The 70,870-nt window shown below is 48.8% G+C and overlaps 1 protein-coding gene and 1 long non-coding RNA gene across 3 annotated transcripts; one reads left to right on the plus strand and one right to left on the minus strand.

Moving 5' to 3' along the window:
* Positions 1-6,486: 6,486 nt before the first annotated feature.
* Positions 6,487-18,669, minus strand: LOC134382281 (uncharacterized). Its single transcript, XR_010024062.1, has 3 exons — positions 18,271-18,669; positions 8,215-8,351; positions 6,487-6,944 (listed from the first exon to the last, which is right to left on the minus strand). It is a non-coding gene; the product is annotated as an uncharacterized LOC134382281 (long non-coding RNA).
* Positions 18,670-19,154: 485 nt separating this feature from the next.
* Positions 19,155-25,382, plus strand: EMX2 (empty spiracles homeobox 2). 2 transcript variants are annotated; one of them, XM_063102729.1, is made up of 3 exons: positions 19,155-19,838; positions 21,891-22,075; positions 24,331-25,382. In XM_063102729.1, the coding sequence occupies exons 1-3, from the start codon at positions 19,430-19,432 to the stop codon at positions 24,496-24,498; spliced, it is 762 nt and encodes a 253-aa protein (XP_062958799.1). In that variant the 5' UTR covers positions 19,155-19,429; the 3' UTR covers positions 24,499-25,382. The 2 variants fall into 2 exon arrangements, with proteins under 2 accessions (XP_062958799.1, XP_062958800.1); XM_063102730.1 differs by lacking the exon at positions 21,891-22,075 and having other exon boundaries at positions 24,331-24,434.
* Positions 25,383-70,870: the final 45,488 nt, after the last annotated feature.

Below are 70,870 nucleotides of genomic sequence, written 5' to 3' on the forward strand. Positions count from 1 at the left end.
AAATGATAACATAGGACAATAATGTGGAAAAGGTTTATAATATTCTACTAAATAGGAAAAGTGGGTTATAAAACATTATGCATATTATGACACTGTTTGAAAAACTATGTATACATATGTCTAAATTCTTAGACATATACTTATGTCTACTTCAGGAGACTTATGTATAATGTTATATATATTCTGATACTATTTTTAACATGTAAGTATTCATATTTGAAGGACATTCAACAAGATGTTAAGAGTGACTATTTCTGAAGAGTAGGTTTACAGGTACTTTTTATTTCTTTCCTTTCGTATGTTTTCATTTTCTACACTAGACACGCTTTGCTTTTGTAATAAGTAAAGCAGTTATTAAATCGAAAACCCAAGAGACTCAACTGATTACAGAAACAATAAGAGAGTTGACAAGGATTCCCACAAACTAGTTTTCTCTTGTAATAATAATAAGTGAAAAATATACAATGAAAATTATTCCATTCACTATAGCAAAAACAAAACAAAGCAAGTCATAGATCATTCACAAAACTGAAAATACAATGATTAATTCATGCAAGAAATCTCTAAGACCTGTTTAGAAGCAAGTAATAAAGTACATCAAAGAAAATCTAAATAAATTACTGTGTTTCTGGTTGGGATGACTAAATATTGTGAAGGTTTCAATTTTTTCCCAAATTAGTTTATGCATTTTACACAATTCCAATAAAATTTCTGATTAAAATAACTGGTCTTATAATACTAAGGTCACAGGTTCAGAGACCAGTACCAGCCGGCCACCAAAAATAAAAATTTAAAAATTAAAAAAATAAAATAACTCGCAAGTTAACTCTAAATATTATCTAGGAGTATAGATACATGAGATCAGACAATTTTTCTAAAAGAAGAAAAATCAGAGAAGGCTTTTCCTTTGGGATTTAAAAAGATATTACAAAGTCAGAATAATTAAGCAGTATGATAATGTTGTAGGAATATCAAACATATTAATTAGTAAAACAGAATGTAGAATAGAATAAATAGAATAAAACAAATATAGGAATCTAGTATGTGATAAGATTGTATTTCCTGTTAGTGGAGAAAGGCTAGACTGTTCCATAAATGGTGCTGGAATAATTCGGATGGAGGGGGAAAAAAGTGAGTTTTCACCTGATGCTACATTCACAGAAAAAAAATTCCAAATGTATAAGAGACTAAAGAATAATAATTTCATTATCTTGAGGATGAGAAAAGCCTTTCTTGAAAAGAGGTAAACCTTAGAATTCATAAAAGAAAAAAGCAAACAATTTTGCCTCCATAAATATTTAAATCTTTGGTATGGGAAGCACGCTATAAACAAAGAACAAACTAGAGAGAAAAATGCACTTTGTATGACAAGCAATAGATTAAGAGTTTAACTATATAAAGTGCTGTTTTAAGATAAGAAAAAGACCATCATTCCAACAGAATATTTGGGAAGATACAAGCAAGCATTTTCCAAAAATAAAAAAATATACAAAATAGCCACTAAACATAAAAAAACATGCTCAGCCTCACGAACAATCAATTTAAAATTAGAACAATAAAGTATTATTTTCACTCACCACTGTTTAAAATGGAAGAACAATATTCAATGTATCTAGGATGTGGAGAAATACCTTTGATCCAGTAGTTTCGTCTCAGGGAATTTACCCTTTGTAAAGGCTCACAAAATGGTCCATAGGGGCTGGAACACTACGCAGTTGCTGGACAAGTGAGGCAGACCTATACACTGACAGGTACATTGTCAAATGAAGATGGCATGTGGAAGAACAATGTATCTTTTTGTTTATATCAATTCTTTTGTGTATCAATTTCTGTTTAAGAAATGTACGTAACTATTTGTATATTTAGAAGAATTTTTATAGCAGACTGTCAGTTGGGGTTTCATTTTGACTTTTTCCTCTTCTGTCATATTTAAGTTTTTTATGATCATGTATCACTTTTATAATAAACAATGCACATCTGACAAATCTGTCCTAAGAGGTGAGGTGACTTGCCCAAGGTTGACAGCACATGAGGACAAGAAGAACCTGGGTCTCCTGATGCCCAGGCTCCTGGTGCCCCCATAGAGTCCCTTCTTCCTACTGAAGAGCCCACAGGACCACAGCATAGCCTCTCCCCCAAAGGATCCCATAAGTGCCCTGAAAACACCGCTTGCGGCCACCTGTCGGGTTGCGGATCACCCCACCCCTGGGCACTCTTGGCTGGGAGGGGCTCACATACAAGGCATTGGTTTAATGGGTTTCAGGGTGGGGCTTGCATCCTCAGTAGTGACAGGGCTGCCCCATCTCCATCCCCAGGGGCTGTTCAATCCACGCCAGTGCCAGCTTGCCCACTCACATTGTAAGGGAACCTGTGGGCTCTGTATGGATCCCTCCAGCCCAGGAGAGATGAGTAGGCCATGGATTCTAACCCCCTACCTACCTATGACTGCATACAGTAGGTGCTCAATAAAAGTCTGCTGAATCAGTAGACTGACCAGAAGGAAACTAAGTCCCATCTCCAGTCCTCCTAGAGCTCTCCCTGACCTCAGGCCATCCATGTTCCCAACTGAGATGCTTTTTTCCTACTTTAACATGGGCCTGAGCTAGTCTCCAAGGACCTGAAGCCACACAGCATGGCTAGGGGCTCTACCAGCTTTATTTTCAGACGAAAGGGGCTGGAGGAACAGAGGCCAGCTTTGCTAAGAGATCTAGAGCAGAGAATGCAGAGAAGTAGAGGAGTATCCCCATACTTCTGTTCTGAGTCTGCCTTTCTAGCAGTTTCACTGGCTTCAATATCTCCCATAATTTGACTCCACCATGAGCAGCAAAATAAAGCCAGGGATCTGGCCTCTCTGCTTCTCTGTCCCCAGTGCACAGCAAGTGCGAGTGAATGAATACATGGATGGGGTTCCCCTGTAACACTTGCTGTGATAGAAATCAGAAATTTAGGACTAGAAATAACATTATAGGTCCACATCCCTCCATTGGAGATAAAGAAACAGCAAAGACTTGTCCAAAGTCACAGAGTGGGAGAATGGAAGAGATTCGGGAGGCATATGTGAGCTGGTTTTTCAGAGACCAGCCGAAGCTAAGGCGAGCTCACTTGGCGTGGCTTGGGAACCAGGGAGACCCTTTTGGGAGCCTCCCCTCACATACTAGATCCCCCACATTGGCTCCACCCAAAGCTCAATTACTGCTGGGAGAGGCCCGATGCTCTCATAATGAAGTCATATCTATGGCAAAGATCCTTGCGGCTACTTAACTGTGAAATAATTACATGTGCCTCAGAACTGGGAGATCAAGGATTTCTATCCAACATCCCATGATGCTCTTAAAAAAGGTTTCACTGTAAACTGCAGGTGGGGTGAGGAGAGGCAAGATTTCCAAGCCAGGATACCATGTTTTAATTTCACCTTTTACGTTTTGGCATCATCCCATCTATGTGTATATATCGCTCTATGGATATATTAAAACAACATTAAAGGAGATTAAAAGAGTAACAATTGTCACCCATAATCATATTGCTATAACTAAATTGTACCCACATGCATGTGTCTCCTTGTTTAATGACACGAGCAATACACGAATGCATTCTCATCATCAGAAAATAGACAACTAAGAAGAATACACTGTAGCCAGTAAAAGTCCTTGGTCCACGTCATCTCTTACTAGTGCCCCTCTCCTCTCCCAAAGTGACACAGTTGTTAGCTCGGCATATATCTTTCCAGAACTTTTCTCTGAGTTTACATCTAAATATACACTGTAGCTATGTATTAGTGTATGCATGTACACATATACACACACATACAAATGAGTAGCGTTTTTTAAAACATTAATGGGATCATAATATGTATTGCTCTGGAAATTGCTTTCTCCCCACTAAATAGGTCTTGGAGCTTCTTCCATCTTTGTAATAGCTGCACAGTTTTTGTAGTATGGATAAATCATAGTATGAAGGTACGTCAAAAAGTTTAAATAGAATTAAAAGATAATACAAATCTTTTCGTGACCTTTTGGTCTACCCTCATTTTTTTTTTTTTAACCAGTCCCTATTGAAGGACGTTTGGTTTGTTTCCAGTTTTTCAATATTCCAAACGGTGCATATGTGTAGCTTTGTTTAACCTTAAACTTTCTGCCTCTTTCATGTGGCTGATCAGTCTTTTTATTCATGTCAGCAGACTGTCCCATTAAGGAATGTCAGCTCCGTGAGGGCAGAGATTCTGTCTGTTTTTCTCTCTGCTCTATCGCCAGTGCCCAGAACAGTGCCTGGCTCAGCACATGTGCACAAGAAATATTTGTTGAACGAATAATTGGCCAAGAAGGGGAGGACATAGCTGCAAACCATTTTAACTACAAATGCTGTCTAATGCCCACATTTTACAAAGGCATTCAGACTCCCTAATCGTACTCTATCCTCAGATCAACAGTGTGAAGTCAGTAGATCCTTCAGTGTTATTGCCCTGGCTTCCTGATGAATCGTGGCCTGAAGCTGGGGCTTAGGAATCAAAGGTTCGACTCCTTGCTCTGTCACTTCCTGTGTGTGTGTCTTTGGAGAATTTACTTAACTTCTGTTAACCCCCATTTTTTTAATCTGTAAAACAGGGATACATATACCTCCCCTAGAAAGGTTTTATGACAATTAAATATGATAGCATATGTAAAGTACTCACATAGAGTAGGCACTTAAAAAGTGCTTGTTCCCTTTTTGTGCCTTGCTCAGTATATTCTTTCTACCTGCCCAGGGTCAATCACCCATCCCCCTGCTGCCATGTTTTACTGCCTACCAATTACTGAAATACCTTACTATTTTTCCTAAGGAATCTCCCGGCACATTGGTCTTCCTCTACCCACAGGAGTTTCTTGGGAAAAAACACAGGAAATATTTCCTTGCTTTGTGTCATTTAAATATAATGTCAACAGCTTTTCCCTGAGCGTTTTATGTTTGGGTACTTATCTCATTCAATAATAGTTTACTATCTAATTCCCCATCTAGTTCTTGAGACCATGATTGATTACATTTTTTAACCCTTTTAATTGCAGGGTCAATTGCAAATTTCCTTATAAATGGTAAATGCTCAATATTGGTAGAATGAATAAGTGATTGGAAAATGCTATAAATGTCTGATTTTAAGTGGTCTCACACTTCCATACATCTGAGGGCTTAGGACCTCCTAACCCACTCTGCTCTGGTGACAGCACCCAAGCCACCCTGAGCCAGCTCCCCAGCTACTGGCTGGTGTGAGAAATCGGTCTTTTTTTTTTTTCTCCAGTGTTGAGGTTTATGTTTTTTCCTCCCTCACTAAGCAGTCATATCTACCTCTGGCATCCTTCTCCTGGGTTTATATGCCTTTTATGTTTTCTTTCTTTTTCCCTTTGGAATGGCAAGTTTGGCCCACCTCTACTTCCTTCAAATAATCTGAAAGTCAATATCAGTCAACTCCCCAGTAGTGACTGAGAAGTTAAATTGTGTGCTCTCACAGCAGTAAAAAGGAAAGGTGACTTCTATCACCGCACCTCTAAGATTTCATTGCACTTATGTACTTACAAGGTAGTCTTCCTCTACTGCACAGTGAGCTTCTTGAGGGAAGATATCATGGGATTTTTCATTTTTGAATCTCAAATGCCAACAGAGTATCAGATAGGTATATTTTTGGGGTTAAAAAAAGGATATTGCTTTCCTCTCATTTTTTCCCTAACACACAACCACTATAACTCAATACACTCATATTCCTATGAGTAGGTATTTAACAGGTTTCTATGAGGGACAACATTCTGGGTTCCAGACAGTGACCGAGAAAGCAACTTTTGGAATGTTTGAAAGTTGAGGACTTCTGTCTTGTTAGGATTGTTGTGAGGCTTTAAGGGAAACCCTCAACCCCTCAGGAAATGCCTCACCATGGACAAGGCAGGTAACCGCATCAAAGAAGAGGGAGTCTGGCAAATGGTGGGTCCCAGCAGTATCTTCAGATTGCATTACCCTTTTAAGGATCGAGCCCTGTTGGATTTAACTGCAGACCTGCAAAAAGGAGCCCTGGGAGAGGCTGGAATGAAGTCCCCAGCCCAGCCGGTGTCTGTCTCTGTAAAGTGCCAGGTGTGCCTTGTTGTAGCTCGGCATCTCCTGCTTTTCAGCCCAGACTCTTGCTCCGTCCTCACCTCTACAGTTTGGTCTTTTGGTGCAATATTTGTCTGAGATTCTTTCCTCTCTTTTTCTCTATTAAGTATAAAGATTCAAAGTAAAATTACATAAAAGTCTTAAATTCATTGAGTTTTGGCAATTGTATACATCCATGTTACCATCACCGAAAGCAAGATATAGAACATTTCTAGCACCTCAGAAAATCTCTTGTGACCCTTTCTAGTCAACTCTCTCCCAGTCAACACCATTCTGATTTCTATATCCATAGATTTAGATTAGTTTTACCTGATACTTCATATAAACAGAATCACATAACCTGCTTCTTTTTTTTTCTTTTATTCACTAAAACAACAATAACAAAAATGCGTACACATAATCTAATTTCTTTTCTTTTGCAACATGTCAAAAGTTAACATCCCCAGATATTTGACAGCAGTGACCTCTGGGTAGGGGGAATTTGGATGATTATTACTGACTTCTTTACACATTCTGGTATAATAGAAAAGTATACATATAATTTTATAATAATGAGGGGAAAAAAGCTTTTTCATGGGGTGGAGAGGCATGTTTCTTGCAGAGAAGTGAACAGGTGAAGTTCAGAATAAGCCAGGTGAGGGAACCCTGGCATCTGAAGGCTGAGAACACCAGTACCTGGTGGTCTCTTGCTGGTGGCGGGGATCTGGGTACATCCTCTCAAGGTCAGAGACTCTGGAGCAATTTCCTGTCTTCATTCTTGGTTATCTCTTTGGATATGGAACTGTTTGACCAAAGGATTTCTCCTACCTCAAATTCTTCCCTTTGAATCTTAGCTAAGAGAAAATAAAGTGAGAGGTTTAAAATACTATGAAAGTCATGAAAAAAATACACCCCCCCCAATTTTAAACCCTTGATCATACATGTGAGTTTTTGTGATATGCATAAGGCATATGGTAACAAAACAAAATAAACAATTATAGATAAAACCTATGCACTCTGGACTCTAAATATTATCTGACCACAGATAAGGGCAACTCCTTGTTCTGTTTCCTTGACAGTCCTGCCATACAGATGGCTACACACATGGAGAAGGTGTGTGTATGAGAAGCATAAATGCAGAGAAAGACTGGATCCTGAAATAATATTTGCAGGAACAGTTAAAATGTGAAAAAGAGAAAACAACCTAGCAATTTCCCAACAGAATGCAAGGCCTAACTTCATTGATTAAATGGTCCCATATGTGGTAATCTACAAAGCTGGGAGGCTTGGAATGGCCTGGCCTGGGTGGTGCCAGGGCTCTGTGTGGACTGGCTGGGCAGCGAGCAAGTTATGCAACCTCACCGAACCCATTCCTGCCTCTCTAAAAGGGGGTAATAGTGGCAGCATCCACTATACAGGGCTGGAGGGAGAGGTGAGTGAAGTGAGGTATGGGTAGACTCTTTGTAAACCATGCATGCTATCCACGTGCCAACTGCTTATTGTCTCTTCTGCACCTGGAATAAACCCTCTGGAGGGACGTGGGATCCAGGCTCTGATTCTTATGGTCGTTGACCTTTTTGAGGACTAAAGAGCAAAGTGTTATCTCTTTTCTAGCCCTGTAGGCCTTGACTACTTTACTGAGTCAAAAGGGACATTTTGATAGGAAAGAAGAGGTGGGGGGGGGGGGACAAAGGAAAAGTTGCTGGAATCCAACAGACTGGGGTTGGAATCCAGATTTCCTCATTTACTTGCTCTGTGTGTGACCTTGGGTGAATCTTTTATCATCTCAGAGCCTCAGTTTTCTCATGTGGAAAATGGTAATAGACTTCCATTGGTTCAATGGATTGCTGGGAGGACAGGGTGAGATATATCCTTGTAATAGGTGTTTAGTATATTACCCGGGACAGGTGCCATCAGTGAAAGAAATAGATTATCTCTTGTAGGAGATGCTCTGCAGCAGATGAGAAATGAAATAGACACTATCTTGCTCCCAGCACACCTGAGCAGCTGTCCTTTAACCCAGGATCATGGGGCTCAGAGCAAGAGGCAGAAATATGGAACTCTGATGCTTACACCATTAGAATAAAGTTTTTCACCACGCTAGACATGGACAAGATGGATCACCTGGTTTGGGAAAATGCTGCAGATGGGCCAGATGTGTCCAAGCCCATCTGGGGGAGATCCACTTCCACATGGCTGGCACCATGAGCTACTCTTGATCTGGAAGGCTTGGCATGTTCAGATGCCTCCCCATGCAGCCCCTGGGGTGGGGGAAGTTGGTTGTGTTATTTTTGCCAATAAGAAGACATTCTTCCTTCTCTTATCTCTGCCCCCACTACCTCCCCCCTCAGCTCATTTTAGCAGATTCTCAGGAGCCCCTTCAGGGAGGGAACAGAGGGGCACAGCCTGCAGTCCTCCACGTCCACAAAACCCTTTCCCCAGGACTGGGGACTGGGCCAGATCGGAGGCAGGCGCTGGCCCTCACTGAATCCTGAGTTTTGCTGGAAGTGGAGAGCCAAGGCTTCCTGGCCAAGTTTCACTGTTTTGTTCTACAAGATGTTCACCAGGTAACCATTGGGACGGTTGTGCTTTTAAGAAATAACTCCTCTGCTGTGTCTTTCTCACCACCACCTCCCCACCCCAATTTCTCTTCCAACTCCCAGGCCTCCGAAGTAGCAGAGTTTATTTAGCAACCTGTTTATTCCGCTGTAAAGTTAGGACGTGTCTCATTTCTGATGCTTGAGTAGGCTGTACCTGACTTCGTCTTTTCCCCCCACTCCCCTTCTCCTATTAAACCGAATTCCTCCCGCGGTTCTTGTCTTTTAAAGGGGCGATAACGTGCTCACATCTGAAACCCGGACTTCATTTTCCTCTGACCATCTAGTCCCTGCCCTCCTAAGGGAACTCCCGACTGACTGCTTGTTTATTTTAGCTCGTCATCGATATTAAGGGCGGACTAGAGTTGGGAGCGTTTGATCTGTAAGCGGTCCAAGCCCGGGACAGCTTTTCCTAGCTTGGTGTCGCGGAGGGCGGCCGCAAGCTGGGGCCGGGGACCTGCGTGAGTCGCCGCGCCCCTCCGCGCCCGCGTTGCGCACGGTGGCTGGAGCCTGTCACTCTGTCGTCTGGAGCCCAGAACCCGAGGCGAAAGGCCTACGCTTCTCTCTGAGACGCCTCAGCGGAGCATATGCTGCAATCCCCAAATCCATTTTTAATTCATGACATCAGTTTAGAGACCATCGGAGCCTCTAAACGGCCTCTCTCAAAACCAAAACAACCACCACAACACAAGCGAGGAGAGGAGGCGGCCGCCGTGGCGTCAAGAACATTGTCTTTCTGTCCCCAGGGAGTGGACATTTGGGAAACCACTTTCCAGAGGGCTCCTACTGTCCCTCACGGCAGAGTTGTCCCTGCCCCGCCTTTTCCTGGAGCCGAAATTGGACCCCAGGTTATTTGTTATAAAGACATAGCTGGATTCAAAGTGGTTTCGATTAGGACTTTATAAAGTTATATTAAAATAGTGAAATATGTATTTGCAGGGAGATTAAAGACTCCCCCAAATACCTTTACACACACACACACACACACACACACACACACACACACACACACACAAATATATATCCAGAACTGTATATAATATAAGTTATATAATGTACAATAAAACATACTGTATGTTAAATAAGTAATATAACAATGTAATATAGGAACTAGACGTTGCATATAGATTAGCCAATATATAACCTGCTGAAACATATAATGCATAGAATATGTTAAACAGTGTACGAGTACAAATGGACCATATATGTTATAGATCGTATATATGAAACGATGTCCTCTGAAATATCCAAGGTGCTGTGCTGGAGCTCCGTGTCGCCGAGCGCCAGCTTAGTACAGGGTGCCCGAGAGGAAGCGCACGCTGGTCTCGCAGTCTCCCGATGCCGCCGAGGCTGCCACCCCAGCCCTCGCCCTATCCCTGCTCCCCAAGTGTCCACGTGTCTTTGGGGTGGCCGGAAAGATCCCCAACGATCAGCTTCTTATTGGGGTAACGGAGTTAACGGATTATCTCTCACAGAGGTCAGACTTCAGTTGGGGGGAGGGCGCCAATTTTTTGCAAACGACACGGAGGCCACACTCACCACGTTCACTGCAAGTCCTGTGCGTTTGGCGTTTGGTCCCGTGAGTGTAAGCTTAAGTATTTTTTTCTCAGACAAATAACTCAAAATGTCATTTTCCAACGTAGGCATTTGGAAACTGAAACGAATCTATGCAAGACTTGAACGTTCCAGAGGCCCCTTAAAGGCAGTTAGGGGACCCGCCGGTGGGCTGCAAGGAGACGACTCAAAGCAAAGCAAAATGCACCATTAGAAACTTGATATTAACCGCGCACCGGCAAGTAATACAGCTTAATAATCGCCGCGTGTGTTTTCTCAAACTGGGGAAATAGGAGAAACACTTCGACAGAAAAGTTACTCTAAAGAGTCACACCGTTTAAAAGGGGAAACTATCCCAGTGGCGGATCTTGTCTTCTTGGCAACCTAAAACAGTGTGCGCGAATTCGTTTTTCTCCAGAGTCCCTAGAAGCGGGACCTCAAAATCAATTGTCTGGAAGATGAAAGTGTTCACCGAGGGCTGCTTTCGATGGGAACGCGCAGCGCCCCTCCTCAGGCCACCTCGGGACCGTCCCGTGACCCGCAGTTCCCGGGTTCGAGGCCCGGGCGCACGCGCGGCCAGCGTCCCCGTGCCGTGCCGTCCGCGGCCCCAGCGTCTTTTATTTGCTGTCTCTTTCTCTCTCGGTTTCTGGTTCTTTCCTTCGAGCGCCCTGCTGCGGAGCGCTAGGCGCGCCCTGTCGTCTGTGGGCTCTCACCTCAGAGTCAATATTATCTCAGATGGGCACAATAGACTGGAATGAAAAGCTAATATTGAACCAATGCGGTCCCTGCCCGCGCCGCCGCGATGCCACCCTTTGTCGCGCAGCCCCCGGCGAGGCGCTGGCGGCCGGACTAAGCGGAGGGCGGCTGCGGCCGGGACTCTCCGGGCCCTCGCTGGGAGTGAGGGACACTTGGGGGCTCAGCGGCGAGGCTTCGGAGGCCCATTCGGGGTGCGGCTGCTGCAGCCCCCTGGAAAGCCTCTTCTCCAGCAGCCAGGGCCAGACTGCGAAGCCCAGGGCTCCGCGGGGCCGCTGAGGAAGCGGGGCGCATGCCTAGTCCTAGAGCCCCGACGCCCCGGGGGTGACAATAGGGGAGCGGGGCCCAGTGTGTCCAACCTCCAGGCAGGAGGGGTCCCGGAATGTGAGTGTGGCTTGGAGGGAGGGGCAGCTTCGGGGCCCCTCCAGGGCTGCTCAGGAGGGGTGGGCTATTCGCGGCGGGGCAGGTGGGTGGCAGACCCTCTGTGCTCCAAGTTCCCAGCCGCTGTCCTCTCTTCTGTTCCCCGGCTCTGCACAGGCCGGGCTGAGCTAAAGAGGCAGAGGACGCTGCACGAGGGGCCCGAGGGCCGCTTCTCTGGCTGCGCGGGGAGCTCGGGCTGCGCTCCGGTTTCCCCGGCCGGGTGCTGCTCTTTGGCCACCACCAGAGGTTTCAAGGTCGCTTTGAGGCGCCCACAGGAGCCACGTGAGGATACCGGCCGCTGCCACGCAGCACTGTCCTGCTAGCTTTTCTGCTCACTGATTGCAGCGAGGACGCCGACGGTTCTCCAGTCCTAAACCTGGGGCTTAAGTCCATAGGCTACAACTACAGAAGAAGACAGAGGCTTGCGGCAGGGCCTGAGCTGGGAAAAGTGGCCTGGAGGACAATGGCGGGCGAAGCGGGCATGAAGTTACACTACGTGGGGCCGCCTGGACTAGCCCTGCTTCGAGCTACAGTTTTGGGAGCAGCGGTTTGCCTACGGGGACTCTTTCCTGCCTCTTCTCCTTGGCTTGAGTGCAGGCATCTGGTGACTATGGGTGGGGAGGAGAGGCGGGCATTCCAGGGCTCCTCATGGAGTGAAACTACTGCACCCATGGGCAGGAGGTGGGCGCACGCCAAGCGACTTTGTGTCATTTCTCTGAGGCTCAGTTTTCTCACCCGGAAAATGGGTATCATGACTCCTCTAACTTACCAGGTCTCATTGTGATGTTCCCTGAGATCATGAGTGTGAGAAAACATGCTTTTAAATTCTAAAGCTCGATATTGTCAGCGTTCTTTTTCTTTGCATCCTCCTCGTTTCAAGGAGAGCTGCAGAGTCCAAGGGGGGGGGGGGCGGGGGAAAGCCGCCAGTTTCCTTTTTTCCTAAAATGACCATGTTACCCGTTCTAAGCCCCAGCCCAGACTCCAGAGCTCAGAAAATGGGAAGGATCTAAAAGAACAGATGGTTAAGAGATGAGAGAGGGGCTCATGGAACACCAGTGTTTCAGAGGTGGGGTAGGTTAGAAAGTGGATTGAATATGAAAACTTCAAGGAGCCCCTTATATTCCCTGACTCCAAGTTAGGAGGCTGGAAGAGAGCAGAGTCTCAAACAAAAAGATGCCAGAGAGCTGAGGAGAGGAGTCAGAAGGGGTGCCCACCTCCCGGGCTGGGCTGCCTCAGGCTTGGGTGGTATGGGTGCCAGTCGGTGCTCTTGTGGCATGATGAAGGCTCAGTTTTGGGGGCGATTAGAGGGGGGCGCAGCACCTCCACCTACACAAGGAAGGCAGAGCTGTCTTCACCCCTGCCCAGGGCAGTCACCCGTGTCCTTGTTCCCTACTTCCTTGTCCCTGTCCGTGTGTACGTCTGGCTGAACCTTGCCTGCCCTTGCTTGGTCTTGGGTTTTCATTTGAAGGCAGCTGAGGGAGAAAGAAACTGGGATCCCCTTTGATTCTGTTTCCTTGCTTTCGATAGTGAATTGGGACAGCGTGCGTGTGTATTTAGAGACTGGCGAGTTTCAACGTGATGAAGGATGTAAATCCCGAAGGTAGGGTCCTGTATGTGGCTTCAGGCATCAGTGCAGAGTTCCTGACTCTGGAGCGTTGGATCTCAAAACGGATGGATCTCGGGAGACCCAGAAGCTCACAGGCTCCTGCTGACATCTGGAGCACAGCGCCAGTCTCCTGCGGTCACCTGGAGCCGTAGAGGCCAGAACCAGGGTTGAGACCCCCCGCAAGGGCTCGATTCCCCCAGGTCGGCGCTCCCAGCAGTTCCGCTGATGGGCGCCGCTTCGGGGCCGCCTTCATATCACACGGGTTTCCAGCGAAGCCCAAGCAGATTCCACAGCCTCATCTCACGGCAGGAACCAGGGCGCCCCAGGGCAGACGGGGCTGGGACCCGCGCTCTCCAGGCGGAAGGGGCGAGACACCAGAGCCCCATCGCGGCTGCCCAATCGTGCTCTCCAAGTGTGTGGCGGGTGATCAATCACCATCTTGCAGTGAGCAAGGGCCCCCTGTCTCGGGACGTTCTCAGCCAGCCACGAGAAGGCGCAAATTTGGGAGCGCTGCACCCTGCGACCCCACCTCTTCCGACTCTTCCCCAAGAGGGGCCCGCGCAGGCCATCAGGGGCCCGTTCTCTGAGCGGCGGTGGTCGGGTCCGGAGATCTGAGACTTCAGGCATGGACTTGAGACCGCATTTGCGCGGTAGCTGGACAGCCTATCTCCCTGGTACAAGGGATCACAGCCGCCTCGTCCTTCGTAGAGCAGAACCTGTCCCCCTTTCCCCGCCCACTTCGGAAGGAAACCCGACTCCTAGTAAAGCTAGAATTCTAGCGTGGCTGGTGAACGGTGAAGCGGGGAGCCGAAGCTTATGGAGGGAAGAGGGACACATTTCCAAGTCGTCCTCCCTCCTCTGCAGCGAGTGGACCTCCTTAGACCTCCTCCCCGGCCCAGATTGCGGTTTCGGCGACATCTTGGCAGTGGGGCGCAACCCCGGCACTCCCTGGGCGCACGGGCTCAGGTACTGCGGGCCTGAGCGACTCGGCGGGCACCGCTCCTGCGCCTGGCCCTCGCCACTAGGCGCCGCTGCGCGCACGCCGATCGGGGCCCCGGGCCGTCGCGCCCGCCCGGAGAGAGGCCTTCGGGGAGGAGGCCAGAAAGGAATTTGCCTTAATAATTTAAAAAAAAAAAAAAAAAAATGTATTGATGGTATGAATTCTACTTTTCGTTTTCCCACCGTCGCCCTACGCGTTCGGAGAGGCCGGAATCGCACTGGGCTGGAGGGGTTTTTAACCGACCCCCGAGGCCTCCCCATCGCAGGACACCTTTCGCGTGCCTTGGGCTTGGCAAAGGGCGTCCGCGTTTTACCCGTCGTTGGCGCCCGCGCTTCCCGAACCGGTTTATCTTACTGGCTCACTGGAAGCGTCCAAACCGCGGCGACACGGACGTGCCATGGTGCGGAGGGTGGGCTAGACTGTACAAGGCCATGGCCTAACAATAACTAAAATTTGGTGAACGCCAACAGTGTGCCAAGCATTAGCTCGCTGATTCCTCTCAACAACCATTAAGATATTCACATTTCCTTTTTGCAGATGAGACAACCAAGCCTCGAGAAGGAGAAAGTCAAGCAGGTAGTGATCCCAGACAGCTCCCGTTCACCTATTCTGAGTTGCGCGAGGCTGTGCACCCACAGCACATACCGCAGGGGCCTAGCACAGAGCTGCCATTAGAGGGTGGGACACTGCTGCTTACTTCTTTGAAGCACAGGGGGCCGTGCAGGGAACTCGTAGCAGATGGTTATCACACAGATCCCCAGGAATTCCTGCCCTTTGATGCCTTCAAGGAGCCAGGAATCCAGGCGTCTTTCACCCCTACTCCTCCATAGGGAAGTTGGTGGCCTTTGGGGGAGAACGAAGGAGTGTGTCAGGAGTGTGAGACCAGCATTAGCTCATGTTTGCACAACTTATTGTTCACAGCCTGAAGCCCAGTGACAGCAACATCAAAGACAGGAGCTAACTTTTATTACAGCTCACTATGTGCCGGTCACTGTCTAAGCACTTTGCTTGGCTTATCTCATTGAGCAATCCCAAGGGCCAAGGTACTATTGTTTATTCCCATTTCAGAAAAGAGAAAACAGAGTAACGGATTAGGTAACTTGCCCAAGGTCACACAGTCAGGAAGTAGAATAGTTTTATCACTCCTCCAAACAGGCCCAACTGTTACCCTGTACTGACTTCTAGGCAGCCTTGGCTATAATTTTACAGAAAACAAAATGTGGTCAGAGAGGTTGTGGTGTTGTCCAGGGTCAATCAGTAAGTGACAGATCCAGGATTGTAACCTTCAAATGTGTCTGCTAGTCTAGATGGCTGCACAGTGTAGATTTCTGAGGCTACAGAGCCCAACCGGCAGAGGCTTGGGGCCATACAAGGCAGAAGGAGGAAACCCCTTGTTCTGAGCTAGAGCCTCAGAAATGCCCCAATCTCCCACTGCATGCACCGGTACTTAACCCAACCCCTACTCCTTGGGCAGATAAGGAACAAATGGGGGGCACATTCTGCAAGGCCCAAAGCCAAGAGTAGAGTGAGCTGCGACCACACCGTCTAGGAGTTCAGGGTTCGAGTCCAGACCTGAGTGCCCAGAGCTCTGGGCACATCCACCAGCCAGTGTGGTTAATGAGTTACTCTCCTAGTTAATTCTCATGCACGTTGCATGTTGGGGCTGGGGCACGATCCTTCCTGGGCTCCTCAGGTCTGGGTGCATAAATTAGCATAGGTTACCCAATGTCCATCACTTCTGTACTGCCCCTGACTCACCGGAAACCCTCTTCTCTGTCTAGGGGGCTGGAGCACATCTGGGGGCCAGTGGCCCTCGGGACAGAGGAACTGGAATGCCCTGCTCCCTTTAGTTGCAGATCCTGCTGCTCCCTCACCGTCTCCCACCTGCCTGCCAGCCAGAGACACTTAGGCAAACCCGGCCCTTGAAGGACAGTTTTCAAGAGGTGGGTGGCCTATGGAGGATGCCACACAACCCCAGTCTTGTCTTGGAGAAGTCTGGCTCTCTGCTTGGGCCAAATGTTCCAGCTGGAGCAGGAGGCTGAGGGTTCCTGTATCCAGTCTGTCATCCACCCTTAGGATACCCTTCAAATGCATTCTGGCCAAGGGGGTAAGGGTTGGTGAGTACCAACTACATCTTAGAGCTCAGGGCTGAAAGTATTAAAAGAGGGGGAACACCCTCACATATCACACATCATCATTTTTTCACCTTATCTCCCAGACATCAACTGGATTGCCCTTGCCCTCAAGGTCAACAACTTTTACACCCCCAGCCAAGATCACGAATGCTAACTGTGCAATAAACCACCATTCCCTGCCCTGCAACATGGGTGGGGCTTTTAGTGGCCCCAGTTTGCAACCCCAGAGTCTCCAGCCAAGTTTGGAGGGCCTGGCCTGAGGGCGAGGCTGGAGCCTAACCCTTCAGTCGTCCTCCAGAGGCTCCCACGGAGAAGGGCATCCTCTTCTGCTTGCTCCAGGATCCAGGATCTACAGACTGCCTAAACTGGATATTTGTTTCTAGCTTCTGAAACCTGGGGGCTGCCCCTAGCTCCAACCTAGGCTTGCTGGCTGGGCACAACAAACACACCTCCACCCTTCACCATTGCTTCAGGCTCCTGGTTCCCTGCAGGCCTGGGCACACTTGCCAGCCTCTATCTTCACAACCTAGTTGAGGGAGGAATTTCTGAGCTGGAGATAATACTCTGGGGGATGGTGGTTCAGGTTTGAGGGAGGTGCCTTTTTGAATGAACACTCATCCCAAGGGGCTAGATACACTCCAGAATCTTTGGACCTAGAAAAAAAGAGGGAGGGGGCAAAGTAAGGCTACTTGAAATTGACAAAGGGTGAAAATGGGGCCAGGAACCCAGCCCAGAGCTTGTGTTGCAGAGGTCTGAAGCATGAGGCAGGAGCAGTTTCTCCCACTGTGAGGGCAAAGATGTTAATGTGTGCATATGCGTGCCCTGGCAAGGTTGGGGGGCAGCAAAAATGATTTCTTTTGGTGCCTTACTAATCTGTCTGGTGCCAACAACCCCAGAAAACACAGCTCCCAGCCCAGACGGGTTCTTGAAAGGGTTTTTTGGATCCCTATCCCCAACAATACTATATACTTGTAATAAGGAAGTAGAGAAACTGACACGAACATAAATGTACACAGGTGAAACCAGGAGAGGGGAAGGGGAGACCTGGGGTCAGAGAAAGGGGTAGCGGGGGAAGTGCGTAGTGTGGCCTAAGATCCGGACCCTGGGCTGATGTATCTGGTGGCGTTCCAGCCTCGCTCGTGGTCGACTCTACTCTTCTACCCCCTCCCGATCTACTTCTCCCGGGTTTCAAAGCAACCTAGTCACCAAACACAGGCATTTCTTCATCCTTAAGAGAAATGACAGGGGCCTGGGAGTAATAGATTTAAAGGACGCCAGATTTTTTATCATTAATTGTAAACGTGCAAAATACCTGCTGGTACTTTACTTCAGAAGAATGTAATTGGCAAAAAGGAAAAAAAAAAAAAAAAAAAGGAGGAAAAAAGAGGCGGCCGATGAATAGATAATAGATCTTTAACCACCAATAAACAGAGAGCAGCGCCAGCAGCCTGGGGGATGTGATCATAATTATGCCGCCGCGCGAGCCAATGGGGACGAGAGAACTCGGCCCTAAAATCGTCCCAAAACCCAAGGAGAGCTCGAAAATGCGGACACGGCCTGGGACCGGAGACGCGATCATCAGTCCTTAGTTTCGAGACCTGGGTTTGCGCAGCAACCCGCCCCGGGGACAACAGATGGCAGAATAATAATAGAAATGATAATAATAGCAGCAAAAGTAATAACAATGACAACGCCAACAATAATAATAACAACGGCACGATAATAGTAGCACCACTTCGGGCTCTCCCCTGACCCTGGACTCCCGGTCCCAGACATTCCAGAAGGAACTATTTGAGGGAAGGAGGCGAGCGCTCTCCCAGACAGAAGAAGCGAGAGCCTGTGCGGCCAGTGCGGGCGCGAGTTGGAATCCCACCGCCCCGGCAGTGTTAGCGGCTCCGGTCTCAACTTGCAAACGCATAAGCGGATCAAGGACCGACCGCGAACGCACCGACCCTGGGACCTGCAGGCTGCGCGTGGCTCGAGGGGTGGGCGGACCTACCCGCCACCCCGGGCCCTCTCGCCCCGGAAACCGCCGGGAGTCGTGCTGGGGGTGGGGATTGGTGTCACCGAACCGCGCCGGTGGCCCTCGCCGGGAATCAGCCCTCTCCCGCTTACCCTCACGGTGCTCCCCGGGCGACGCCAGTTCCCCCGACGCGGGGCCGCGGGGGACAGCAGCGGCGGCGCGTTAGGCGCGCGGAATCTGTGTGTCTGCCTGTCCGTCTGTCCTAAGAGCTCGGGCGCAGCAGGCTCGGGATCGAGGGGGCCGAAGCGGAGGCGGCGCCTGCCGGGGACTCTGCAGGGACCAGGGTGCCCCGGAGGGAGTGGTGGTGGTGGTGGAGGAGGCGGTGGCTGAGGGGGAGGAGGTGGGGAAAGAGGAGGAGGAAGAAGAGGAGGAGGAGGCGAAGAAACCGGAGGGAGTGGAGGAGGCGAAAGAGGAGGAGGAGAAGCCGCAGCGGGCGCCGCGGGAGCGAGTGAGCCAGGGGCGCGGGGCGAGGGCGCGGAGAGGCCGGGCGCCTGGCGGGCGGCGGGAGGCGCGGCCCGGGCGGCGGCGCCGACTCCGTTCCACTCTCGGCCCGGATCCAGGGCTCCGGGTTCCCAGGCGCTCGCCTCCCTCTGACGCACTTTAAAGAGTCTCCCCCCTTCCACCTCAGGGCGAGTAATAGCGACCAATCATCAAGCCATTTACCAGGCTTCGGAGGAAGCTGTTTATGTGATCCCCGCACTAATTAGGCTCATGAACTAACAAATCGTTTGCACAACTTGTGAAGAAGCGAACACTTCCATGGATTGTCCTTGGACTTAGGGCGCCCTGCCCGCCTTTTGCAGAGAAGAGAAAACTTTTTTTTTTTTTGGCCTCCCCCGAGAAACTCCCCCCCCCCCGCCTTCTCCTTGACTCTAACTCCGATCCCCCCACGCCACCTCGCCAAAAAAAAAAAAAAAAAAAAAAAAAAAAGGAAAAAAAAAAAAAAGAAAAAGAAAAAGAAAAAAAATTACCCAAATCCACGCCTGCAAATTCTTCTGGAAGGATTTTTCCCCCTCTCACCAGGTTGGGCGCGTTTGGTGCAAGATTCTCGGGATCCTCGGCGCTGCCTCTCCCTCCCCTCCCCCCTCCTTTCCTTTTTCCTTTCCTTTCTTCCTTTCCTCCCCCCACCCCCACCCCAAACAAACGAGTCCCCAATTCTAGTCCGTCCTCGCCGCGGGCAGCGGGCGGCGGAGGCAGCGCGCCGCGGTCGCCGGGAGCAGGGAGCCCAGGGCGCCCGCTCCTCGGCGCAGCATGTTCCAGCCGGCGCCCAAGCGCTGCTTCACCATCGAGTCGCTGGTGGCCAAGGACAGTCCCCTGCCCGCCTCGCGCTCCGAGGACCCCATCCGTCCCGCGGCGCTCAGCTACGCCAACTCCAGCCCTATCAATCCGTTCCTCAACGGCTTCCACTCGGCCGCCGCCGCCGCCGCCGCCGGCAGGGGCGTCTACTCCAACCCGGACTTGGTGTTCGCCGAGGCGGTCTCGCACCCGCCCAACCCCGCCGTGCCAGTGCACCCGGTGCCGCCGCCGCACGCCCTGGCCGCCCACCCCCTGCCCTCCTCGCATTCGCCACACCCCCTCTTCGCCTCGCAGCAGCGGGACCCGTCCACCTTCTACCCCTGGCTCATCCATCGCTACCGATATCTGGGTCATCGCTTCCAAGGTACGTGCCACGTCGCGGGACTGCAGCGCGCGGCTCCCGCCGCATCCTTCGCTGTCCCCGGCCTGCTCGGGGTGGGCGCCTGGCAAGGCCCGGGCGGAGGTTCCTCCGGCTTTCGGGGCCCGCGCGCCCTGTTCGGAAAGTGGGCGGCGAGGGGCCGGGGCGGCGTTGATTCCCATTCTCCGAAGCTACGGCCGCTTTGGGGAGCTGGCCCCGCCGGCCGCTTGACCTTTGGGAAAAGGGACGCGGACAGAGAAGTTGTCGCCGAGAGCGACCGGGTCGGTGCTGGCTGGGACAGCCTGCTCTGCATGCCCGCCGCCAGGGCTCTCAGAGCCCGCGGGGTCCCCAGGCTCCCGGTCCCCTCGGTGATGTCCACGGCCGCCCCGGTGCAGAGGTGCGCGAACGGTGCCCGGCCGCCAGGTTCGTCTTCGACTGTGTTCGAGCCTGTTCGCCACCCGCTCCACGCCCCTGCAGCCTAGGCCCGCGACTTCTTGGTCTTCGACCCTCTTCCGGAGGCCAAAAGACCCTCGCGACCCCGGAGCAGAGTATGAGGGTTTATTTTTTCCTGTTTCTTTTTGGAAGCCTGGGGAGGGGCGGGAACCCGCGCGGGTAGAAACCTCCGGGGCTCGCAGCTCTCGCCGCGACCTGCTCAATTGGGGCGCCGAGCGGCCGTGGCGGGAAGGCAGGTTCGGTCTGGTTTTTGTTTTTCTTTCTTTTTAGAGAAATGAACCGGGTCGGGAGACGGCCTGGGAGGGGAAGATCTATTTGGGTGTTTTTATTTGTCTTTTCTTTTCTTTTCTTTTTCTTTTTTTTTTTCTTTCTTTCTTTCTTTCTTTCTTTCTTTCTTTCTTTCTTTCTTTCTTTCTTTCTTTCTTTCTTTCTTTCTTTCTTTCTATTTGTTTTTCTCTGGGTGGGGGGTGGGAGGAGAGTAAAAACTTTAGAAAAAAGGGCGAGTAATTAGTTTACCGATCGGAGTCGGCACAAGACCTACCTCCAGCGGCAGCCGATCAATACTCAGTGGCTTATCTATTCATTAACCCTTTGCGTTCCCGCCAGAGCCTCGAATCGTGTAGATGTCACCCCTTCCTCCCCCTAATATATATAAAAAAATAAGAAACCAAACCAAACCAAAAAATCGTTCGCCCTTACTCCTGGACTGGATTTGCCTCCATTCCCGTCTGGATTGTCGGTTTGTATTTCTTTGTTTGGGTTTTTGGTGGATCGATTTTCTACACTAGTGAGTGAATCCACAACTCTCCGGCTTTGCTCGCCAAGTTTAGGGCTCAACTTTCTCGTTCTCTGCTAGCCACGCTCTTGGTCCCCCGACCAGACCCGGAGCAGCCGAATCTTCCGGGGCTGCAGACCGTCCCAGCGGGTGCCCGCAGCTCGGTATCCCCCTGTTTCGATCCGTTTGCTCGCGTCTGTCTTCTAGTTCTCTGGAGCCGGGAGCCCCGGGCCGGGTCCTCGGGAGGCAGCAGCGGCAGAAGCCAGGCACACCCGCCGGCGAGGTTTCTGTCCCGTTCGGGTTGCAGCGACTCGCCCGGTCTCTGTACTTTCCCCGAGTAGTAACAAGACAAATAAGTTTGAAATAAGTCCCCGAGAAACTCTGGATAGCGGCCTGCCGCTTCTCCACCCTGGGGTCAAAGTTCCCCGAGAGGTTAGAAGAGAAAGCCGATCCTTTGGGTCTTGGGCGCCAATCCCCGGACCAGGCTCTGCCGCTCCCGCCCCTGCTCCGGGCGCCCGGAGCGGAGGTGGAGAGGCCCGCGGCGCCAGGGCGCCCGTGGAGCCTGCGAGGTCAGGAGCCTGGGGACTGGCCCCGCTGCGGCAGCTGTCGCTTGGGTGCCGCACAGGTGAAACCCTGGCGGTCTGGGCCGGGCAGCTGGGCAGTCGTTCCCTTCGCGCGCCCTTGGATGGCCACCGGGCCCCGCAGGTCGGGCGGTGAGGCTATGCGAAGGCCTGGAGCGCTGTGCCGGGTCAGCCCGGCTCGAGAGAAGCGCGCGGCTCTGGCCAGAGGGACCCCTCTAATGGGACTTCTCTTGCGCTTCCCTCCCGCAGGGAACGACACAAGCCCAGAGAGTTTCCTTTTGCACAACGCGCTGGCCCGAAAGCCGAAGCGGATCCGAACCGCCTTCTCCCCGTCCCAGCTTCTAAGGCTGGAACACGCCTTTGAGAAGAATCACTACGTGGTGGGCGCTGAAAGGAAGCAGCTGGCGCACAGCCTCAGCCTCACGGAAACTCAGGTGAGTGTGGCCCAGGCGTGAGGACTCCATCCAGGCGTGGGCCCCCACCCCAAATCCTCGGACCCACACAGCTGGTACGCGGCACACCCACGAGTGCAGAGCTCTGAGAGGGCCTTCGGCAAAGGGCCGGGTATGGTTCCACGCCTGGGCTGGCGATTTATAAGTTTCAAGGTGCCTGACTTCGTTGGGCTCCAGCAAGGGGCTGTAGGAGCTGATTCACCCCAAGTTTTGGGGGGATGCGCTGAGTTGCTCCCTCTGTTCAGCTGGGCGTTCCTCCTAGCTTCTGGCTAAGACACCTCTGCACTTTTGGTGGGAATTTTGGTGAGATGTGGGGACCTGGCTGGGGTCCGGGAAGAGGGAAAGCACCATGGGGTGTCCACGTGTTTGGGGCTTGAAGCTGGAGAGTTCAGGGCGTGGGTCAAGGGTGACTTTGAGAGATTGAGGGCGGTGGCTCACACCGTGGACTCCAGTTACTTCCCTTAAGGGGTTGGGAAGGTCGAAAGGTGGAGACCAAGCACCCTGGGTGCACCCTAAATCAGAGAAAGAGAGCCAGAAGTCTGCAGAAAGGGTCCGACTCAGGGGACAGGCCCTTCTGCGCAGCAGGGACCCGAGACGGTCCTGGCTTGGGCTCATCCCAGGGCGGGGAGGGGGCTTAGGGCTACAGTAGGCGCTACTGTACTCGGAGCCGCAGGGCGCGGTCAAAGTTCCCGGTAAACAGTAACGTTTTCGGGCAGATTAAGTTGTTACACTTTTTCTGGGCAGAGCAAAAAGGTCGAGCTTTTGTTTTAAAACGTCCCCACCCCCGACAAAACCGAGGAAGGCCTCGCGGGTTTGTGCGGGGGCCCGGCACAAGGCACGGCCTGGCTGATTTCTCCTGGACAGCGGAGGCGGCGGGGGTCTTTGTCCGCCTCGCTGCCCACGCTGCCTGGAGTCTTTGTGTGCGTGTCAAGCCCCGAGAGCACCGACGCGCGCCTTGGGCGAGCGCCGGGGAGAAGTGAACCGTCCTCCCCCTCAATTAGCAAACTCAAAGCAAATTAAACTCAGCCTTATTCCCTCTAGGCTTTTTCATGGGGCACTTGGGGGGACTGGGGCATTCGGGGAGAGCAAGCCGGGACCCTGCCCGCCGTTAGTCTCAAAGGAAGGAGTAGAGTGGACCTCGAGGGCCCAAGGGCTTGAACTGGGCTGGGACGCTGCTATCACGATAGGACAGGCCCCAGGGTAGGAGAGGTGCAGTCATCACCGTCTCCCTCGCCGGTACCCCACAGCTGGGAAGCTGGGACAGTGTTACTGTCTGGTCTGTTTGCCTAATGGGGACCCGCTTCCCCAGCTTCCCCAGGGGGCCATGGGATAGCAAACTCCAACCTCCTTGCTCCCGGGACTGCTCGCAGCGGCTCTGGGGAAGCCAGGCCGCCAGCTCCACCCTGGTGGAAAATGCTGTGACCCGGGTTGAGGTTGACCCTGGCCTGTTCTGGGGCTGGTAAGGAGGAGGGAAGAGGGGGCTGTCTCTCCTTCCCACCTCTTTTTCAGTTTCTCTCTTACTTCCCCTCTATTCCTGGTCTTTCAGAAGCTTTCACTTTTGAGCTTCTTTTCCTAGCTGGAAAGGTTCAGCTGGGTTGGGGAGGAGGCCTTACACCGCCATCCGCCCTGGCTTCCTCCAGCCCCACCCACCTCCTGCTCACCTGCAAAGTCCCCCACAAGGAGGACGCAGCTCAGACAAACTCCCGATCGCATACCCAGGGCCCAGGCCTTACAGAGGAGGCGCCGTATGTAGGCAATGCTGCCCAGACCGGCAGAAAATAGAAAGCACATTGGGCCCTGCGGGAAGCCACAGCAGCAGCGGACTGAGGTCTTTCTTGCACTCGACATTTCTTTTTATTTTTCCTTACTTATTATTTTTATAGGGGTTTCCCATGCTTTGCAAGGCCTTTGCTCTCAGCAGGATGTGGGTGCCCTGCACAGGGCCAGGCGAGAAAGGGGCTTGGTGCACTCTGGGCGGTGGGGTCCTGGGACCCTGGGGAAAAAGACTTGCTGGGAGGGCTCAGAAGGGCAGAGAGCCGTGCATCCCACCCACCACGCACTTGGGGTCTTGATCTCAGAGGGGAGGCCCTGTGGAGTCCCACCCATAGGATATGCATCTGGGGGCCTGGGCCTTCACAGTCTGGGACAGGGGTCGGTGGGCTGGGCGGAGAGATCAGGCACTTGGTAGCAGGGCGCTGTGAAGGAACTAACGGGCCCCATCTGCCTCTCGTCCGCAGGTAAAAGTATGGTTTCAGAACCGAAGGACGAAGTTCAAAAGGCAGAAGCTGGAGGAAGAAGGCTCAGATTCGCAACAAAAGAAAAAAGGGACACACCATATTAACCGGTGGAGAATCGCCACCAAGCAGGCGAGTCCGGAGGAAATAGACGTGACCTCAGACGATTAAAAACACAAACCTAACCCCACAGAAACGGACAAGACGGAGCAAAACAGACAAGGAGAGGAGGGGAAGAAGAAAAAAAATCCTGCAAAACAGAAACAAACCGCACACACATTCACCGAGAAAGGGAGGAGGAATCAGAGGGAGCAATGGCTCGCGTCGCAGACTTTGGGCAGCGAGGGCTCAGACTCCCAATCCGAGGCAGCGTCGAGATGGCAGAGGACGGAGGCTCCTTCATCAACGTGCAACCCACGTCTAAAGAGGCAGCTGAGTGAGTGAGTGAGAGAGACAGAGAGGAAGAGAGAGAGGAAGGGGGGGTGAGAGAGAGAGAGAAAGAGAGAGAGAGATCTGAATGTGGCAAAGCTGAGCGCAAGCTCTGATGGGGGAACTGTCAGTCAAACGCCAAACCAGCAGACGAGATGATTGGCAGGTATTCTGTTTATCACAGTCCACTTAAAAGATAATGATAATGATAAAAAAAAAAGAAAAGAAAAGAAAAAAAACCAACCAGGCACAGGACTTTTTATTTTGCACTTCGCAGTGGTTCCCCCCAATCTTTAAAAATAATTAGTAATAAGCGAAATTCCATATCTAGCCCCACCCTACACCTGTTTCAAAAACTTGAATTGCATGTAGCAGTTGTTGGGTGAATGGTGTTTAAAGACAGAAAAGGAATTGTAATTTTCCTTTCCTTTTAAAGACAGGTTCTGTGTGCTTTTATTTTGATTTTTTTCCTGAAATGTGCAGAAAAAACGTGCAGTCTGTAAACACTTTTTGATACCTTCTAATGTCAGTGATTGTGAAAGCTAAATGAAGTAGGCTCAGCAATAGTGGTCCTCTTACAGAGAAATGGGGAGCAGGACGGGGGGCTGGGGGTGGCAAGGGAGGGTGCCCACAAGGAGAGTCAGGACTTGTACTGGAAAAAAAACCCCTAAATTAATTATATTTCTTGGACATTCCCTTTCCTAATATTTTGAGGCTTAAAACCACGAGGTAAACGTCTCCTTTTAGTGGTTGGAGAAATTGGCTGAGTTTAACCACTCACCGTAATGGCCATTCCAAACTTTAAATCTATCTATTGCAAAAACTGAAGGACTGTAGTTAGCAGGGACGATGTTAACTGTGGCCAAGGATGCGACGGCAAGTTTTCAAGCACTGAGTTTCTATTTCAAGATCATAGACTTACTAAAGAGAGTGACAAATGCTTCCTTAATGTCTTCTATACCAGAATGTAAATATTTTTGTGTTTTGTGTTAATTTGTTAGAATTCTAACACACTATATACTTCCAAGAAGTATGTCAATGTCAATATTTTGTCAATAAAGATTTATCAATATGCCCTCAGAGTAGTCGTCTTGGGAATTTGAAATGGATCTTCTTTTTAAAAAAGTATCTATAATTTGAGTGGGGTCCTTCCCCAACTAGGCTCAAGAAACTCAGGCTCCCCACCCACAAAAGGTCCAGACTGATGGATTCTTGGGCATTTAAAAAAGGGATGAGGATGGAGAAGGGAGATTAGGAAAATTTAAGTCTTTCAGAAAAGGGATGGGAGAAAAATTTTCCAATCAGATCTTTGCCTGTTGCATGCCCTACTGAGAGAGTTTAGTTTGAACTTCAGGTTAAAAAATGCTTACTTCTTTTCTTAACCTCTGAATAAAAAAAAAAAAAAATCAGATGTATAATTATGCATTGATGAATATTCCCCCAGGATTGGAGAAGACACTTAACAGAATCAGAGTCCTGGGACTTCTAAACTTTGTTTCTGACTTCAACCCCCAAAGTACAAGTCAGCCTCTCTCTCACTCTCTCTCTCTACCTTCCTTCCTTCCTTCCTTCCTTCCCTCTTCTCTCCTTAGCCCCAATCTGCTGAAGGTGATCGAATGAGCCCAAGGGCTTCAGCAGCCTTATAAGGCAAGCATTCTGAGAAACCTTCAACTCTTAATTTTAACATTAAAGAAAAAGTTGTAACTAATCTTGGAGGAAACTTAGCTTTCTCCCTCCCTCCTTCCCCCTTCTGGGGGTACGAGGTTGTTTTTGCATGCTTCATTTGCTTCTTATCCTGATAGGCTGCATTAATCAGTTTTATTTCCATTGATAGAGAAACCTCGTCTGTTCTGTTCGAGCTACAAAGCGTCCTGTGAGCTTTTGTGAAAGTGCAAATCAGTTTAAGCAATTATCATACCAGGAATATGAAGGGGAAAGAGGAGGCCTTGCCCAGTGGTCTCCTTTAATCTCTTAATCCACGGATCCAGGGGGGCTGCCTGGACATAATTTAGGACAATCTCCCCACCCTTTACACTGTGATAAGGACAAGTTACAATGCAGGGCAAAAATACAAGCTTTGTTAACATCCTGCCTTGAAAAGTTAAGATTAGACATTCCGTGCACGTGTGGGGACTATAGGGCACTATGGAAATTTTTTCTTTCTTTTTTCCCTACTCTTCTCTAAAGTAGAATTCATTCTCCTTCTCTCTCCCTCTTGCCCCCCTTTATCTCTGCCTGTCTCCCCCTTTTTCTTTCTGCCTCTGCCCCTCTGTAGAACCCTGGCAGCTCATAGTGCATTTTCACACAGATCCCTTTTGGAAGGTGCGTTGTGGGGGAGACTTCGCTGCAGGAAGATGCTAGGGCAAAAAGGGGTGGCCTCAGGAGACCTGAGTTTGCCTCATGCAGGGACAGGTGTGGTTCTGAGGATCTCAAGCCACTTCCACAGCATGACCTTCAATGAGTGCTATCTGTCCTGAGCACTTTTAAGTCACTGCTTACCCTTACCTTCCACCCACCTTCCAAAACTCGGAATGCCTCAAACACCAAGCACAGTCCCATTAAAATTCAGACTGGCCTTTCTAGAAAAACATTTCCTATCTTGATAAAAAGGCTTATTTATGTAGGAACAATTACTTTATTTATTTATTTTGTAGTACAAGAAAAAGGGGGTGAAGTTTTTTTGTTTTGGGGTTTTTTTTGGGGGGGGGTAAACGTCCTATGTAGTGTAACAGCAATAAAATCATCAGAGAATACTATTAGCTTTGAAAAAAAAAAAAAAAAAACTAAAAGCTTTATTACAAACCAAGCTTTGAAAATAGGGGGGATTAGGCGGCTGAAAGGGTCCCACAATGGTAAGAAGAAAAGGTTTCATGCTAATGAGGTTAATGCCCTTTGTATCTCAGGCTTCCACATCTTCATTACGCGCTATCTCCGGCTGCACGGAGCGGCTCAGAGAGCCGCAATCCACTCCAACGCCCCCCTTCCCGGCCCAAAGAAGGATTTGATAGCAGCTCTGTTCAAACTAGATAATTATATCTTTTCAAGTCGGAATTAAGATAAAGAAAGTGAAGCAGAGGCGGCTCGCCTTGATCCACTGCAAACAAATTTGGCGCACTTTCGAGTCCTTCCCCCGCCTCAAAAAGGCAGGACAGTCAGCTTATTAGCCGCTCGTTTGCTTTATTAATTCATCTATTTAAAGTGGCAGGATTAGGGCGTCTAATGTGGACGCGGGCTGCCACGGCGCTGAGGAATATAAATATTTGCGAGATGCCATCCCACGATGACTATCTGGGCGTGGGGCGCGGGGCAGGGTGCGCGGGGCGCGTGTGCCCCGCCGCTGCGTCCCCTTCGCAGTGCGCGCATGCCGGGCTGGAGCCCTCTGGGCACGGGAGTGTGGGAGCCGTGTGCCCCAGGTCTGTGTGTATCCTCGTGTTACAAGGCTGCCAATTCTGGATGCCCCCTGGACAGGGCCCTATGGGCATCGTGGGCCGGGTTCGGAGTTTCTCCCAACACCCGGCGAACAGTATGCATGTTGCCATATGTCCTGCCTGTGACCCCGAATGGGGATGTAGGTTACAAGTTCGATCCACATCCCGTTCCCTTGTTAATTACTGTGGTCCTTCCCCGTGCGTCCCCCTGTGCCAAGTGGATGTTCCGGAGATGCGAGGCGCGGACTCTCAGTTTGCGTTGCCCCGAGACTGTCAAACGAAATACACACGCGTGTGCACCGCGATTCCATTCTTCTGCGAGGTGCGCTCTGGCTCCGGAACCTGTTCGTCCGCGAAGGCGCCAGGAACTCCTGGGGCGGGAGAAACCTTGGACCTCCGTATAGTTACCCCTTCCCGGCCCTCATCCTGCGGTACTCCTGGTTCGTTCTGACTCCGCTCATGGCAGCCAAGCCGAGCCGGAGCGGGCGCGTTGGCTGTGGCCGGGAACCTGCCGGGCCACTTTTGTGCGAGGGGCGGATTGCGGCAGCCGGAGAGCCGCGCCAAGCGGGCCAGGCAGAAAGGGGGCTCGGGCCTGCGCGCCGCTTTGGAAAGCTCGGCTCCTCCCCGTCCCCGCCTCGAGTCGCAGAAAACAAAGTCCCGGTCACGCAGGCCGACCGGGGAGGGACTCTGGCGGCTCGGAGGCCTGGCCCAGGGCCCCGCTCTTTGGTGGGGGGATGTGGGCTGGGGTGCCCACATGTGGGCAATTGCGAGGTGGTCTACGTGTGAGTTAGGGTGAGGGTGTGCCACTGTGTGTTTGTACAGGGCGAGTGTACTAGTTGGTCTGTGGTCCGGTTGTGTTTGTGTGGATTGTGGAGATGTAGTGCGTGTCGCACTTCGGTCAGTTTGTGTCACTGCTGACTGCTTGTTTGAGTGAGTTAGCGGCTCGAGATGCCAGGGCTACTTATGTAGACCGTGTTTCGGGATGTCGGGCTTTCCTTGGGCATCCAGACCGTTTTGAGTTAGGGCAAGAACGTGCACTCGTGGGCTGAAAAGCGCCTGTACAGGTATGGAAACGCAGTTTATGGGATTTGTGTGCCAGGTCCTCGTCGCACAGTGTCTATGAGTTCTGCTGGAGTTGTGCCTCTCAGAGGTCGTCTCGGAGCATGTGACTCACGGGGACATTTCTTCATGTGTAGATGGGGGTTCCTGTGATGGGTGTCCATGCTCACCACTAGGACAGCATTTGTGTGTCTTGGGATCTAGGCTTGTGTGTGTTTAGTGAGGAGGCTCGGGTGGGGGTGTTATTCCCGCAAACTCCAGCTCCGGAGTTTGGCAAACGGCCTTTTTGGTAACTGCACATTTTTCTAGGCCAGCCTTTATTATTCCAGCAATCAGCGCTTCATTTGCGTGGGTGCCGCCTCGCAGTGGCCGCAGGCCGGAAGGCAGAGGACATGGGCCTGCAGGGTTGGGGCACCGCGCCCGACGCCGAGTCGCGCGGCCGCTCAGCGCGCCTGGCCCGCAGCTCCCGGCCCACGCCCGCAGCTGCAGCTCGGCCGCTGACTTACTTCCCCCAACCAGCCCGTAGCGAGAGGGAAGTGGGAGTTTTGAGAACCCTCTGACCTCAACTGTGACCTCGCTCAGGGAGGCAGCTTCCCCAGAGTGACCCTGTGCGCCAGGAAACCCGAGGCGGTGCCACGCTTGAGGGCGAAAGGTCCATTCATCAGCGTCTAATTGTACTTTTGTTCATTAGTGCCTGTTGCCCGGCGGGCGAGATGGAGGGGGCTTAGGAGGACCCCAGGGCTGCAAGTCGGGGTGCCCTTGCGCTGGGGTGCCAGCGCCGGGGCTGTGGTCCAGGTAGGGCAAGGGGACCTCTCACTCCTCCAAGGGGGCGCCAGAGCGCGCCAAAGATCAGGCCCACGTGCGAAGATACATGCCTGGAGGCTGGTCTCCAAGAGGTGGGGTCTGGTCCTCCGGGCTACCGGAGGCCCATGGCTTTGTCCCTGCCCCCACCTCCAGCTACAGACTGAGCCCCCATCTTCCCTCCGCACCCTCAGGATTTCAGACCCACCTTGCTGCGTCTCCCAGGCTCCCAGCCCAGGCACTGGCCTTCAGGCTTGGCTGGGCTCATGTCGCTCTGCTCTTGCCGCTTGGCCCTGGCTCCTGCTTACCCTAGAGAGACTCCGGATTCCCCTAGGCAATAATCCGGCACTGTCCTCGAGCCAGCACACCGCCTCATGGGGTGGGGGGATTGAGAGAATTTTTTGGCTCAGCAGGGAGGTGGGATTTGCCTGGCCCTTCAGGGATCAGATGAAGAGGAAGCCCAGGTCTCCACCATTCCAAATTCTACCTTCCTTCCCAAGTCAAAACTCCCCTTCCTGATCCCCATCTCCCACCCAGTGTCTTATCTCCAAATGAAGCTTCGCTGTCCCCCTCTTTACCCCACATTTACTGCTCTTCCACCCACTCGCCGGGAAAAAGTGCAGGGGTAAGGTTTGCTCTACCAGCAGAGGCCTAAAGGCCAAGACACACCTCGCCGGCCTCAGGCACCCTTGAGGTGTCTGGGATGGGGATGGGGTTGCGGTGGGAAAACGAAGCGAGGAGGGCTGGCTTTGCTTGGCAATGGCCTGTCCCTCTGTCTCCCTGATCTCCCGGCCTCAGTCTGGCCCCAGGTTGCCTCTGCCCCCAGCCAGCTCCAGGCCCTATATATAGTACGGGTCTCCATAGCCGTGGCCGGACCCTGACGTCAGGAAGAACTTGATCTTGCCTGCTTCACTCCTGCTTTTGAAACTGATCCTTGAAATGAGAGAACAGACTCTGCACAATTCCCATGGCCTTGACATAAGGTACAGCGATAAATATACACCACTAATGAGCAATTACCATATAATCACCTTCCAATTAGCTCGCATAATGATGAATTAAACATTCTAGCAGGCGGGATTAGGTTTCTTACTTTGTATATTATTTACGAGGGCTCTAGCTTCTGCAAAGAACCAATATCAAATTAGATGGGGAATTTTCACTTGGGGGTAATTATGCATTCAGGCCAGCGGCTGTGTTCTGGTCACTTGTCAAATGAGGCCTCCTGCAAGGTACTGACCAGTTCGTCTGGGCGTTTATTTCCCCTTTTTCCTTTTCCCTCTTAGGTGGCAATTGCCATTCATTTCTCCCTCCCGGGCCTGCGGAGTGGGAGGCTGGAGGTGTAGGGGGCACTGGGCGGGTTTGCGGAGGGACCTCGGTCTTGCAGAGAGGATGTGGTGCAGGCATCCGGGCCCTTCCAGCGCCTGTTCTCGGGTCCTGCCCGCCCTGGCCCCCGATCCCGTTTCTCTGTAGCCTCGGGAGGACGCCCGAGCGATCAGAGAACGAACTTGCCCGCTGCGTGCGGCTGCGGGAACGCGGACGAGGCGGCCCGCCGCCCACCCCCACCACGGGAGCGCCGCCGCCCGACCGCCCCTAGACCCCCCGGGGCCGCAGTGCGGGCTGTTCCGACTTCTGCCCCTGCTCCCACCCTGGTCACAGCGAGAGGAAAGGTGGGGGAATACGGAAGCCAGCAACAAACCCCCACCCCGCCCGCAGCCACCTCTCTTGTTCGGAAATGAATTTTGGCAAGAGATTAGTTCCTAATCTGATCTAACGCTGCTGACATTTGGGAAGAAGATGAAAATGGCAGCTCAATTTCATTCTGAAACGGGGTCACTTCGCCGGGCTCTGCTCCTCAGAGGACGCGGATGCCCCTCCCCCCTTCTCCCCTAAACCTGAGGAGCTGGCATGGAGCTGGAGGGGCAGCCCCCCGCCCCCTGGGGCTGGACCCTGACCTACCCCGGGTTGAATGGTGGGGGTAGAAGAAGGCTGTCTGGGCTGGGGACAGCTTCTTCTGTCCTTCACTGTTTGTCTGTAGGGCACCTTCCCTCTTGCTTGGGCAGGGGCGTGGGCTCCTGGGTCCCCATAGAAGACCTTGTAGGCTAGAGAGCCTCTTTCTTGCAGAGAAGATCATGGAAGGTAAGAAAGTTTCCAGAGTCACGAGTGAGGTAATTAAAATGAAGTGTCCCCAGGGCTCCCTGGGCAAGTAAAAGCAGACCCAGGGGCTGGGTGGTTGGCCTTGGCAGAGGGTCTGGCTTGTTTAGAAACCATGGATCTGGAGATAGCTCCTCCCACACGAGGTTCCATGAGACCTTAAGGTCCTGGAAGGCAGGAGCCAGGACTTCCTGGGCAGAGCTTTCCTTTTCCCCCAGACACTGGCATACCTGCTGCAGACTTAAGAAGTGGAATGGCCATGTTCTTGGTCATCTAGCAGGCCCCACAGTGCCCAGCCTCTGCCTTCAGCTGGGACTGCCCGGCAGTGCCCTCATCCTGGGTCAGGTAACAGAGGTCAGGGTCAGGTGGAGTCAGTTTTTGGGGAAACTGCCTGCTCACTGGATCCTACTCTTGAGGGAGGGTTCCTGGGGGCCTGGCACTTCTGAGGCCCTGCCAGTGGGGTGAAGGGCCTGGGATGGGGGTTGAGAACATCATCAGCCCAGACCAAGGAGGAGCCCAAGAAAAGGAGATTCTTTAGAATCTGTGCCTGGGACGCTGGGCGTGAGTGTGGTAAGGAAACCATGTACCTTTCATGCTGCTGGTCACATATGCGTGAGTGGCTGTACTGAATGTGCTTGTGCAGCATGTAACTTCATGTTTGTGGATGACAAATATGTATAAGTGTGCACATGGCTGGGAGCCCATACTGTGTCTTTGTGCAGCTTAGAAAAATGTATCCCTTCTTCTGGGTGGATGGCTGCCCTGTGGCTTGGCCAGTGAAATGTGAGCTGGATTTCAGCAATGTGACCCCATGCCCCATCCCCATGGCCAGACTTCTTATGCAGAGCACAATCTGTATTCCATGAGCTGGAACTCGGGTGGGGATGTCTGTGTTGGGTGTGATATTCTCGACGGTGCCTTTCTTATTGAGAATCGGCCTTATTCTGAGCAGTCCCTCCTTAACTGGTATGCACCTACCTGGGGACTGTTCCCTGCCCCCTTCCAAGTGTGGAGGATCTGAAAAGCAACAGCCAGCACATCTGCGACCCTGAACATTCCTGAACATCATGCAAAGGGCTGCTGACCATAGGTATGTTTGTGCTTGCAAATGGGGCTGATTAACTGAGAGTGCACATGCAGGTATGAATGTCTGGGAGTGTGTGAGGGTTTGTGAACATTTGCAAGTATGACAGCAGGCCTGCAATTGAGTGTGTGTGGGTGGGCACAGGTGTGACCGTGAAGGGGGGAGGCCATGAATGATGCATGTCTGTGGGAGCCGCAATAAGGTGCGTGGGGCACATTGCAGCTGGCTTCTCTGCCGTGGCTCCCCCAGCCTCACGTGGCACAGCAACCCCTCTGGCCAAGGCGGTTTTCCTCCTGAAGGGCTCACCCCACCATCCCCCTCCCTGTTCTCCTCGCCCTGCACTCTAAATGACTGCAATTATGTCCTTCCATGTAAAACAGAAGTGGTGTCTAATACTGTAGATCACTTCAAGTGGAAGTCCGCTGCTTTGTTAAGTAAACGATGCCGTGTTGATTCAGATGTCGCTTTCCCTGCTAGTTGTCTAGGGGCAGCACAGGGGGACTTAGGCAGCTCCAGGGATGCTGGGGAAGGGGAGGCAGTGCTTAGGTTTACGGAAAGCCAGAGCACTTTAAAGACCCCTCTTCTCTGCCACACCCTACTACCCCACAACCAGCTCCCCCCAAATCTTGAGTTTTCCCAGATGAAGAGGAGACTTTATTTGGAAGATGCTACAGGACAGACCCACTTACAGCCTTGGGAAGGTAGAGGAAGAGAGAATGTGTACACCTATGTGCACACATGTGACATGTGTGCATGGACCCATGACATAGGTCCATCAGATGTCTTTGTGAACCCCAGGAAGATCAGTCTAGAGGAGTCACTTTGTTCTTGGCCCCAGGGGAGGGAACAGGTGGCCAGGAGTTTCTGGGAGTCTAGCACCTGGGTCTGGTGCTCATCTCAGAAGCTGTCTCCCTTCCGCCACCCCTGGGTTAGATTGCAGGCCAACCTGTGGGCAGGAGTGACTGGCCCTTGCTTCTGCTCCAAACACCTGTCATGTGTCAGTGCTTTACAAATATTCTATTGTTTCTGTCCCCCCCCACCCCCCCATAGGTCCAGCCCTTGTCATCTGTCCTCCCTGCCCACTGCCCTCAGTGGCCTTTCTTTCTAGTGCAGACCAGTGGGGTGATGAAAGGCACTTGGAGAGGGAAAGAGCCTTGCGTTCTCTCCTTCCCAGCCCCTGACTTGCTCTCTTCTACCAGTGAAAGGGACCAAGCCAGTGTGTGGGTGTCACTATAAAGAGGTAGGACCCAACATAGCCCCACCTGAAACTGTGCCCTTTCTGCCGCCTGTCTGATTATGGTTTTCATGTGTGTCTCCATGTCTGTGCCCTGCTTGCTTGGGGCGAGGGAGGCAGCTGTGCCCAGGAAGGGTGGAAAGCCTTTCCCCTGAGCCCTGCCCCTTCTCTGGGCATCTCTTTTTTCCTTCCACAATATTTAACTTACAGGGATTTATTTCACAGATATACCTATTCATATGCAAAATGACATATTATTAATTAAGACTAATTATTGAGTATTATTAGCTATAGGGAAATATTTTAAACAATATAAATGTTCATCGGTAGGGGATCGGTAAAATAATTTATCTTTGGATAGCATGTTATGCAGCAGTTCAGTTAAAAAGCATGAGGCATAATTTGTATTCCAAAATGGGAGGATCTCTAAGATATGTAAATATTAATTGGTGCAAATAAAAAGAGTGTGCATGGAATATCATTAGTGTAGAAGAAATATATATTTAAGGCAATATATTTGTTGGAACTTGCTTATAATCTTTCTAGGAGGATACAAAAAGGACTGGTGAAAGTGGATTCCACAGCCTTTTTGGAATACTATGGTATGATTTCCAGCTCCTTCAGTACCTGGCTGCTCCCCTCCAGCTGCAACTCTGTACTTCTTGAGTACTTGCTGTCCCCTCTGTGATGGGGTTCCCAGAATGGAGCACAGGATCTAGGTGGTCCACTCCAGTTTGAAGAAAATAGGACTGTCCCATCCCATGTTCTGTTACTGTAGTCCAAGATAGCATTGACTTTTTCAGCAACCAGAAGTTGGGCAAAGTCATGGAAGTGGGCCAGCCCAGCCTCCCCTCCATGAAGGAATCCTACAGGTTCCGCGGCCTGGGCTTGGATGTTTCCAGTGCTGAGAAACTCACTGCCTCCCAAAATTGCCTTGTCTCTTCTGAAAATCTGTGAGTTTTAGGGTTTTCCTTGAGCTCTGGAGAACAAGTCTTATCTCCCTGAAGCGTAACCTGGTGACACAACAGTGGTCGGAGGCATTGCCTCCCTGTGTGCCCCTTCCCTTCTTGCAAAACAAATGCAAACTTTTACAACAGCCAAATAAATGGTGTAATACACACGTCTCCCATCTCCAGTAGTTATGGTGTGGCTCTGTGTGGCCTTCTCATTCGTATTTTGAAGTCCTAACTCCCAGTACCTTAGAATGTGACCTTATTTGGAGATAGGGTCTTTATAGAGGTAATCACATTAAAATGAGGTCATTAGAGTGCAACCCAATTCATTATGACCAGTGTCCTCAGAAGAAGAGGAAATTTGGACACAGACAGACCCAGAGGGAAGCTGATGTGAAGACACAGGAGGAGACGACCATCTACAAACCAAGGCCTGGAATACATCTTTCCCTAGGAAGAACCAATCCTGCCAACACCTTCATCTTGGATTTCTGGCCTCCAGAACTGTGAGGAAATTCATTTCTGTTGTTTAAACCACCTAGTCTGTGGTACTGTATTACAGCAGCCCTGGCAAGCTAATACTAATGACCAAGTCAAGGTCAACCTTGTACTAGCTACCCTTCCCAGGCTCTCCCCATCCCAGGCTATTTTGACACAAATTCCAAACATTATTTCTTTACCCCAGTAACAATTTTAGGATGTCTTTTTAACAGGATTCTTTAAAAAGCCTAACCACAATACTATGATTCATTAATAATTCTACTGTCACGGGGTGTTGCACTGATTGTGGGTAGACAACCGGGCAGTGACTCATGCCCAGCCAGCCTGGGCTTTGGGCTCTGCTCAGAATTCAGCCTCTACCTCCCTGAACCTTGTTGGATGCGGGTAAACCAGACACCCTGGGAAGGATTCTCTCCCATGTGGGTGAGGCCTGGTGAGGCTGCCCACTTCTGCCCTTTCCAACCTTCCCAGCTTCCCCTGAGCCAGCACACACAAGTCCAGGTATACAAGAAGAGCACCTGTAGGATCTGTGTGTCTCGTTTAACAAAATGTTCTCAGAAACTTCTAGAAACATTCCTGAAAGCAGCAAATGCTTAGTGGAGCTAAAAAATACCTGTGCTACCCTTTTGGAGGCTGGGAGGGTGAGGGCATGTATAAACCAAACAGACCTAGTCATAAGATCTGTTACACCTATTCGGAAACCTCAAAAATAGTAGAAAAAGCTGAATCAGAATGAATAAACAAAATGAGTGAATAAAAATCATTTTAAGAGCATCTACTGAGTGATTTTTGTGCACCATGCACTTTTCACACATTGTAGAGAATTCTCGCTCACTTCAATACTATGAAGTAGATGCCAGAAAATTATCCCCCTTTTGCAGATAAGGAAATAGAGCAGTTAACTTCAAGGTCTCAGAGCTGGGAAGAGGCTGAGACAGTATTTGATCTGAGGTGAGTCTGACTTCAGGACTTACTCTGGTTCTCTGGAAGAAAAACATACTCAAGAGCTTCCCGTGGTTCACACCCTGAGTTGAGTGCCTCATGTGCATATTTTACTTCATGTAAGTTCTTTGTATAAAACCCATTTTACAGATGAGGATACCGAGGCTCATTAGGTAAGGTGATGGTCTCAAGGTGCTCCAGGTTGGAAGTGGCAGAGCTAGGACTTGAACCCATGTCTGCCTGACTCAGATGTCTAGACTTTTAACACCAAATCCTTCATCTTAACCTTTCACACCTCAACTAAATCTACTTGCCATGACCTGGAGATTTTCTGATGACATCAGGAGACACACAATTATCCCGCAGACCCCCAGGTGTGGACTCCCTGAGGTGTGACTGAGGAGGCAGCCTAGGTGCAGGGTGGACCCATCAGCACGTGCTGGTGCTATCCTCCGTCATGAGGGGAGGAAGACATTGGACACTGGTCCCCTTCTTCAGAGAATGAGGATTTCCTTTACAAGAAGGGGTGTGTGTGTGTGTGTGTGTGTGTGTGTGTGTGTTTTGGGGGAAATGTGGGGGTCTCCCCTTTCCTCTGTGGGGACTGTGGATCTTGACATTGCTAGTCTGGCCATACTGCAGACATCAGCAGGGCTCCAGGGATCTCAGGAGGAGGCCCCCCGCTTACCTGCTCCCTTACCTGGAGACTTGGGCGCCTGTGGTCACGCCCTGGTCCCTCTTGGGTGCCAGCAGCCTTAGTCACTACCTTTTCTGCTGTGCCTCAGCATGGATTACCCATGGGAACTAGGCTCCAGCAGGGGCTGTGAGCTCAGGGCCACCAGGATAGCTGAGGCAGACCTGGGCAGAGCTGCTTACACCTCAGAGTCACCTCTTCAGGGAGGGCCCGCTGGGGAGAGACCCACCAGTAGGGTCAGCACAGGAACATCTTCCTTGTTGCCCTCTGAACACCTCCAGATGAACCTCTCTAAAGTTCCTGGCATGCAGGTTACTTCCAGAAAGCAGCTGGGCCAGGACTGCCTTCCTCTCTTCTGGGCAGCTGGGGTCCATGGCCCTGGAAACCATAGCTCTAGGGCTGCAGCCTCTCTGAGCAGAGCTAAGGTGGCCCCCAGTTTCCTGGGGCTGTGGCTGCATCATTAAGTAGTGTACAAATAATGACACCCACGGCAGCTCAGCTGCACCCTAAGCAAATTAGGTACTGATTCGAAGGTGTAATTAAGCAACGGCAAGTGCAATCTACCAATTGCTAGTGCATTTCCTCACCAGTGCAGCAATCACAGGCTGAGAGGCCGATTCAAAGACCTGCTATAGGCCCGTTTTATTTCCAGGATCCCTCATTTTAAGCAGGCAAAGAGATACCTCAAAGCCAACTTCTGTCTGATTTCTAAATATGGGGGTGCACCTTTGGATGTGGCAGGGTGCTAAGCATAATTAACATTGTTTAGGAACAAAATACACAACAAGCCTGCTATTGTTTCCTTAATTATACGTCTTATGATATAACACGCTTCCTTGGTGTTGGGGATGTGTTAATTATCCCACACAGTCCCTTTGGAAAGTTAGGACATGTGTCTCTTGACCTCCTCCTTCGTTTCAAGGGAGCCGACCTATTGAGTTTTCCCAAGCACTGTCATTACCTGTGCTGGAAGGTGGAAGGAGAAAGGAATATCTCTGGGCCGTGGTGAGGCCAGGCTGACCTGCAGCCTTTTGGGGGCCTTATAGGCCTCAGGGAGAGGGGGGCTGAGTGTATTTCTAGGCGGACTCAGGGGAGTCAGATTTGCAGCCCACAGAAGTTTCTGGAACAGGTGGCCCAGAGCAGAGGGACATGGGCTGGTCATGCCTAGGTGGCTGAGGCTGGAGCACTGTGGCTTTGTTTGAAGTCTCCAGACCCTCTGGTCAGTATGTGCTGGTGACTCACTGAGCAGTCTCTCCCACTGCCACCCGCCATGGGCCATCCCTCACTTTCTACCACCCTCTTTTGAGACCTGCCATGAGCCTCCAAGCAGCATGCCAAGATCCAAGCAGCAGAGGGCACAGGCCTGGCCTGAGAGAGTCCACAAGGCTGCAGCCAGGGCCAGGCCCGGGAGCTTTGCCAGGTGTGTGCAGAAAATACCGTGGGTGCTGAGGGGAGGGGAGGCCCTCCCACAGAGCCACGGAGGGGTGTGTATGGGTATGTGCATGGGCATGTGCATGAGTGTGTATGGGTGTGTGTGTATGTGCATATGGGTGTGAACGTGTGTGTATGGGTGTGTATATATGGGTGTATATGAGTGCAAACATGTGTATGTGTGTGTGTGTATTTGTGTATATGCGTGTATATGAGTATGTAAATGTGAGTGCATGTGTACATATATGTATATGGATGTTTGTGTGTGTATGTGTGTGTGTGTATGCATGTGTATGGGTGTATGTGTGTGTTGGGATGAGCGAGGGTGGAGAGCTTTCCCGCTGGGGTTTCCTTTTAAGTGCATGGTCTCAGCCGTTGCTCACAAGGCCCTGGAACTCCTGACTCTGTCCTCTCACTGGTCACACCTTCCTTGCCCCCTTAGGGCAGGCTCCAGGCTCTGCACCTCCAGATGTGTTTCTGGGGACTCTCCCCACCCAGAGCCTGCAACTATTTCCCCATTCTGCTGTATCAAGTGGTCGACCCTCTCCAGGCAGGTCCTTCTGTCTCTCCAGCAGGCTGTACGAGTGCGTATGGGAGCTGGTTGGTCCTTGTCCCTCTCGGTTGTCCTCAGCGCCCAGCTCGACCAGAGCTGTACAGTCTCTCCTCCACCCCCGTCCTGCCCTCTCCTCCCTGGCCCCTCTCAGTCTCTGCCTTTTCGTGTCTCTCTGTGTCTGCTCTTCCTGCCTTTTTACATAAAATATTTGAAGTGGCCCATGGGGAATATAATTAAACTTAATTAATGACACATATGAAGTATAAACACAGCATAATATCAAAATAAAACAGTAAACAATTAATACTGAGGAAACCATAAATTAAAATAGTCAAGACCAGGGGGAAAGTTAGAAGGTGGGTGTATTAGAAGATTCTATTATGGTCTCTGTATTAGCAGTGATAGTGATTGTGGCCGACAGTTACTGACTGTGCTCTGTTCTGGGCTCTGAACTTTACGCACATTTTCCCATTTGATCCTCTTGATAATATCCCTAGAGGTAGAGACTCTCATTAACCCCATTTTATAAATGAGGATATTGAGCTCAGAGTGGTTCAGTGCCTTGCCCAAGATCACACAGCTGTTAAATGGCAGAGCAGGGATTTGAGCGGAGATGCTGTCTGGCCTCCGGGCAAGCTCATCTGCAGGCTGTACCGAGGAGTGACAGGCTCAGTCCCCTGGGAACACAGGCTGGGGAGGAGAGCAAGCTGATGGGGGGCAGCAGTGGTCAGGAGGAGCCTTTGGGGAGCGAAGGGTGGAGAGGCAGAAAGGAGGAGGGTACCCTTGAGCAACCCAGGAATGTCAGGGGGTAGGTGAGGAGCGATGGGGGCAGTAATAGAGGGCAGGGGGTGAGCTCAGGCCATCAGTCCTAGGTGCTCATCAGAAGGGAGGAGGGAGAGCAAATGAGCCCAGGCCAGAGGGTGCTGGAAGGTGAGCCCTCCACCCTGTGGGGTGGCCCTGCAGCTGGGCGGCAGGAAGCAAAGTCCCTTGCAACTCCTCCCCACGGGGGAGGCCTCTGGGAGAGGAAAAACAGCCTTGTCTTAGGCACACCTGGCTGCCCCACCAGGTGGCATCGGATTTCAGGAGCGCCAGATAACATGCTGGGGGCACTCCCCCGGGAAGGGGCCTGTGTGCACGGCTCTCCACCCAGTCTGGTATCCAGTCCCCTTAACTGGCCACCAACCAAAAAACTACTTACTTTCTGGAGAGCAAGTGAGTGAACAGTACACCTGTGAGGGGCACTGGGACAGACACTGCTGGATTAAGTGGCAGGGCTGGGCTGAGATGTCAGGAAGAGGAGGTGCACAGGGATGAACCATTCAGCGGGAACGGTAGAAAGTGTCCTGTCTCAGGGGGAGCGTGAAAGACACGGTTTACAAGGTAGAAACTTGATCGCTTCCTGTCCCCTGTCCAGAGCATCAGCCTTGCAAAATCTCTTAGTGAAGTGGTTTTAAAAAATCTTAGCTGAAATGAATGACTTGGGCAAGAGATGTGGCTAGGAGATACAGCTGGCCTCGGCTTGGAGAGATAGGGTTCGGAAATTAATTGTGGCCCATCTTAACGGGCCGTCACTCACAGCAGCCATTGAGGCATCCCAAGAACTGGCTTGTAAAACGCAATTTACTTAGCAGGAAGAAGCCAGCTTCTGACCTTGGCTCAAAGTGCACACATCTGGTTAAAGTGGCCACTAAACTTACCAACTGTGTGACCTGGGGCAAGTTTCCCAGCCTCCGTTTCTTCATTCATAAATAAGGGCAATAATAAAACTTACAACATGGGATTTCTGTGTACGTTAAATGAACCTAGCATGCAGTATGAGCTCAGTAAATGCTAGGCACTACTGTAAGTATTTCTGCAGGTGGTGGAGCAAATGACTGATGTTGGATTCTCAAGAGTTTAGCTTTCTCTTGAGTGAGACCTGCTATCAGAGAGTCAATTTATGTAGCAGGACGAGTGCTGGGCCAGAGCCAGAAGTCCTGGATTCCAGTTCTAGATTTTTCTCTGGCAGCTATGTGACTTTGAGCAAATCCCTTTTTCTCTCTGGCCTTCAGTTTTCTCACCTGGGCCGGAAAGGGGCAGACCAAAGGATCTTCTCAGCCCTATAGGTCTGTGATGTTTCCTGAACACCTTGTAGAATGGTCTCTTCTGGGCCTCAGAGGTAGGCCTGGTAAGTCAGATCCTAAGCTATAAGGAAAGACCCCAGCGGGAAAAGTGATTGAAAAATCTTTCCTCCTGGCATAACTCAGCCAGACCCCTGGGCGCCTTCCCCATCCTGCCCATTTTGTTCAGAGTTGGGTGTAGATGACTCATTCCCACGTCCCAAGCAGGTTTACTCCAGGGAACACACACAGCACATGCACATACACACATACAAGCACACACATGCTCTGTGTGGAAATCATGGCCCCTCTCATCCCTGCCCCTGCCCAGTGTGTGGTGTGGTTGGTGGTCTCAGAACACGTGGACCCTGGAGTAGCATCACCAGATCTAGCAAATAGAAATATAGGATGCCCAGCTAAATTAGAAAAATAGCTCTAGTGGCTGAATTTTTGTAACTTACTGACCAAAGCTGAATATGGGACATTTATTATGGCCTGTCCATCTATTATGACAGTCCAGGCAGGATGCAGGACACATTCTGCAAACACAAGCTATGTCTTTATTTGTAGGATGCCTGGCAACCCTGCCCTGGAAGCCCCCAGACTGCAATGAATTGGACTGAAAACTGTGGGGAGCTTCCTGGCTTGCAGACAAGCAGTTCACCTGGGATGGTGTCTCTCAGATTGGGGGCTTGGGGAAAGAGGGTGAAAATAAAGGAAAAGGTCCAGAGTGGGGCTGAGGGCTTTGCCGAGGGGAGGGGCTCAGCTGCATTGTCTTCCGGACAGCTGATCCCCTCCCTGCCGCCCTTCCTGGCCAATGCCCGGCATTGCTCACCACTCCCTTGGCCTGTTGCTTTAGGGGCACTGCTGCTATTCCAGGACAGAACCGACTTAAGGAAACCAAGAAGCGAGAGTGGGAAGGACCCAGTTCAGATCCTCCCCCCTGCCCCGACAGGTGCCCAAGCTAGGGTCAGTCCTCTTTCTAACTCTTTGTTCATCAGTTCTGTCGGTGGGCAGGGGCTCTCCCCACTTTGCAGATGAGCAAATAGAAGCTCAGGGAGATTCTGCTGGGCCTCTAGGATGTTTGCTGTGGAACTAGAAAGAGGCCACTAGCCCCCAGCTGAGCCCAAGCTGGACTGGCCACTCCTGGCATGTGGGGCTTGAGTCTGCCCAGCATGGTGGGAGCTGCAGTTAGTGGGTACCACGGTGTGCAGGAGACTGATTGAGCTGCGTGGCAGAGCCGAGGCTTGGGGAGGTGAGTTAATGCAGATAAAATACTCTGCCCAGTGCACACACAGCACTGAGGGAGTGAGAAAATGATCATTATTCTTGTATTGATGCTTATCAAAGTGATGCTCTAACTACATTCTTTCCATACACATAAAACAGCTTTATAAAAACCAGGCCCCTGTGTGCTAGGAGCCAAGGGGGTCCTCAGAGCTAGTATAGAGTGCTCCTTGTGCCCCAGGAGCTGCTGACAGTCTGGGTGAGGATCTAAACAAACCACACACAACATATTGAGGGAACAGGACAAGCGGGTGGGAAAGCCAGGCGGTTTGGCCTTAAAGTTCAGGAAAACTTCGAAGGAGAGGCCTGGGGTGGTCATGGAAGGCTTCCTGGAGGAGGTGAGGTCCTGGCCTGCTCCCAGCCCAGTGGGCCCTGTTTGGTGCCCTGGGCTTGCAGGACTGCCACACAGGGATGTGCTGTCAGTGAGAGGCCCTGGTGCTGGGCCCAAAGGCTGGACAGAGGCTCCTGGGTGGGAGAAGAGCAGAGTGAGTGTCCCTAACCTGGCTGGAGTTTTGAAGGACTGGAGTGATATTAGCTCTTCCCTTCCTCTATGACCTTCTGAGGCTCAGAGAAGAGACAGGTAAGACCCAGGTGCTGGCCATCTTGTGGCCCTGGCTGGGAGGCTGCTCCTCTGAGAAGATGACAGCCCCTCCTGTCCACAGTGACCCCCACAGCCTTTGTCCTACTGCACAGAGATGGAGGGACCTCTCCTCATCTCAGGGATTCCATCTGGTTTTTATTTTCATGTGTAGCAGTGACGAATATTACTACAAAAACCAAAAAAAGGCAAGAGAACTGTACCTCCTTCCGCAGAGGACATTTCATTGCATCATGTCTACGCTGCCTGACTGATGGAATTCGACATTCCGGGCTCCTTAACTCAGGAGTCACTCACAGCAAGCAGCTTGCACAGGGAGGTCGGAAAGGGGCTTCAGCTTTGGTGTCAGAAAGAAATTTGGCTTCCAGGGAGAAGCTGTCCAGCCGGGCTCACCCCCTTCCTGAGGCTCCTCTTCCACTTGGCCCAGGCTTGATCCAGCTGGGCTCTGTGTCCTCTTTTCCTGGGTCCTGGACTCCAGCTGGGGGTTACCCTTCTCACCCTATCTCCCAGGTCAAGATACTTGATTGTTAGAGTTGAAGCCCAGCAAGTCTGACTCTAAAGTGTGCACGTGGGGAAACTGAGGCCCAGGAAGTGGAGGGAGTTACCCAAAGTCTCCCAGCCTGTCAGGGAAAGAGGGATTGCCAGTAAGAGGGTGGGTTCTGGAGGCAGAAATGTGAGGCTTCGAAGCCTGCCTCCGCTCCTTGCTGGCTGCAGGATCTTGGACAGCAAATGTCCTCGTCTGGGTGGATGCCAAGGAGATTAAGGTGAGGAAGCACCTAGCCCCATGCCTGGCACAGAGCGAGGGCTCAACACACACTGGTTATTGCTATAAATATTGTTATTATTGCTAAACCCAGAACTGCTGATATGCAGTGTGGCCCGCTAGTTCATGGGGAGGCCTTTACTCTGCCTTGATGAGTTGCAAACAGCAAACAGCAGAGGCAGGGGCAGCTCTGCTCCAGCCTTGCCCTCTGGCCTAGAGCTAAATGGCAGAGGCCTCCGACAACTAGGCCACTGGAAGACAGAGCTTTAATAGGAGGGGAGCAGCATGTGTCACTGCCTGTCCTTACCCAGCACCTAGTGGAGCTGGGCTCTAGACTACCCTTACTGAATGAATGAATGAATGATGATGTGTGCCTGTTGTGGATTTACCCTCAAGGGCTCCGCTCTAGGGCAGAAAGAGCATGAGTTGTAGAGCCAGCTGGCCTCAGTTTCTTCATCTGCAAAAGGGGTAATATTTACCCCTTGGGACTCAACGAGAGTATGTGTGCAGAGCATTTGGGACACAGCAGGCAGTCCCCAAGGAGAAGATGCTCTGAGACTCATCCTACCTCCTCCTGCACCGATGAGCTCCTGCTGTGAGGCCATCTCTCCTTCCACCATGTTCCTCAGACCCCTCTTGGACAGGCAGGAGAAGCATTACACCTCCCGTTGAGCAGGTGCAGAAACTGAGTCCCCACAAGGGTAAGTGACTTGCCCAAGAAGTCATCAGGAAAGCCAGGGCTTCAGGCCAAACCTCTTGGCTGTCAGGCCAGTTCTCATGCTGCTGTGGTGCTTTTCCTTCAGCAGGCTGACACAAATATGGATAAAATTAAACAAGTCAGCAGTTTCTCAGCCTTTCTCACTACCTGCCCTGGGGGATCAGTCAAGCTTCCTTCTTCCAAGGCATAAACAGTCCCCTTGGGTTGAGGACACATCAAGTTTCCACCCCATGGATCAGGCTCTAGGAAAAAGGGAAGAGACCCCCAGCCATAGAATGGGTAGTATGGGCAGGGGGCTGAGGCCCCAGGCTGGGGGTCCTTCTCAGGCTGGCTTTCGGGGCAGATGCACGGAGTTTCCTTGGAGCGAGCAGCTCTGGACAAACAGCCCTCGCCACCTGGCTTGGAGTCCTGGTGATTAGGATTTAATGAGCCGGCTGCAGAGAGCTCAGCAGGCTGGGGTCAGTCTTCCAGGCCTGTGGAATGCATCTCTGCAGTGGTTGGAGCTCTGAGTTTTGTGTTTTGGGCCAACCTGGTCATTGAATATCTATTTGGAACCAGCAAGTCCCCCCAGAGCATTTTATCAGGTTATTTTGAATTAGAGCTTTCACAGACATAGAAGCCTTTGAGGAGGGAGAGTAAATGAAGTTGGCCGAGGGGAGTATGCAGGGGAGAAAGGAGGAAATCCCAAGCTGAGTTTTTGGAATAGGGCTTGACTAGGTCGGTGACAGCAGGCTGCATCTTCCCGGACAGGAATCCTCCTATGGTTTGCAAAACACTTCTCCCCACTCAATTCTATTTAAATCACACAACAACCCTGAGTGGTGGAGATGGTTTGTTTGCCTCATTATCTTGATTTTACAGATGGTGAAACTGGGCTCAGAGAGGTGCTGAGACTTGCTCGGGATCACACAGCAAGCTGCAGGACTGGGATTCTGGCCCAAGCCTGGCATTCTCTTCCCAACGCCATAGTGTTCCCCAAGGTCCTCTCTGTTTTCCATTGTGAGTTCACTTTCAGTGGTGGTGCTGGTGGGGCTCTGCCTGCATCTGCTTGGGTCCCCTTCTCCTTTTTTTAGATGCCCACCTGCCAGTCTCTCTGGGCTTTGCTTCTCATGGGTCTCTCAAACAACCTTCTTCAGGAGGCCACCTTCAAAGAGCCACTGGAGCCACTTTGCCTAGGCAGAGGGCTGCAAGTCCCCCTGGGGTGGTCTGTAGCCAACACTGACTGGAGTGGGAGTATGCAAGCCCACTCCCTTCCTTGAGGCAGGACAAAACTCCCATATATAACTCCCCCCCAGCTCCCCATGGCACTGATCCCCAGCTGGGGCGGGGACGTCACCTGCAACTGCACCCTTGCTTGGTTTCTCTCCCTTTTCTGTCCTGTTTCACCCACGCCCTCCCTCCAGTCTTTCCTGGGAGCACTTCCTCAATAACCTCTTGTAAATAGGTTCTTATCTCAAAGTCTGCTTCTGACCCCGACCTGAGACATGTGCTGAACCAAAGGAAAAGGGCTGAGGATCGAGCGTGTCGAAAGAGATGGGATCAGGGAGGGAGTGGGAGCTCCCTTGCCAAAGTCTAACTTTGGGGCTTGTGGGGGTGGGGAGCACTTACTGAAGCCTTGGTCAGCTGCAGGTGAGGAAGAAGTTGTCTGTGAACGTGCTAGTCTGTGTGAAAATGAACCATGATCTTAGAGGACTGAGACCTCCTTATCTTTTCTGAATGACAGGGTCATGGGGTTGGGCAGTGGATCCTGGCTGTGGACAGAGTACAGACACGCCAAGTACTGTCTCGCCTCTGAGACAGAGATTGGCATGTAGGACATCTTATTAGGAAATGCTTCTTACAAAAGAATGAGGGAAGCAGGACTGGGTAGAGGGAGAAGCTGGGTTGGAATGCAGTTGTAATCGAGGCCCCTGCTGATCCCATGGGGATCTCTGTGGCTGGGATGGCCTTTCAGAGATGTCCTAAATTGAGGCCAAGGCTAGGACTCTTACTTTTGCACTGGCCAGTCCCTGGACACTGGCTGCCTGGGGAGGGGCGTAACCCTGGATTAGGCAACTTCTTCCATCTGAGAGCAAGTTCTGGAGAAGGACTCAGCTGAGAGGGATCTGGGCTGTGCAGAACAGGCTTCTGCAGACAATTTCTGACTGTCTGTTGACTTATTCCCACCTGGCACTTTCTTGTCACTGGTACAGATGTTCTAGAAAGGAAGGAATCATGGCTGCTTTAGATTCCATTTAAGTCAATGTGGATTTCCTTAGAACTTCTTCTCTGTTGGGCCCTTTTAGGCACTGTGGAGGCCTGAGAGATGAACAGGACAAGGTCCCCATCCTCATGAAACCTCAGTTCAGTTGGAAAGACACAGCTTTTGCCTGTCAGAAGTAAATGATAGTTCAAAGTAACTGCTGTCATATGGCACATGTTTACTAAGCACTTACTATGTGCCAGGCACCATGCTAAGTACTTAACCAGCGTTAGCTTGTTTAACTTCTCATAACAATTCTTGGTAGCTAGAGAGTATTTTAGTCTTATTTCACAGACTGATTCACTGGCTTTCCTGTGCATAGCCAGAAAGTGGTCAAAACAGGATTTACAACTTGAGCATTCTGATTCTAAATCCTGAGCTCTGAAGAACTACCCTCTACTGTCTGTAGGAACTGAGAGGATGCAGGAGTTTTCTGCAGAGTGAGGTGAGGAGTATCAGGGAAGACTGCCTGGAGGGGGTGGCACTGGATCTGCTATCGGAGCACGTGTGTTAGGGGAGTAGGGTTTGCCGCAGCGCTACATAGAGAAAAGGCAGCTTCTCATTGTGTAATTGATTTTATGAAATGCTCTCTTCTCTGAGAAGTCTGAATAGATGAGTGAGTACAAGCTTAATGGTTTATGATACCCCATCTCCCCATGGAGGAGAAACTTTCCCGTCCACTCTTTTCAACTTTTGCAGTGGCCACTGCACCCCAACAGTCACATCCTGTCTCTGCTGTGACCCAGTGATGCACTGGTAAGTGTTTAACAACTTGCTCTCCGCAAAACAAACAAAACAAGAAAACACTTGCAGTGCTTGCTTGCCAATTTCTGTGGTGTAAATACTTCCACCATGGCTGATACTGGCATGATGTCACTGGAGGCAGAGTTGGGAAGAGATGTGCACAATTGGCTCATGTGAGCAAGTGTGAGCTGGGTCTAGGAGATACTGTGAGTTACTGCTCATGTCTCTAACATCTCTATTTCCAGCACTGGATTTTAAGCGGTCTTCAGTTTCACAATGTCCCACAGAGGAATGACTCCTGGGTCCAGTGGATCCTGGCTCAGTGGGTGGCATCTCACATCCTCAGACTGACAAGTTGAGGACCTGGATTTCACTGTGGAAGTCAACTGCTCCCACAGAGAGGACATCTTTCAACACCTGCCCTGGGACATCGCACCTCCCATCCCCCTCCGTCCTCTGTGTCTGATGCTTGGTGGTCTGGGATCCACACAGGGTCCACTGCTGCTCTGCTACCATGATAACCCTTCACACATGGCGAGTCCCATCTCCTCATATTCTCCTCCCCACAACCCATGAGGTCAGCTGTACAGGTGTGATTACCAGCACTTTACAGATATAACCCACAGCTTGGGAGGTTTAGAGCCTCACTCCAGGTCACAGGGGCTGGTAAACAGTGGTAGAGCAGGGCCTAAACTCTATGGCCTCTAAGATCCAGTCTAGTACATTTTCTTCTGTTTTGGGCAGATTGAGCAAGACGAATATTCCAGAGTGCATCATAAATTAAAAGCTGGGTTAAAAGCCACATGCCTGGACTTATCCTTTTAATTTAGCAATATTAACTTAAAAAATTCTCTTAATTTATACTCCATGTTTTTCACATTGTTCCCTTGTTGGGTTTCAGTAGTAGTTGGAAACCAGGAGTTTGGGGGGAAATGGAACTGTTCACAGGTGACTGTCCCTCCCTGGCCTGTTCATCCTCTCTTCTGCATCCCCCAAACCCGAATGCTGCAGCAGCTCAGGTGACTCTGGAGAGGTAGGCAGAGGTAATATTTCAGCCTAAGGTGTTTCCGATCAACAACGTCTTTAGTCAAGATGACAAAAGTATTTATTACAGGAAATCCCTGGCGAGGATGATCTAATGCTTCTCAAAGAGACAGCAATAAAGACAAACTTTTGCCCGGAGCGTTGTACTTCTGAGGTTGAGCTGCAAATATCTGACTGAGGCGGTACTAACATTCCTGCAGGAGGGGGAATCTGCTCCTCTGATTAGGAAGTTTTGAATAATGCACACCCACCGGTGTTGGCCTTTGACGTGAGGGAGATTTATGCCTGCGACTTCTCTTGCGATCTGCTATCCTCGCAACTCCGGGATGGAACAGCTGCTATGTTTGACTCAACTTTCAGGAAAGATAAACCCGCCATCGGCCAGACACACCCACTCACCTGCACGCCCACCCTCCACTCTCCATGAAGTCTCATGCCTGTTTTCTTCTAGTGCACAGTGAAAATGTGAACAGCCTGGATGAATGTTTCCAAAGTGTGCCCGATAGCAGATGTGTTAAAAATACAGATTTCCGAGTCTCCCCCACCCCCTGCCCAGTGCAATGCAGTAGGTCTGGGGGAGGTGTGTTTAAGAAGCTGTAGTCTTAACAGGACCACAGGTAATTCTTAGGACTGGATAAGTTTGAGATGCAGCAGGTGTGGGCTGCTGCGTCTTAAACCAGAGCAGGCATCTCAATCAGCTGTAGGGCTTGTTAAAAAGAGAGTGATGACCCTCTTACCTGGGGCCTGAGAATCTGCATTTCTAATGCCCTCCCAAGCCAGGTGGATGCCAACGTGTGGGGACTCTTTGAGAGTCATTGGTGTAGGAGTTAAGAGCGGAGACCTTGGAACCAGACTTAACCCAAGTCTCAGTCTCATCATCTGTGATATAGGGTTGGTAAAATATCTACCTCTTAGTGCTTGTCATGAGGATTAAATGAGTTAATATTTGTAAAGCATTCAGAGCAGTATCTGACAGATGGCAAGTTAGTATTACTGCCCTTCTTAACCACCAGCTTAGGTTATCGGTTTCTGTTTGTCCACTGAACGAATGCTTGCTGAGCACTTGCCCTGTGCTGGAACCCTAAGTACGGGAATGTGCAGGAGGCAGACACATTCTCCCAGCATGTCATTCTTGGGGCCCCATGTATCTCCCCAGAATCTTGAAAAAGCAGTAATGTGATCAACATCAGGACTCCATCCTTCTCTCCAAGCACCCTGGACTTTGTCTTCATGGCACCCATCCTGATCCTTAGCCACATGTTCGCTTGTGCAATGGGTTAACAGCTGCTTCCTCGTGGACGGCAAGCTCTGCAGGGCAGGCTCTGTCTTCGTGGTTCATCCCAGCACAGAACAGCTGCTCAATGAGTGTTCGTGGACTGGATGGACGGATGGATGGACGGATGGACAGAAGAATGGTGCACGGGGCCCCAGGTGCTTGCCATCCCTCTCTCTGGTGCCTGTCACAGTCTTCTGACCAGCTTTCCTGTCTCCATTCTTGGCCCCTTCAATCCATCTTCCCCACCACAGCTGCACAGATGGTTCTAAAACCCAGAGCTGATCTGCTCACTGGCCTGCTTAAAAGCTCTTCCACCGCACTCTCTTTAGTTGTTTTCCCCCATGGATCATGTGTCCTACCAATTAGAGTTGATCAACAGGAGATAAGAAGTGCTAAGAAAATTTTAGCTCAAAGCAAAGTAATTCAATGTCTTACCAACCTAGGCAGATTTACTGTGGATGAATGTATGGGTCTTGCTAAGCTTCTAGATTTGCTGAAAATAGCTCATTGATACCCCCTCCCCATAACTTCCTACTCAGGCTCTCAGGGGCTTGGGGACGCCTGATGGGGAAACCATCTGATTAGGAGGAAAACCCAAACTTCTTAGCCTGGAGTGTAAGACTCACATATTTGATCTGGTCCTCCCTTTTGATTTTTGTCTCTTGCTCCATCCCCTTGGTATGTTCTGTTCACGGCTATGTCTCCTTGACCAGATGGGAGCCATTGGAGGGCCAGAATCCAGCAGTACAGCACATGCTCACAAACTGTGGGATAAATAAATTGCACTGTGTAATGTACAACAGATTTGCTTTTAAATGATTATCTCAGGTTATTTTTCTCATAGTTATAATTTGAGCTATTCAAATTTTAATGCACATGTGACCTTTATGAAAGCACCATAGATAGTTTCTATATATAGGTATCATTCACATATAATAAGATGTTAAAATGATACCCACCAGGAGATTATAAAAGGACTGAAGTAAAATAGGTGAGGACAGAGGATTTAGGGACTGGTTGGAATGTGGTACATTTCCCCATTTCACAACCCCTTCTGCTACCCCCATCCTGCCCTTCCCCACCCCAGGAAGTGCTATTTCCTTCCTACCTGAAGCCAAGGGAGACAGCTTCCAGGGAGACCATTCAGAAAGCTTGACACATGTCCCCCAAATTGGGGTTCTGGGTGCATAAGCCTTGCCTTGCCGTGAGCCAAGGGGACCTGCAGGAGACACTTGGCCTTGGCTGGTGGGACAATGTGACCCCATCTGAGAACATCTGAATGAGGAGACCTTTGAAAACCCAGGGAATGGGGTGTTCTAAGCAGTAGGAGGAGAGATTCCCAGTAGGGGAGTCTCAGAGAAACCCAGAAAAAGCACCATCCAAGAGAACATCTAGGACAGCCAGCTCTAACACTCGAGTGTGTATCCTCAGAACCTGCAGGGGATCAGGGGGAGGGGTTGCTGGTGGGGGCAGGAGATGCCAGGCTGGGAAATGGAGAGGAGGCCATCCTGTTGCCCTCACCCCCACAGGCCTCCATGGCTAAAGCAGGCCTGAGCTGGGGTGAGCTGAGATGAGACTGTGCTTGGGAATGAAAGTGACTGCAAGACTGTTACCTAAGAGTAACCAGAAAAGCTCCGGGATCTGCCTGAGATTTTATCCCAGGGCAAGAAAAGAACGACCCACAGAGCTGGTTTGAAGGGACAGCTGGGTTGAGATGAGGGATGTTGGAGAAAGTTGTTCAATAGAATGGTTACTCAATCACATTTATACTAATTCATGAAAATGTATGCATACAAGTATGCATATATAACAGATGTATACCAATACATGTACATACAGATATAGCCATGTATATAATAGAGGTATCTATATATATAAACTACCATTTTTGAGAGTCCATTGCTCCACATGCCCTAGGCCAGACATTAAACATTTTTTTTTAAAGTTAAAAATATTTTAAAATTTTAACATTTACTTATACATATTTGTGGGGTACAGTGTGTTGTTTTAATACATGAATATACTGCACAGTGAATCACTTAGGGTAGACAGCATAATTTTGTACCTGTTAGTCCACCACTTCCCCTTCTCTCCCATCCCCTCTGCCTCTGGTAACCATTATTCTACTCTCTACTTCTATGAGGACCACTATTTTTTTTTAGATTCCACATATGAGTGATATCATGCGGTATTTGTCTTTCTGTGCCAGGCTTCCTTCACTTAACATGATGGATTCCAGTTCTATCCATGTTGCTGCAGGTGACATGATATCTTTTTTTTTGAACAGATGAGTAGTATTCCATTGTTTTTACATACCACAATTTTTTAATTCATTCATCTGCTGATGGGCATTTAGGTTGATTCTATCTCTTGGCCATTACGAACAGTGCTGCAATAAACATGGGAGTGCAGGTGTCTCTTTGATATATTGACTTAATTTCCTTTGGTTATATACCCAGTAGTGGGATTACTGGGTCATAAGGTAGATCTACTTTTAGTTCTCTGAGGAACCGCCATACTGTTTTCCACAATGGCTGTACCAATTTACATTCCCACCAGCAATATAGAAGGGTTCCCTTTTCTCCACACCCTCCTTGCCAGAATTTGTTATTTTCTGTCTTTTTGATAGTTGCTATTCTAGCTGGAGTGGGATGACATCTCATTGAGGTTTTAATTTGCATTTCCCTGATGATTAGCGATGTTGAGCATTTTTTCACATGCCTGTTGTAGGCCAGGCATTTTTACACACATTAGCTTTAATCCTCAAATATGATAGATATCATCCCTATTTTACAGATCATAAAACTGATGATCAAATACATGGAATCTCTTATCTCAAGATCACTTAGCAGTTGGCAGAGATGCAATTCAAATTGATTCCCTCCCTCATCCAGACTATATCTGTGGTTCCCCCACCATGTGTCAGTCCTGAGCTGGGTGTGTCCCCAGGGTCCAGGTCTCTTTCATTACCTTCTGTGGCCTGAGATTTGTCAATTTCTGTGTCTATATATTTATATATGGAGATCTCTTTCTCTATGCACAGGTAAATGTGATATGCTATTGTGGTTAATTGATAAGCTATTGGCCAAGGTGAGAGGATTCTCTCTCTCACTTAGCTTGGTCAGGTCTTGGGCTGCTAATGCAAAGTCACACGGCTAAAGCATTTGAAGAAGGTGATTGAGCTTTCAAAGACCTGGGGACCAAAATAACGGTGGGGGGAGGGGGCAAAAGGGATGTGGCATAGGGACTGAGCCTACAGCTTGATTATTTCGTAGAATAGGTCTCCTTGCCCTGGGTAAGTTTCAGGTTAAGCAGCTCTCCCTCCTTCCCTTCCTGCTGTCCCTGCATGCTGCGCATGTGGCCAAGAGAACTCCTTTATCCCCAGCACAGTCACCTTCTGAGACCCCTCACAGCCCCTACACAGTCATCTGTCCCACATCATTTGACACTGTTTTAGGTACTTAAATCTGGTCTCCCTAAAACAGGCTGTAATCCTGCAAAGCTGTGCTGGGGGAGGTGGGGGGAAGGGTGGGTGCCCGGTCATACACTTGTACCTTCCCACAGGGCCCTGCACTTGATTTAATGGTCTGCTGTTGTGATCTTGACATTCTTTGAATAAGGTGCCCACATTTTCATCTTGCTCTGGGCCCTGCAACTTACGTAGCCGATTCTGGTGGGAGCGCCTTTGTCTGACAAACCCATGTGCTCTGCATAGAACCCAGGGTCATTCAAATTCAGCAGGAACTATGTTGTAAGTGAAATTGTTAAACAGCAACAGAACAGACCTGACCTGCTGGGCATGGTCAGTGTTGGGGTGGTGTGGTCAGGGTGGAGAGGTATCATATGTGTAACATGGGAAGGGACATGTGGTCTGCGGTGCTGCCCAACGGCAAGGAAAAAAACCCACTATTCACTGGGATCTCATTCAGGAAGTTACTCTTCTTAACTAAAGGAAAGGAAGAAAATACCCCCTTTCCTTCCTACACCAAAGATAAACTCCAGAAACAAATACCCGGAGCCAGGCATCTGGCCATAAAACCTCTAAAACAGAGAGAGGCCATCCCATTCCCTTGGGTAATAAGTAATTAGCAGCAGGCATTTTACTGAAGGGATCGGAAGGATGCAAAGCTTCCTCAGCAGTGTAAGTGACGGAAAACTGGCACTTGCAGTGGGCTCTCAGCAAGCACATAAGCAATGACAATTAATGTTCTGCAAATCTCAAGGGTCCTACGTACCAGGTGACCAGCCATCTGTGTGGTAAGGGGCTGATCAGGAAAACAGAAGCCATGTCAGGTATTTATAACAGAGGGAATGTAATACAGGGAGTCTGTTACACAGGTGCTGTCGAGGAGCCTGGAAGCTAAACAGGGGCACTTCAGGGAAGTACCTTACAGATTAGCAAGGACAGAAAGTCACTACCCACAGAACCTGGTGCAACAAAGGGAAGAGATGGTGTTCCTGGAGCCCAGTGCGATCTGGAACCAGGCAGGCCTGTTCAGTGGAAGCTGGAGCTGTGGAGGAGATGCTGCTGAGAACACAGCCAGGTGGAGAGATGGGAGGAGAAAGACCCTGGCTTCGCCCTTAGCCCGCGCTCCAGTCTCTCACCAGTGCCTCCTGTTGGCTGACATGGGAGCCTGGGAAATGCAGGCGGCAGGGTCGCCCCTGCTGTGATGTGGGTCAGGGAAGGGTGTAAAATAGATCCGAGAGCAAACTGTGCAGCGCTGCTGCAGCATCCCCCACAGAAGAAGACCCAGAGAACATCTCCAGGGTATGAGAAAGTCAGAGAGTTAACCGATAATCGTCACACGAGCCATTCATTGATAATTTAGCATGTGCCAAATTATTCTTGATTTCACAGTCATTTACAGCAATCCTGTGAGGTAAGTGGTCTTATCTCATGTTACGTATGAGGAGACTGAGGCTCCAGCACAGAGTAACTGGCCCCAGGTCTCGGCCACTCAGTGGTGCAGTTGGAGCCGGAGGCCGGGTCTGTGTCACCCAAAGCTTTTCTTCTAAGCACCACAATGTGGTCCTTGCTCAGTGATTCCTGGGCCAGGTGAGGAGGAAATTGGCATGATCAGAAGCCCCTGAAAATCGTTGATGGTTTGACGATACAGTTATACACAACGTAACGGAGTTGTAACATGTCTAGAGTTCTCACGTCGTGGACTTGTTTCACAAATTCTTCTCATTCTCAGTAAATTTTAATTGGCATCATAAAGTCTCAAATTAGTGGCCCCTCCAGGTATTATTTTGACCAAGTACCTAAACTGCGCAGATCTTTCCTGACAGTCTAATTGAAGTTCTGGTCCCCAAAGTGGGAACTTCTAGGGGAGCAGAACCCCTTAATTAGGGCTTACTTAGCATTGCAGTTTTTGTTTGTTTTGGCATTCTAATGGTTGTGCAGTGGAATCTCATTATCCTCTTAATTTGCATTTCCCAGATGACTAATGATATTGAGCATCTTTTCGGGCCCTTATTTTTCTTCACTTCATTTGTTGAAATATCTGTTCAAATCTTTTGTCTTTGTTTTTCTCATTGGATTGTCTTCTTATTGAGTTGGAAACGTTCTTTATATATTCTGGTGCACATTCTTTGTGAGATATCTGTGTTGTGAATTTTTTCTTACAGTTGGTTGGTTGCCTATTATTTTTCTTTATTTTAATTTTTATTAATTATACATATTCATGGGGCACTGAGCTGACCATCAGCACTTGACCACAAGATGTGGTGATCGAACCAATACTACCAGCATGACCACCACCTCAAATTGCAATTATTCCCTGTGTCCCCCAGCCACCCTCTCTCCCCGACCCTAACCCTTGCCAAGCTTAATTCTGTTCTCTCCCTCTGCAAATCCAATGCATGTTTTTTTCTCTGCTTTAAAGTTTTTTCTCTTTATTTATTCATTTTCAGCAATTTGATTATGATGTGACTTGGTGTAGTTTTCTTTGTGTTCATTCTGCTTGGGATTCACTGAGATTCTTGAATCTGTGGTTTAAACTTTTCATCAAATCTGGAAAATTTTCAGCCATTATTTCTTCATATATCCCCTCTGCCCAGTTCTGGAATTCCATCAATATGTATGTTTGTCTGCTTAATATTGTCCTTTAGGTCAATGTGGCCCTGTTCACTTTTTTTTTTCCAGCTCCCACACCCCTCTTTGTGCATCAGATTTAATGATTTCTGTCTTCAAGCTTACTGATCATTTCTTCTGTTGTGTCTAATTTGCTAAGTTCATCCAGTAAACTTTTCATTTCTTATGTTATATTTTTCAGTTTACAAGTTTCATTTGAATCTTTTTTTTAATTGAAAAATAATTGATTAAACATATTTGTGAGGTACAGAATTAAATATCAGTAGCTGTGTATAATGTATAATGATCAAATCAGGATAATTAGCAGGTTCATCCTTACAAAGCATAATAATTCCTATGTCCATTAACCAATTTCTTGCTAGCTCCCCTCCCCCTCCCCTTTCCACCTCTAGTAACCACAGTTCTGTTCTCTCTTTCTGAAAGTTCAATGCATTATTGCGATCTCTCTCTCTCTCTCTCTCTCTCTTTCTCTCTCTCCCCCTCTCTCTCTTCCTTCTTTCTCTCCCACTTGTGAGTGAGGACATGTGGTATTATGCGGTATTTCTCTTTCTGGGCCTGGCTTGTCTCACTTAACATAATTTTCTCCAAGCACAGCCATGTAGTGGTGAATGATAGAATTTCATTCTTTTTTTAATGGCTAAGTAGTATTCCATTGTGTTTTCTTCCTTATTCAGTTGTCCACTGATGGACAACCTGTTCAGGTGTCCTGAATAGGTTGGTTACATATCTTGGCTATTGTAAACAGAGCTGCGATAAACATGGGGGCACAAGTATCCTTTCAACAGGATGCTTTCTATTCTTTTGGGTATATGCCCAGTAGTGGGATTGCTGGGTCATATGGTAGTTCTACCTGTGGTTGTTTGAGAAACCTCCATACTGTTTTCCATAATGGCTGTACTAATTTACAGTCCCACTGGCAGTGTAAAAAGGTTTCCCTTTCTCTGCATCCTCATCAACATTTGTTATTCTCAGTCTTTGATGATAGCCATTCTAACAGGGGTGAGATATCTCAATGTGGTTTTGATTTGCATTTCCCTGATGATTAGTGATGTTGAACACTTTTTCATATATTTGTTGTCCATTTGTATGTTTGTACGTTTTCTTTTGAGAAATGTCTATCCAGCTCCTTTGCCCATTTTTTAATCGGATTATTATTATTTTTTTCTTTTTTACTGTTAAGTTGTTTGAGTTCCTTGTGTATCCTGAATATTAATCCCTTGTCAGATGCATATTTTGCACATATTTTCTCACATTGTTTAGGTTGTCTTTTTATTCTGTTGATTGCTTCCTTTGTCGTGCAGAGCTTTTTGATTTTATATAGTCCCATTTGTTTATTTTTCCTTTTATTGCCTGTGCTTTTGAGGTCTTATTCATAAAGTCTTTGCTCAGTCCTGCATCCTAAATTGTTTCATCTATATTATCTTCTAGGAGTTTTATAGTTTCAGGTCTTATATTTAAATTTTTAATACACTTTGAGTTGATTTTAGTTTGTGGTGAGATGTATGGGTCTAGTTTCATTCTCCTATATGTGGATATCCAGTTTTCCCAGCACCATTTGCTGAAGAGGCTGTCCTTTCCTCAATGTATGTTCTTGGTGCCTTGTTGAAGATCAGTGGCTGTAAGTATCTGGGTTGATTTCTGGGTTCTCTATTCTGTTCCATTGGCCCATGTATCTGTTTTTATGCCAGTACCATGCTGTTTTGGTTACTATAGCTTTCAAGTCTATTTGAAGTCAGGTAGTGTAATGCCTCCAACTTTATTCATTTATTTATTTTGCTCAGGATTGCTTTGACTACTCAGTGTCTTTTGTTGTTCCACATGAATTTTAGGATTTTTTTTTTCTATTTCTATGAAGAATGTCATTGGAATTTTAATGGGGATTGCATTGAATCTGTAGATTTCTTTGGGTAGTATGGACATTATCACAATGTTAATTCTTCCAATCCATGAACATGAATTATCTTTCCATCTGTTTTGTCCTCTTTAATTTCTTTCAGTAGCATTCTGTAGTTCTCATTGTAGAGATCTTTCACCTCCTTCGTTAAATTTATTCCTTGATATTTTATTCTTTTAGTAGCTATTGTAAATGGACTTGCTTTCTTTTTTCTTTTTCTGCTTGTTCATTGTTGGTGTATAAAAATGGTACTGGTTTTTGTGTATTGATTTTGAACCCTGCAACTTTGCTGAAATTGTTTATCAGCTGTGGTAGTTTTTTGGTGGAGTTTTTTGGTAGTTTATAGGTTTTTCTATATATAGGGTCATGCCATCTGCAAACAGGGAAGATTTGACTTCTTCTTTTGCAATTTGGATGCTCTTTATTTCTTTCTGTCACCTGATTGCCCTGGCTAATACTTCCAATACTATATTGAATAGGAGTGGTAAGAGTGGGCATCCTTGTCTTGTTCCCTTTCTTAAAGAAAAGCTTTTGGCTTTGTCCATTCAGGATGATTTTGGCAGTGGGCTTGTCATATATAGCTTTTATTGTGTTGAGACACTTTCCTTCTATGCCTAATTTGCTGACAGTCTTTATAATGAAAGGATGTTGAATTTTGTCAAATGCTTTTTTATGCATCTATTGAGATAGTCATATGGTTTTTTTCCCTTGATTTTATTGATATGGTGTATCACATTTATTGATTTGCACATGTTGAGCCATCCTTGCATCCCTGGGATGAATCCCACTTGATCATGGGTTTCCCAAACTTATTCTTTGAGGACAGCATCACCCTGACACCAAAATCAGGCAAAGACACAACAACAAAAAAAGAAAGTTACAGGCCAATAATCTTGATGAACATAGATACAAAAATCCTCAACAAAATATTAGCAAACAGAATAAAACAGCACATCAAAAAGTTTATTTACCATGATCATTTGAATCTTTTTGTATTTTTTCATTTTTCCCCTAATTGTGTCCGTGTTTTACTTTAAGTCCTTGAAACTATCTAAAATAGTTGTTTTAAAGTTCTTGCTTGCTAATTCTATCATCTAGACCATTTGTGGATTTATTTCTATTGGCTTATTTTTCTCTTAGTTATTGGTAACATTTTCTTGTTTCTTTGCTTGTCTAGTAATATTTGGTTGAATGCCAGATACGTGATTATTATGTTGTTGAGTGTGCGGATTTTGTTGTCTTCCTTTAAAAAGCATTATATTTTGTTTTTCAGGCAGTTCATTTACTTGAGGAAATAGCATAATCATTTCAAGACTTGTTTATAAACTTTGTTAGGGAGTGTCTTTTAGTTTGGCACTTGTTTGGGCTTATTCCTAAGGCCTGGGATTTTTGGGGTCGCTATGGAATACTCTGGATGTTGAAGGAAGTCTATCCACTCTGGCTAGTTGGTACTTGAACATCTCCCAGTCCTGTGTGAACTCTGGTAATTTTTCTTATTCTGGTAATTATTCTTTTCCTGGCCTTATGGAGTCTCATTCTACGCAGGTACTGCTTAGTATTCAGACAAAGATTTATGGGGTGTCCATGGAGATTTCTGGGCCTTTCTCTCTGTAGTTCCTTCTTCTCTAGTATTCTCCTTCACAAAATCCAACTAGCTTAACCTCTTTGAGCTCCAATCTCTATTTCCTTAGCTCAGCAAGCCTACATGCGCTGCTTGGATTCCACCTCCCTGTGCCATAGTCTACAAAATATCCCCCACCTGCAGGCAGAAAGTTGGATTTATAGAAAAGCTCATCATTTTTATTTCCTTTCTCTCAAGAATCACAGTCCTATACCACCTGTTGTCTAATGTGAGAAAATTATTTCAATCCAGTTTTCTAATTGTTTATGAAGGGAGGTCTAGTTATTCTATCATGGCCAGAGGTAGAAATCCTCTCTCTTTTAAAACATGTGTGTAATATTTCATTGTATGTTTGTACTGTAATTTATTTAACCAGTTCCCTATTGATGACCATTTATGAAGTTTCCAATCTTTTCTTTTGTAAACAATGTTGTAGTGTTAAGTCACTGTAGCTAACTAATTTCATACATGTCTGGGTATATTTGTAGGATAAATTCCTAAACATGTCAATGAGGGGTCAAATAATATGTTTACTTGTATTAGTACTGTTATTTTTGCATTTGTAATTTGATAGATATTTTCACATTGTTCTCATGGATTATTCTATTCATTTATTTATTTTTTACCAACAATGTTTAAGTGTTTCCTCTTTCCTACACTTTTGGCAACTTGTTGATCTTTACATATTTGGTGGGTAATCCTCATTTCTCTTATTATACATGAGGGTGGCATCATCTCATATATTTAAGAGCCATTAGTAATGTAGTTTCTTTTCTGTGAAATGTCCGCTCATAACTTTTTCTCTCCTTTTTATAATTAAAAATTCACATAGAGAAACTAAAAATAAATGCATAAATCAATGAGAGGGTTGGACTGGTTCTTTTAGGTCTCGATGTGCTCTAAAATTTTAAAGCAAAACCACTCCAATGCAAATCAAACAAACAAATCCGAAAAGGCACAAATGGCTCTTGACATATTGGAGCAGGGGGCTGAATGGAGGAAGATGATGTGTGAACAAGACAGGCGTAAGATTCAGTATTTGGATTAATCCAGATGCAGCCACCTAATGAGAAACCAGGGGAGTGTGGCTTATCGACATGTGTGAAACCGACCAATTTGGCTGCAAGAAAGCCCAGTGTAAGGCACCAGTATGGGAGGAAACGCTACTCCGGTGTTAAGCCGTGAGGATAGAAATGCTGTTGCTGGGGAGGGGAGGATTTCCCTGCAGTAGGCTGCGGAGAACTCATCACTGGCTTCCATTCTTGGCTTCCAGAGCTTTGAAAAGAAGTGGAAACCCGTCCAGAGAAGAGAGATCAGATTACTGAAGAGACTTGAAACCAGGTCACGTGAGAAGTGTTGGAAGGGACTGGGGATGTCTCTCAGGAAGAAGAGAAGGTTCAGGGGCGTCATGAGTCAGGTCCTCAGATGAGAGAAGACCTATCCTATAGGAGAACAGGTTCTGCCTGTCTCAAAGGGCCATATCAACATCCACAGGCAGAATCAGCAGGGAAATAAATCTCAGCTCACTATGAGGAAGGACTTTCCAACAGAGCTGTCCAAAGATGATACATCCTTCCCCAGAGAATGGTGAGTCCCCATCATCAGATGTATTCAGAGACAGGCTACATCTCCTCCACTGGGGAAGGCTTCCAGTATCTTATGGCTGGTTGGACAAGGTGGCCCGCAAGATCTCTTACAGTCCTAGCATTCTCTAATTTTTATACCCTTTCTACAGACAGAGAAAATCAGGCTCTGACAGAAGGACCTGCTGGGGATTAAATGACTGAGAAGTGGGAAAGAAAGTCATGTGGTGGAGTTTATGGTAATCCATGTCCATATACATAATCTAGGGACAAGGCTAAACAAGACACCTCTGGCAGGGGTATTCTGACATCATGGACATACCTGGAACCCAAATTCAGGAGAACTGAGTTTGAATTCTGATTCCACCATCCTCATTGTGCCAGTCATTTCATCTTTCTCAATCTGAGGTCCCTGACATACCAAACATTGACGATCTCAAGTTGTAGCATCTCTGCTCAACCAGCCTCTGGAACTTCCCCTTCCTCAAAACTCATGTAGTATTTATCATCTGCACCAAGTACTGCCACCTCTTCCTTATGGCTCTCTCAGTGTGTGCTCTGTGAGGACAAGGGCCAGGCCTTGTTGTTGCTTCCATGCTGAAAGCTTCTGATGCAGTTCCTGGCACTTAGAAGGTATACCCTAAAAAGTGTCTTGTGTTCTAATATCCCCTCAACCCCAATTCCTGGCACCTGGGGAAACTCTATGAACAAATGAACGGGATCTCCCTTTACATGTGGTAGGAGAATGTAATACATCAATAAAGGTGTTTAGCAAGATAAAAAGATCAGGACATCTGCCCAGATGTTTGAAATCAACATGTGTTCTGAGGAAGTTTTGCCCAGTTACCTCAAAAGTGTTCTGCTGTTATAACTGTTCAAAGGAGTTTAATGATAAAAATATAGCCTGGACAAGAGTCTCTGTCAGCTATGGAGCTCAGCCAATAGCCTTGTTTTCAGCCTTGACTGGTGACACTGGATATCATAAATGATGAGAAGGGTTAAAATATGCAAAATCCAATGCTTCTGTTAGGAGAAATGTAGCCTCATGGTCTCAGGGTCTTATCTGCCGAGAAACAGCTTATCCCCAGGGCATCTTCTTGGCCATCTCTACTGTGGGAACTGCATAGAGAAGCTTTGGGGAAAGTGCTGGTCACCTGGCAGGACCAGCTGGCTGAACTGCTCATTGCCTCCACCTTTGAAGTGGTGGAGCTGGGGTGGGGGAGATGGAAAGGTCAAGAGGTCTAGGGTGGCAGGTTGTGGCAGATTGAAAAGTTGGACTGAATTCCTCACCTCCATATAGGAGCATTCCATATCCACACCTTGCCATGGTTTCATGGTGGATGGGGGAACCTCCCACCTTTTGACTTTCTGCTTGGGCCAATGGAATGTTCACAGATGTGATGTGAGCAGAAGACTGAAATGTGATTACACAGTTGGGCTTTCTTTCTTGTACTTCTGCATTGTTGTGAGAAGTGTGTGCCCTGGGTAGCCATGACCCTTTCAGTTTAAACCCCAGAAAGAAACATGTAGAAGAAAGCAACCCCAGCTGAGCCTTAAACATGACTGAACCCCAACTGACCCACAAACCTGCAAGCATGAAAATTGAGTATGTATTGCAAAGCACTGATATTTTGAGGTTGTTTGTTATGCAGCATCATTTGTCAATAGCTGACTAATACAGAGGTGAAAGCTGGTGTGTTTGGGGTCATGTTGATAGAAAGTTCCAGTTCCTTTCTCAGGATTTGGCCAGACCTCACAGCTCTCAGCCAGCTGCTTCTTGACCTCCCTGACTTCCCCGGTGGTTTTCAGTGCTGTGCTTCCTGGAGGAGTTTATGGAATGTGGGCCCAGTCACCTAGTCATGCCAGTTACCTAGCATGGTAGGTTGCTGCATTAATGACCTTCAATAAATTATGCCTCCTATGTTGATGCCCTTGTGTGGTCCCTTCTCAGATTGACTCTGTGCTTTGCTGTGTGACTTGCCTTAGCCAGCAGACAGCAAATGCGTGTGCAGTCTTATGTTCATGTGCATTGGGCTTGTGCTCTCTTGCTGCTGGGAACTTATCTGCCATCTTTTGGAAAACAGGGTAAACTCCTTGAGGATAAGAGACCGTGTGAATAGAGGCCACATCCTCCTAGCAGTCCCAGACAGGCGAGTGAAACTATGCTAGACCATCTGGCCCCAGCCGTGCCTCCCAGACCAAAAGAACTGCTGGCCAACCACAGAATCATGAAAACTAGTGTGTGTTTGCTGTTTCAAGCCACTACCTTTTGGGTGGTTGGTTATGCAGCACAGCTAACTAATATACTTAGACAAAAGGTAGTTTAGAAAATCAGTGAGGCCTCATTCACACATGCACACTCATTGATACCTTATATATTTGGGCTGGGCTTGAGATCTTGAGCTTGGGAACAATTTTACTTTTCAAATGCAGAACCAGAGGGCAGATGGCATTGTAGGAGCTTTGTCTAAAGTACAATCAGAATGGGGCCTGTGAGTGATGGATGTTGAGACAGTAAAGAGTAAGGTATCCAAGGCAGAGAAGGGCGAGCCAAGGAAGCATTGATTACTACCAAGGCAGAGGTCTGAGTTTCAGGTACAAATCCAGCTAATGTGAGAGCAACAGCAAGTGAAGAAGATCAAAGGGCCTAGAACTTGGGAGATGCCTGATCCAGGCAGGAAACCCTTGTTTCTTAACTGCCATGGCGGGATAATATGGATAATCCCTGACATCTGTTGAAAACCCTCACACTGAGTCTTCTCATTTGATTTTCATGACCCTGTGAGTAGGTGGACCAGATGTTCTTTGGTAAAGTGGAGCTGAGGTAGAGTGACGGGCTGATGGCCACTAAGAAGCAAAGCTGGGACTCAGCCTGAGCCATGTCCACTATGTAAACCCATCCACTGCACTGAAAATCTCCCAGGACCTGGCACTCACCATTGGTCCCTCAATAGTCCTGGAAGATCCTGAAGATGCAGGGCCCTGGGGGAAATAGGGAGAATTGGGGTAAAATGGCAGGTGCTGGGTGTTGGTCAGAGGAGGAAATCAGGTTCAAGGGAGTTGCTTGGGTGCCAAGGATCCTGGAAGGAGAGGTTTGTGCAGTGAACAGGGAAGACATTAAACCAGCCAATGAATAAACCAAATTCTCTACTACCCACCCACCCACCCATCAACCAACCATTTATTCACCTATTCATTCATCCAATTATCTAGCCACTCACCCAACCAGTCAACTACCTGTCCACCTGTTAACCAACTACCCGTTATCCATCCATCCATCCATTCATCCATCCATCTGTCCACCCATCCAATTAACCAACTATCCAATCAGTCAACTGTCCATATAACTAACTAACCAGCCAATGTACTAGAAGGCAGCCAAGCTCCCAAGTATTAGTTCCTCCTGTGGGCAATGCCCTGTGCTAGAAATAGGGCCGTTCAAAAGTTATATTGAGTCCCGCCCAACTCCTTCTTTTCTCTCACCCCCTCCCACATCCACTCCAACAGCAAGGAGTTAGAAATATCTACCTTAAAAGTGTACTTCAAATTTCACTCCATCTATCCAACTCCACTGCAAGTTTCTTCCGAGTCCAAGCCACCGCCCATCTTTCCTTGACTCTTGACACAGCCTCTAGTCTGGTGCTCCAGGTTCTGCTCCTGCTTTTCTGCAGTGAGATGGATCACATCCCTCTCCCTCTCAAAGCCTTGCCCTGGCTTCCTCATCACAGTTAGAAATAAGCCCAGGCTTCTCACCGTGATGGCTCCATGGCTGACATCTTCAACCTCATCTTCCACCACGCCCTCCCAGATGCAGCCCGCTTCACCTTCGTTGGTCTTCTTTCGTTACTCACATGCATAAGCTTCTTCCTGTCATAGTCTTCTCACTTGCTTTACATTCTGGAATGATCTGTGCTCAGATCGCAACATGGTCACTGACTCCTCGGAAGTCCTGTCTCAATTCAGGTTATCTCCTTCTCTGAGAGCCTGCCCTAAAGGCCTCCCCCAGTCACTCTCTCATCATCCTGTTCCACGTTCTCAATAGCACACACTGTTCTCGAGTTTTTCAGTTTACTTGTTGGTGTCTGTTTCTACCTGTAGAACAAGCTGGATGAGAGCAAGGGCTTTGTCTTTCAATTACTACTGGATCCCTGTCCTTAAAGCAGTGGCTGGCACATGTGACTGGCAATGCAAGTTATTGTTCTTAGGTCCGCTGACTGATTTCTCCTTGCTGCCTAGTTTCTTTCATCGCAGAGTCCACTGGTCATTGCTTACTTCCACAGTAAGGAGTCCTAGTTCCTCATGAGAGTGGGCGTATTCCGTTCTTATCACCATCTTTTCTGTAGGTCCCCTGGGGATGCCCACACTGTCAAGTGCTTCCAGTCATGTGCCTGTGAAAGCGTGTGCTTACCGAGCCCATCTTCAGGCCCAGTCCTGGTGGGATCTGGATGCTTTGATGTGGTAGACTTGCCACCTGCGACGCTGGCTCCATCCCCACAGATGGCGGCCCATCAGTGCCTCTATTTTTAGCTCACAGAGCGGTGGTGGCCCCACCCTGTCCGGGAGGCAGCATGGCCTGCACAGTGCAGACATGGTGGCGTTCTTCCCACTCTTCGGCCCTTTGGACACTACGTGCTCTGTCCTTGTTCATCATCCATCAGGTAGCACTGGCCTTACAGAGGGAATTCTCTTGGGGCACTCAAATGAGAAGGTCCAGTTGTCTGGAAGCATTTTTGGAGGGTAGAAAGGGGGATAGTCCTGGAAGTCTAAATTTTGCTTAGTGTCCCTTAAAGGCTGCTGGCTGCCCTTATGGAATCACAGGGATCTTAGAGGACACAAAGCCTGAATGCCATCTCTATGTGAGGACATCCTTCACCTTTCTTTTCTGGGGCCTTACCGTCCTGAAGCCTCCATCTCCCTGTAGGACTTATCCTTCTGGTGTGGAATTAACCTGACAGAGTCCAGGTGGAGCCTTGCAGGGCATGGCAGAACTCAGGCCCATTCGAGCAAGCACCTTAGCTGGAGAGTGCTGATTGCCTTGGTGAGATGGACTTGGGGCTGTATCCTTTGCCAGGCATGCAGCAGTAAACATTATGCAGTACAAGGAGAAACTCAGTTGTCCCCAAGTAGAGAAATTTCCAGATAACTGATGTTTTCATTCAAGCTCCAGTACGAGCGTACTTCAAAAAGTTCATGGAAAATAGAATGGAAAGACATTACAAACCTTTCCACGAACTTTTTCAAGTACCCTTGTACTTTCAGTAGAATTATTTAAAAATGCACCATCTGTATTTTTTCCTTATTAAAAAGAACCCAAGAATATAGGTAGTCTTTGGCTTCAAGGCTGGGAGTGCTTATTATGAAGAACAGTGATTTCTGAGTGTCACCTGGTGAACCAGCAACTGCAGGACCAGATGGCCCCAGGCTGCAGAGACGTAGGATCCTTGGCGCTGCCTTTGACAGCTTTCTATTTTGCCATCAATTGTCATCACTATTGCCATAGTCTTCCCTTCAATACACTGTTTCTAAGCACATTCGTTTCTTTTCTAGTAAAATGAGCATAAAAACAGCTGCTTATTCTGTAGGTTTGGGAATTCACCCAACAGACATTTTTTGAATGCTTCCTGTACATACTGTATGTGGGGGAAATGGAGATGCCCAGCACCACACAGGGTGTGTGCCTTCAGGGACCCCCCCAGCCAAGCCGTGGTGACAAGACATAAGTGTCCAGAAAGAGTCCCCAGAGGGCTGGTTTTGGAAAGGCTACCTGAGGGGTCAGAAAGTTAACACTTTCCAACCAGAGCATGAGCAAGAGTTCATAGCTGGAGAAAGCTGGAAGTGGCTGTTGAGATGTGGCTTATGAACGAGCAGGTGAAGACAGACTTGAATGGGACTTTTCTAGCAACAGCGCTGCTCTCTCCACGTCCCAGCTCAGGGACCAAAAAGTCCCCATCAGATGCAGTCGATGAGCTGGAGCCAAGTCTGCTTCTTGGCAGCCCCATCACGGTGGGCTGAGCTCTGCCTTGCTGTCAGGAGACACTTGTTTGGAGTCTGTGTCATATGCAGGCCACTGTGCTGAAGCCAAAGTGGCAGACGCAACTTAGGAGTCACACACACAAGTGTGTTCTGCTCTGCCCCTTCCTGGGTGGTTGTGAGTTTTAAAATATAATGTTTTTTGATTAGCTAACACCTTTACATGGTTCAACAGTCTAAGATATACCTGATGAAATTCTTATCAATTTTGTCCCCAGCTGCTCAGCCGTCCTGCCTAGAAGGTCTCGTGAGACCTTCTAGGTTATGTGGTTATGTGTGTGACCACTCTTCTTGGAGTCTTATGTCTACATCAGGGACTGAAACATATATGCAAGCAAATGGGATTATAGATTCTTATCCCTCCTCTTTTTAAATAAACATTAATTTTTTTCACTTCAGAATCTATCCTGGAGATATTTTCATTCCTGTTCAGAGAGATCTGGCTTATTAGTTTGTTTTATTTACAAATACATAGTATTCAACTGTATGACAGATTGTATGTATGTGATAGACAATCCATACAGTGGAATACTGTATATGTGTGTATATGTACTAAATATACATATATACTAAATACACACACACACACACATACATATATTAACCAGTCCCCTGTGGATGGACATTTGAGTTACTTGAACAAAAGCTTTTAAACATAGCCTGGGAAGGCTCTCCCCATCTGCCTCATCCATGGTAAGAGCCTCCCTCTTGGCAGGTGGCCTGCAGTCGTGGAAGGTTGGCCACAGCCCCTAGAGAATCATTAAGGTAAATGGGACTAGGACCAGCCCTGGGGAAATGTCCCCAATCAGGGAAGCAGCTATGAGACTCTTACCAGTGGCTGGAGATTCATGCTTTGAAGACAAAAAAGAAAGACCTCACTTAGTTCCACAGATGGAGAAGCTGTGCCTTTGGTGAGTCTTGAATCCCTGGGTATGCCTAGAGGCTTATAGGTGGCAGTGGCCCATGCTCAGTGCAGCTGCTCACACATTCCTGTCTCTCTATAGCCCTGAGAACTGTGATGTTCTCGGAGGGGGATATGGAGCAGTAGATCTAAAGTCTGGGTGAGTGGTGGGGTGTCTCATGGCAAAATCTCGTATTACTAAAGTCTACTCTTTATTGGGTATAGGACTGAGTCTGGAATTCTCCCATTACTCACTCACAAGGTTGCAGGGCAGAGATGACCCTATTAATCTGGCAACCCAACTCATAAATTCATTGCCAGTCATTGACATCTTTATGATTGACCATTATGGGGTTGGAACAAATGGGAGTCCTGGACAGAAGAGGAGGTCTTGCAAAAGTCATGTGAGGCCCAGGAGGGAGGCTGTCTGTCCTTTTGTCCAAGAGTCAGCACAATGCAGGAGAAGTGTATTATTGGGTCACCCCATGCTCCTGGAAAGTGAGGGCATTTAAAAAACTGCAGATAAGCCTGTGAGGATAAAGATTGTGACTCTGTCCTTGACACAGAGTCCTGGAAGGATCAGGGTCTTTGGAATTTTGCAGACCTAGTTTTCACATCCTGGCACAGCCACTTATAAGGGGGGCAGCCTCTCTACGTCTCAGATTATTCATCTATTCAATGGGACACTAATGTCTACCTTGCAGGGCTTCACAAAAATTAAATGAGGGATAGATATGGATACCTGGCGTAGGTAGACATTCAGTATGTACCAGCATTTTCCATCCCTCCCTGCTTACAAAGGCAAAATATAGCTCAATTCTTCTTTCCCTTCTTTTCTTCTCTGCATGTGAACCATACACATTCTGCTTAAATACTTTGGAATTATGAAGCTGGAAAATAGGGCAAGAAAGCTCTGAAAAGCTGTTATTTCTCTGTAGATGGATTATGTGTGCATGTGTGTAATTAAGGGTTGAGTGGGGAAGAGCTTGACTTCCTCGGTTCCAGCCAGGCATACTATATGTGCCATTACCTCTGTCTCCTCCTTGTGTCTCAAATGATTGATTTTAAGGTCTGCTATAAAAGCAAGACATTGCTTAATTGTCTCACTATAAAATATGTAAAGTATTGCACTATCGGGGCTCATTAGCTAAAGCAGAGCTGCTGTTTAGTAATCCATAAGGTGATACTTGTTAATGAACACTGCAAATGATTCTCCTAACTACCTAAAGAGTAATAATAGATATGTCAGCTCGAACAAACAAGTCCCCAGTTCCCAGGGGGTGTGGAGACACTGGATCATAATTAGACAGAGGGACAGAGCAGACACTGTATTTTTGTGGATATGGCTCTCCATGTGTAGTTTCAATGTCTCTTCCAGGACTGCAGAGGTGGAGTGCCACCTCTGTCTGCATCCTTGTTTGAAGGAGGGATCTTTCTCTGCTCACAGTGCAAGTCGCCACCAGGTGTTACTGAGAGTCTAAGTCCCGTCCCTTACATGTGGGCCAGTCAAGACCCTTATCGAGAGGTCTTCTGGGCACAGTGGTGTTTTCAGTGGCTCTCTCAATCTCTTGAGGCTAAAGCTGAAGCTCATTATTATTATTCACTCCATGGTTCTGAAATGAAGCAGAGAGTAGATTGGGGGCAGGGAAGGGAGTGTTCATGGGCCCTAGTGTGTTAAACACCACTTGGTTCTTGGAAAACAGTATGGCGGTTTCTCAAAAAATTAAATGTAGAATTACCATATGACCCAGCAATTCACTTCTGTGTATACACCCCAAAGAACTGAATCAGGGACTTGGGCTGGCTGGTTAGCTCAGGCAGTTAGAGCATGGCCTTATAACGCCAAGGTCAAGGGTTCAGATCCCCGTACTGGCCAGCCACCAAAAGCCAAACTAACAAAAAGCAAAAATAAATAAATAAATAAATAAAGGAAATCAGGGACTTGAGCAGATAGCACCATTATTTACAACATGCTGAAAGGTGGAAACAACCAGAGGTGGAAACAACCAGAGGAATGGACAAACAGCATGTGGCATGTACATGCACTGGAGTGTTATTTAGCCTTAAAAATACATTAAACTCTGACACATGCTACAGCATGGATGAACCTTGAAGACATTATGTTAAGTGAAATAATCCAGACACAAAAGGACAAATACTCTGTGATTCCTCTTATACGAGGTACCTAGAGTTGTCACACTCCTACAGGCAGAAAGTAGGATGGTGGTTACCGGTGGCTGTGGGGAGAAGGGGTTGTGGGGCTTTTCTTTAAGGGGAACAGAGTTTCAGTTTAAGATGATGAAAAAGTTCTAGAGATGGATAGTTGCGATGTTTGCACAACAGTGATTTGTACTGAATGCCGCTAAATCATATACTTAAAGGCAGT

Source organism: Cynocephalus volans, chromosome 7 (genome assembly GCF_027409185.1).
Source record: "Cynocephalus volans isolate mCynVol1 chromosome 7, mCynVol1.pri, whole genome shotgun sequence".
Taxonomy (NCBI): domain Eukaryota; kingdom Metazoa; phylum Chordata; class Mammalia; order Dermoptera; family Cynocephalidae; genus Cynocephalus; species Cynocephalus volans.

What these genes read in the sequence shown, in the direction of transcription:
- EMX2 (XM_063102729.1), top strand. Translation starts at nt 19,430, where the DNA reads ATGTTCCAGCCGGCGCCCAAGCGCTGCTTCACCATCGAGTCGCTGGTG. An exon ending in TCTGGGTCATCGCTTCCAAG is followed by an intron (nt 19,839 to 21,890) that starts GTACGTGCCACG and finishes TCCCTCCCGCAG; the next exon opens with GGAACGACACAAGCCCAGAG. An exon ending in TCAGCCTCACGGAAACTCAG is followed by an intron (nt 22,076 to 24,330) that starts GTGAGTGTGGCC and finishes TCTCGTCCGCAG; the next exon opens with GTAAAAGTATGGTTTCAGAA.